Source organism: Castanea sativa, chromosome 1, assembly GCF_040712315.1.
Source record: "Castanea sativa cultivar Marrone di Chiusa Pesio chromosome 1, ASM4071231v1".
NCBI lineage: Eukaryota > Viridiplantae > Streptophyta > Magnoliopsida > Fagales > Fagaceae > Castanea > Castanea sativa.
Genome location: NC_134013.1, coordinates 83,624,728 through 83,696,816, shown reverse-complemented (window position 1 = coordinate 83,696,816; position 72,089 = coordinate 83,624,728). Strand labels below are relative to the sequence as shown.

Sequence of the window (72,089 nt, the reverse complement as noted above, 5' to 3'; positions counted from 1 at the left end):
GCATTATGTAGATAAGTTTATTTAGGAGATGTTTGCTGATCCAAATGATGGATCTTTTTCTTTTTCCCTCTTCTTTTGGGCCATACATAGTTGGATTGTATCATGCCAAACGAGCCTTATATATAGTTCTCCATTTTATGGTTTGTAAATAATATGTTTATATATATACACACACATGCCTCTGAGCACGCGCGCAAAGATTCTTCTATTTTTTGGGCAAAGATTAATAATTTGCATTTATTATAATTTGAGATTTCTACTTCTTCCAAAAAAAAACCTAAGGGTGTGATGAAGAAAGTATTTCCCTCACAAATGCATAAATCAATACTATCAAGAATTTTGGAAGATGCCTCTTTACTTCACAAATGGTTTGAGTCTTGATTGCATTTGCCAATCTTAATTCCAAACCCCGTAAAATGTGTCCCTAACATCAAATCCATTGAAGTCATCAATTAGTTGCTAAAGTTTGGCTTAATTTTAAAAAATAACCATTGAAAAGCACAAATTGAACAAATTGTCAAAAAAATTTACAGAGATAAAGAAACATGAGATTGATGAGAATGAAACTTGACCTTCACAAATACAAGATAAATATAAAACTGACTAACAAACGTGGAGGTTAGTGATAATAAGAAGATCGTGAGTGAGAAAGTGAAAAACAAAAAAAAAAGTGTGAGAAATTACATAGTAGTAATTGCTTTTTAGTGGGGATTTTGGGATGATAAGGATGGAAAGAAGTTATAGTACTGGTTTTATAGTAGGAGTCTTGTTTTTTTTTTTAATAAAGAAGAAGAGATTTGGGAAAATAAAAACGTGAGATTAGAGTAATGAAATTAAAAAAAAAAAAATTTTGAAAAAAGGGGACAAAAGAAACAAATACACCGTGATGAAGTAAAAAAAAAATGTGTGGGGTGAGTTTTGTAGATTTGAGGAGTTTTAAAACTAACAAAAGAGTAATCCTATTTTGTATAGAGTCAGTGAGTAAAAGTAGGAATTTTTGAGAGAGAGTTTCAACCTATGACATTCGCTCCTGATGATAGCTCTTTATCATCAGACTAAGACACCAATCAGTTTTTAATGTAGACAAAGATTGAATCCCAAATCTCTTATTTAACCATCAGAGACTTTACTAGTTGACATCAACTTAAAAGTAGAAGTTTATTAGAAGCAGGAAGGCATTTCAATGTAGAAGTAGGAATTTATTATTTTTGTCAATTTACTATTTTAACCCCATTTTTAAGTTTTAGGTAAGGATATTTTTGACAGTAAAAAAGATAATAACTAACTTTCTTTTGCCAATTTATTATTTTAACCCCATTTTTTAAGTTGTTGGTTAATTAATTTAGAGATATTTTTAACAAGAAAAAAAGTAATGACTAACTCCCGGAATCCTCTTAAGATATACAGAATTACAGATATATATATATATATATATATATATATATATGTATATATTATAACAGAGAGATATATTTTATTTATGCATGGTTATAATTATAGTACATCCAAAAAAGAATCGTCTGCCTCCTCTAATGGTACATATGTTATAACAGAAGATGCGAGCTTGGATCAATACCCAATTTATATGTAAACCTTTAAAATAAGTGACCATTTGGTGGGCTCCAATTAGGCGTTGACAGGTTAGGTTTAGATTAAGCTGAGGCCCTGTATTTGGGGGGTGGGGTTGTTAATTGGACTAATCTTGATCGGCCCGTTAATTGGTCTCGCCATTCATTATACTGCAATGGGCCAATGGCTTAAAAAACTCCTCAAAATTCCGAGTCTCTTTAATGGCTTAAAAAAAAAAATCCTCAAAACTATTCCTAGTCTCAATATAATTCGTTTCTCAAAAAAAAAAAAAAAAACACACACACACACACAAAATAGTCTCAATATAATTCTTTTCTTTGATTTCTATGAATCTATGGAAACTTCTCTGAAACATTCCTTATGCCATTAATAATTTTAGCTCCAAAAGCAAAGTCAACCGTCCATAGAAAATAGAGATTAACCTATTTAGTAAATGGAAAAAGTGAAAATTGATAAGATTATTTATGTCTAATATTTAAATTATTCCGTTTAAACAGAGCTTACTTAAGCATGACTCAAAAGAAATATATATTTTGAGTCCATTTGGAACCAACTTATTTAATTGAAATTGAAATCTTTTTACTAAAAGTACTATAGATAAAATTAAAAAGTAGATAAATAATACAATAGGGTCCATGAATAGTATCAAAAAGTGCAATAAGATTCTTGAATAGTAACAAAAATAAATTGAATAGTAAAAAAATTCAAATTTTAAGCTAATGGCAAACACAACCTCCATTTAACAATCCACTTGTCCTCTTCTATAACTCAAAATTATGACCAATCAATGTCTTTAGTAGAGGTGTGCAGCCAACCCACCAACTCGCCAAAATCGACCCAACCCAACCCAACCCGCCGGGTTGGTTCGGTTTTTAAGCATTGGTGGGTTGGGTTGGGTTACAAAAAAAATTTTGATAGTGGGTCAGGTTGGGTTTGGGTCATAAAATTTCAAATCCACCAAACCCAACCCGACCCACCCATATATTTAATATATATATTTAATATATATATTTAAAATATATTATATAATTAATAAATTTTTAAAAATAATCAGCTCTTTCTATCTTATATAAAAGCCAATTAGTTCACACAAACCCTAGTAAATTACTATTGTTGTTTAGTCATTAGTGTTGTTTGCTTTTAAGGAGTTACATTGATACTAATCTTTGGATTTTTTTAATATATTTATATTTATATTTTTTTCTAGTCAATTTAATAATAATAATAATAATAATAATAATAATAATAATAATAATAATAATAATAATAATAAATTTGTCCAACCCATGGGTTCAACCCGACCTAACCCGACCCATGTGGGTTGGGTTGGGTTGAGTTGAATTTTTTTTGACCCACCATGGTGGGTTGGGTCAAAAAATCTTCTCAACCCGACCCAACCTGAGCCATGCACACCCCTAGTCTTTAGCTACTCATGAGCCATGATATGATGCCAACTTTCAAAAGTCCAAAATATATTCATTCAAGCCAACGGACCTGTAGACCTACTGAAAAGTATATTGATTCTTAGTTTTTGGTTCGGACGTTGGATCCTCCGCCTCTCTCTAAGAAAAAATCAACACATACAAAATATGATGTAATTTGTTTACCTTTTGTATTTTGGGAGAAAATTTGGACTATCATATGCCTTTTCACTTATTAGGAATCCATGGCAAGAATGGATCATGTTGTAAAATGAAAGTCTTAAGTTCAACTCCTTAATATTGATTTTTTTAATATTCACGGGTAAATGATGTGAATAATTAAGTTGTAAAATCTCAAACATATTATATAATAATCATAAGAGTGAGTGATTACTATAGCGTTGTTGACTCCAATCTCATTTACTTAACCTAAAAGATAAAGTGGTATCTCAACCAATTAATCCTTATGAAAAGAACTAATCAACATATATATATATATAAGTCTTCTCTTACAATAACAATAACAATGGTTGGGTTCAAGTTACACCACACAATAAACTTGTTATTAAATTTATATTTTTAAAATCTCACTATTCGATTACATGTTCTATATGTTCTTTATATACTTGCCAATTTTCATTAAAATTGAATTTTATTTATCATTTGATTAATAAAACTCATCTTTTACACATTATTATAAACTACAACAACTTGAATTTAAACAATTGGTTGATGACATGGCCAATAATTTTCAACCACTTTGAAATATTGCAAGTATGGAGAATATACGAAAATTATGTAATCCAACGGTAGATTTATCGAAATTTGCATTAAATTAAAAAATATTAAGTGGTATAACATTACTTAAAATTATATATCCAGTGTAACTTGAACCCAGCCCAAGTAAAAGCATTATCCAAGTAATATCTACAATGATCTTGTAAACTAGCAACTCATTCAAATTACCTATGTTTGAAGACTTTTCTTAGTAATTTGGTACCTAATCTGATAACATGTCATTGGCGTGATGCTACTAGCTCCAAGAATCATTTAAGGAGATTTAGATATGTAAGCGTCTCTCTCTCTCTCTCTCTCTCTCTCTCTCTCTATATATATATATATATATATATATATATATATATATATATATAAAAGGTTGGGTTCAAGTTACACTTGATGTAATTTTAAGAAATGTTACATTACCCAATAACTTGTTAACAGATTTATATTTTGAAAATTTCACCGTTGGATTACATGTTCTATATGTTTTAAACATGCATGCCAATTTTCATATCAATTGGATATTATTTACCATTTGATTCATAAACTCATCTTTTATGCATTATTTTAACCTACAAAAAGTCAAATTTATACAATTGATAGATGACATGACTATTGATTTTTAATCACCTTGAAATTTTGCAAGTATGGAGAATAAGGGTGTGCAGCCAACCCGCTAAAATCGACCCGACCCGACCCGCCGGGTTGGATCGGTTTTTAGGGCTTGGTGGGTTGGGTTGGGTTACAAAATTTTTTTTGATAGCGGGTCGAGTTGGGTTTTGGTCATAAAATTCCAAACCCGCCAAACCCGACTTGACTCACCCATATATTTAATAAATTTTTTAAATAACTAGCTCTTTCTATCCTATATAAAAGCCAAGTAATACACACAAACCCTAATAAATTACTATTATTGTTTAGTCATTAGTGTTGTTTGCCTTTAAAGAGTTACATTAATACTAATCTTTGGGTTTTTTAAATATATTTATATTTTTTTTCTACTCAATTTAATAATAATAAAATAAAAATTTGTCCAACCCTTGGGTTCAACCCAATCCATGTGAGTTGGGTATAGGTTGGGTTAGGTTGGACTTATGTGATGGGTTGGGTTTGATTGAATTTTTTTGGACCCATCATGGTGGGTTGGGTCAAAAAATCTCCTTAACTCAACCCAACCCAGCCCATGCACACCCTTATTGAAGAATATACAAAGATAATGCAATCCAACGGTTGATTTGTCAAAATTCATATCCAATTAAAAAATATTTATTGATATAACATTATTTAGAGTTACACCAGGTGTAACTTAAACCCAACTCATATATATATATATGTAAGGACACAATTCGAGCTCCTACCCACAATCAGAAGGGAAAGGGCTTGAAAGGTCTTTTTACAATAAATTTGTTGAGAGTGGGCTTGAAATCTAGTTTCTAAAGGTGGTTTAAACAACAAAGAAAGATGAGCTTTTGGCCCAATGACACAAATAGGGAGTTGTTTATATGAATATGAATAAAAATTCCTCTTCAGACACAATCCGAGGATAGGTTATAATACTGCTTCTCAAGATAAATTACAATTGTGGACAGTCAGATTTATCATGTACTATTCTTTCTTTTCTTTCCAAAGAAAAGCCTCCCCTATTCCGAAGGTCCCTTCTCTCATTTATACTTCCTCCTTCTCCCCTTCTCATCTTCCACCTCATGGTTATAACGCTGGCTTAGATACTTGTCCCGTCCATTTTCCCTGAATTCTTCTGGAGACAGGGGCCAAGTTTCAAACCTCATGCTCAGGTCCCATTTCTCCATTAATGCGGCCAGCATATCAGTTGCAGAGTCTTTAATGCGGGGGCGGTGGTAGCAATTTTATCTTAGATATTCCACCACCCTTTCTATTATCCTCCATGTGTACCGTGTCTTCCCTAAACCATAGGAATTTTTATAACATAGCCTGGGGATATTAAACCTTCCCTGCTATTACCTCGGCTTCATTATCCGAGGACACAATCTTCCTCGGACATATTTATTCAGATACTATCGCTTTTTTACCTAGTATTTTCTTTATGAGTTAACATTCACACACCCTTAGATCATTTGATGTCATCGGATTGGGCTTTTAGCTCAAAAGATATTCTTGGGCTACCCTTCATAAATTACTGGGTCCAATGTCCCTATAATATATATATATATATATATATATATATATATATATAGTCGTAAGAAGTAAAACTATAGTGGTAGAGCCTTTATAATAAAGAATATGTTCTTTTATGTGAAGGAGTTGTTTTTTGCAAATAGAAGAATATAGGACCCAAGTCAAGTGGAGAGTATTTTTCTGCCGTGGGAAGCTGAGATGATACAGCGTATTCCTGTGAGCGAGGGGTATGTTGAAGACCTGCTAATCTGGCCCCTAACTTAGGATGGGATTTATAGTGTACGGAGTGCTTATTGAATGTTGGAAACAGATGCAAGACATTTAAGTCCAAGCTCCTCTTCAATAGATGAGGGGAGTAAGGTGTGGAAGGGGATTTGGAAGATTAAGACACCGAATAGAATTCACCATTTTATTTGGCAGGCAACTCTCGGCCTACAAAACAGAACCTCAGAACATGATATGTTCCTGTTGAAGCTTCATGTGCCATGTGTGAGGAGCATACGAAATCTTTGATCCATTGTGTGTGGTTATGTGGTCACGCCCAATCAGTGTGGAAATCATATATAAGCTTTGTCAGGTATAACAGGAAGCAATATAGAAGTTTTAACGGATCGGGGTACCATGTTGCTCTGTTTTCTACTATTGCCTGGTGCCAATGGCAGAGGCGTAATCGCTTGAGAGAAACACGCAGACAATGTCACTAGCTCCAACATTGTCAATTTCAACATGTGCGACGAGAAGGGAATAAGTTAGCTCACGCCCTCCCTTGAAAAGCAGTTTCATATGCAGATTATGATCTTTGGGTAAAAGAACTACCTTCTGATTTGGAAATTGTATTCCAAACTGATTTTATTTATTAAAAATTGTCTTACCTTTTTCTCAAAAAAAAAAATTAATTGAAATTGTTTTTAGTATTTAGAATGTCTGGTAAACTATCATGATAAAATACTTACATGTTAAAATTATTTGATAACCAATCGTTAAAGAGCTTTCATATGTCAAAAATGACTAACGACGACATAATAAATGTTTTGTATTGTCATACTTAAACCAAATTAATTTAAAAGTGAGCAATTTTATTTAATTATTATTATTATTTATTATATATTAAATTATTAATAGTATTTAGGCAAAAAAGTGATTACACTATAAATTTGGTCAATGATTGTTTTGGTCCTTTGAGTTTCATTTTATTATTTTCTTCCTTTTAAGTTCACATTCGTTGTCAATGTTAGCTCTTTTGTTCATAGACTCTCATTAGTCATTAAAAAATAATTCTTTAATATTAAGAAAGTGTGCGGGCAAGTGAGTGTTTAATACATATGAAACTTAATTAAAGCTCCGAGTCAATCACAAATAGATAATTTTGATCAAATTTGTAAAAAAATTCTTTTATATTGAATTGTAGATCTAACCTACAAACACAAATTCCATTGTAAATGCATATCTCTATTCTATATAATAATAATTTTATAAAATAAAAATACATAATTTTTGTTGATTTTCTTTTTTAATACTGCACCCATAAACTTTTGAAAACCCATTTTCCCCCCCACATAATTTTTTTTTTTATATTTTTTAATTTCAGTTTTCAAATTTAGAAGTATTACTGAAGCCTAAACTATTAATTTAAAGTTTAAACTAATTATAACTCATCGTCTTTTTGGTAATTCAACCCAACAATGAACAAATTCCGATTAAATTAAGTTTGAGACATTAAATAAATTGTGGGGAGTAAAAAGATCTTAATAGGGATAAGGGCCGTTGGGCCTTGCTAAGGAAGGCCGACCTGCTCTTGGGTTTAGGGCTTGTTGGGACTTTAGGTCGGCCCATACGCCGAGGATCCGAGGATCCAGCCGAGGATGTTTTTCCCTCGGACTGACACCAGAGAACCCGGGACTACAAGGTACAGGTTAGGGAATGACACGGTCAAGACCAGTGGTTAAAGGGGGTGAACCCTTGAATGTCCTAGAAGCACTGATGTTGGGAAAGTGTCAAAGGTAAAGGCTGCTACCTCCACATTAAAGACCCTGCACCTACCACCCTGGCCGCATTAATGGGGAGGTGACACTTGAACAGTGGAAGGGAAACTTCTAGTTACTGTTCAAAGGCACTAAGAAAAGAAATATCTAGGCTAAGGGAGGAGTTGGGGCAACACGTGTATAAAGTATTAAAAAGAAGAGTATTTAAGGAAGGACCTAGAACAGAAAGGAGGAGGGACTTTTTGTAACCTAAAAAGAAAAAAGACAAAGAGAGAGAGATAATATAAGAACAGCTCTCGGCTTACGTCCGAGGAGACCTATTTACATTACTCCTTGCTGTTTCCAAATACTTGCAATCTTGAGTTTGTCATTTAATCCTCACTCACTTCTAACCTGGGTTTCAAGCCCACACTCTAAAAATTCTTATTGTTTAAGGCTCATTGGGCCTGAGCCCATAACTGTTCTTGGGTCTAGGTGCAATTGTGCGCTTACATAAATTATGGTTAAATTTTTTTTGATCTCTAAATAAATTCTAACTAAATTAGATAAATTATTTCATAAAAATTTTCTAATTTGACTTTTTTAGTTATTAATATTTAATACTTCTTAATTAAATATGTTTGACTAAATTTTCTTGTAAGTTACTTAGTTACTAGATAATTTTAAGGTTATAGGTACTCATTGTAGAACAAGTTCTGATATGACTACTTTTGTTGTTACTATTATTGTAGGGATAAATGGCTCAAATAAGGGTATTGGGCCGTGGGCCACGCTCGAGAATGTCATAAAGCCTGAAGACAAACACGTAGTAGGGCGGGCAAGTACATTATTGGGCCGAGGTAGAGGACTGATACAAATGAACATGTGACGTTGTCTGAGGAGCAATCCCTCCTCAATCAAATAGAGCGAAAGCCTAAAGTCCGACCACCCATCAAATAATGGGCCGTGGGCAACCATGCTTGGGAGAATAAGTTTCAGTGATAGGTGAGTCACCAGAGAGATGAGAAATATCTGGGAAGAAAGCTGCTACCACCGCATTGAATGCTCTGTATTTAACCCCCTAGCTGCAAAAATGTGAAAGTGATACCTAAACAGTAACTTTCAGCCTTACAGCTACCCACAAAGACTTCCAGAAGGTGTTGATGGGACAAGTATCAAGGTTATTAGCAATCTGATCTACACGTAGAGGACTGAGATAAAAGGGGGGAAAGGAGTATAAAAAGGGAGAATTCCATTACAGGAAGGGGCATCTGAGATTAAGAGAAAAAAAACACTGTGTAACTAAGAATTGTAATATTTGTATAAGTCCAAAAGAAATATATAAGAACACATCATTCTCGGACCTGACTGAGGAGTATTTTTTCTTCTTAAACTGTTTATCTTACTCGTTCTCACGCCAACTAGCCCACTATGATTCATATTGGCTAAAATGCAAAAATAACCCTCTAACTTTTTTCAAATTTCATTTTAGTCCTCTATTTTTGCTTTCGTTCATTTTAGTCCTCTAAGTTTCAAATTTATTCAATTAAAGCATTTCTGTTAATTTTTGTTAAAATTTTTTGGAAAAAAAAAATCTAAAAAATATTTTTTAATCATTAATTGAATTTTTTTAATTTAAAAAATTTAAAGAAAAATTTATAAAATTGAAAAATTAATCACAACATATAACAAAAGTTGAAGGAAAAGCCTTAATTGAGTAAACTTGAAAGTTAGAAGACTAAAATGAACAAAAGCAAAGTTAGAGGACTGAAATGAAATTTGAAGAAACTTAGAGAGTCAGTTTTGCATTTTACCCATTCATATTTGACTCCTTGAACGTTCAGTTTCTAGCCCACTCTTTAACAAATTTATTGTTTTAGGCTTGTTTGGCCATCATCCTAACATCTTAGGCCGGTGGGTCAATTTGGGTCCTTACAATTATTATTACTATTATTATTATAGAGACAACCCATCTCTTTCCTTTTATCATCTTATTCTTACCTTAATTTTTTTTTTCTTGGGTCATTTTCAAAATATAATTTTTATCTATTGCGTAATAGGTTGCGTAAGAGGATTGACAACCACTTGAGTTTTTTCTTAATTTTTTTAATAATACAAGACAACTATTATATACTTCTTGTGAAGTGTCGGTGGAAGAACGCCATGTAACATTGACACTTTCTTCCAATGAAAGGCCATTACAATTTCCAGTGCTTAGTCCACCACCTTTCTTTGAAGAATATAAATTTACATGGAAAGAGGCAAAGATTCTTAAGCACCCCACTAAAGGCATAGAAAATACATCTCTTAACTCATCATCATGCTTCAACATGCTTTCAACAAGCTGTGTTGACAAATAATTATAGTCCTGTTTTTCCACTTTACTAGGACAGCCCTTTTTTGTTTATTCTTTTAATTCATGTTGGTGTGGAAATAATTATAAAGAACATGATAAAGCTAACAAGGATGAAGGATTTAGTAGGTTCCTTCCTTTATTCTTCATCCAATCTGGATTGCTTGCTTCTTGTTCTCTAATATCATCATAAAGCTCAAAATTTGTCTATAAATTGGCCAAATATGGGGGGTTTGTTTGGTTTGTGTTGCCATAAGTCAAGAGTAGAGTGCACAATTCTATAATTCGGATTTTTAATATGAACTCAAACCTAAATCTCTTGTCAATTTAGGTTTGACACCACCCATTTAATAAAGAGTTTGAATTTGATAAGGATAGAATGTAAAACTCATATTTTACATAATCCAATAAGATATATATAAGTTTTTTTTATACTTAAAACTCAATATATTCTATCACACTTAATAACATTTCAATAAACTCCTAATTTGGTTGGACTTTAAAATGGGCATTAAAATGGATTGGGTGGTCGTACATATTTTTTAATATATAATAATATAATGTGGTGTGTTGGGAACGAAAGATGTAAAACTTGAGTTTTCCCGCATTACTATAGAATTTATTCTTTTTAATAAAGCACTAAAATATATAAACAATGTTAGGTTTGTTGGTCTTGTCAAATATTAGTGCTTTTATTTTAGCGTATTGTTAAGGTTAAACTAAGATGAAGTTCTGCCTGAAAAGGAGAGGCTACCTTTCACATGCTATTTACATTTGTATTTTTTTGTTCTTTTGCTAAATTTAGTTTAACATAATTTATTTAGCAAAAAAATAAATAATGTTAGTTGCAATACTAGTCTTTTCCGTTGGAACATTGCCATCTTCTCCATCCCTCTATATTTTTAAGATTGGAAGCCATTAGCATATATATACTAAACTCTAAAATATGTGGGTTTTAGTTAACTCAACTAATAAAGTCTCTAATATTTGAATATGAGATTTAGAATTCAATCTATGCTTACACCAAAAACTGATTAGTGTCTTGGCCTGATGATAAAAGAGTTATAATTAAGAACGAACGTCATATGTTGAAACTCTCTATAAAAATAAAAACCTCTAAAATATACCCACAATTGTTTTGAGACAATAATTAAGGGATGTTTGGTAAATTAGTTCTAACATATTTTCACACATTTTAAATAACATTACACACATTTTCACACATTTTTTCACTCATACATATATAAAAAACACTCAAACAACATAACTCAAACTCCTCTCCCAAACACCCCCTAAAGGTTTAAATGAGAACCTTTTGCAAAAAACTTAAGTTATCGCAAAAGTTGAGAAGCAAAGAGTCTTATAATTCAACTAAAGGTTATGCTAATGGGTGCCTTTAGAGCAACGGTTAACAATCTATTTTTAGGAAAATTTTAACACCACTTTTATGATAAATGAAAAAAACTGTTAAAATATTAATTTTTTTTTTTCATAAAAACTTTCTTTAAATAAATTGTTAATCATTACCCTAAGAGTATTTGTTAGCATTTTTCTTCAACTAATTGGCATATTTTAGTATTTTCAACCGAAAACATTCAGGATTCAAATGACATTATTAACCTCAGCGCAACACAATTAATTTTGTACACTCAAGTTTTAACCCATGAACATTATTGGGTTTTAGGATTAATAAAACTAACTCATTAATAAGTCATATCAACTATTTTTTCCCCTCCTTCCTTTCATCATCAATCTCCCCTATTCAATCCTATAGCTCTCAAATCTCAATAAAACCTTTGCAAACAAAATGTCTATCTGACTTGAAATTCAAAGAAAAAAGTCGAATATCTGACTTCCAAGTGATCTGACATCAAATTCAAAGAAGTCAAAAAACATTCCTTTTAAATTAGAAGTAAAATGTGTAATACAAAAAAAGAAAAAGAAAAAAAGACGGTGCATGAGTGAATGACCTTTGAGATCCTAACTCCAAATCCAATAAGTTATTAGCTGAAGCTTGTGGACTCGGGAATTTTCCCTCCTCACAATCACGCAGAGAGAAAGAGAGAGAAAGGTACAAGCCAACTAACAAGCAAGTTGACTGTCTAAAAATATAAATAATAATAAAAATATCCAATCATGAGAGAGACGCTTTGGTTACTGGACAATCTTGTGTTGGTTTTGGTTGAGGATGTTGCTGTAAAAAACTAAAAAACTAAAAACTGCCTGTCCCAAATGAAACATTCCCCACTTTACTGGCCCATATTTACTTTCTCATCTTTCTATTTTTATTTTAGGCAAATTACAGTTAACAAATATTTTGCATATATCATGCACTATATATTTCATTTGCTCGATTCTCTGCCAGAAGTTTGATCAATCTCTCTCTCCAACAAAGCCCAAAGGTGATATGTGATAAGGGTTTTGTAAAGTTTTTATCTTTTTTAATTTTTTTTTTCCTCTTTGAGGATTCTGGAATTGGATATTGGGTATGTTGGAATATTGTTTCTTTTTTTGAGTGAGAATTTGGAAGTGGGTAGTGGAGATTATGATTCTTTTAGGATTTTGTAGAAGTGGGTATCAGAGATTAGGATTCTTTGGAGGATATTCATTTGTGACTCTGACCATTTGGGGTTAAAGAATATAGGACTGTCTTTGTTTTTGTTTTTGTTTTTGGATGGGTTAATTTAACAATATAGAGTAATATAGGACTCTGTTGAAAAGGAATTTAAAGTTGTTTGTTGGGTTTCTTTGAAGTTTACGAGGACCTGGTAACTAATCTATAAACAATCACATCTTGGTCATTTTTTTCTAATGGTAGTTTCAAAGTGGGTTGTTTTTTATTTGCACAAAATTCTCTGTTTCTCTCTCCCTGAACATCTAAGTTTAGTGGGATTCTGACCGTTACAACCAATTTTTTTTTCTGAATGTGTTTTGAGAGAATAGTTCCGGGTTGTTATTAGTTTGGTAGGCCTAAGTGGTTCTGTAGAGAGAGATTAAGAATTTGCCTTTCTTTTTTTTCACTTTTCCTTCAAATTCTGTGTGTAAGCAAGTTTTCGGAGAACTGTCCTTTGTATTGTTCCGTTTGTAAAAAGTAAGGAACATGTTGAGCTAGGAAGCAAGTTTGTTTGTTTGATTCAATAATCTTTGAGGGAGGGTCATGAGGCTTCTTAGCATTGTGGGGAATTCATTCGGATGCTCAGCATCTGGGGAGCGCTTAGTTTCGGCTGCAAGAGATGGGGACCTTCAAGAAGCCAAGGCACTGTTGGATTATAATCCCCGGCTTGCGAGGTATTCGACTTTTGGTGTTCGGAATTCCCCCCTCCATTACTCTGCTGCTCAGGGCCACTATGAGGTATACCATAACTATAATTCTAAAGTGTTTGAAGTTTAACTCATTTTTTGAATTTTACATATATTTAATCTGATGGTACCAATTGTGTTTTTCCATGCTTTAGATAGTCTCTCTATTGCTTGAGTCTGGAGTTGATATCAATCTCAGGAATTATCGTGGTCAGGTAATACCAATCCTAAAGTCTGAATCTTTGATTGATTCATTTTTGGTCTGAACATAGACAGTCATTTCGGTTTCACAATCATTTCAACACTTAGATTAAGGATTATGTGGCCTTTTGTTTTTATTTGAGGACTTGCATTATTTGGATATTAAAAATGAACTTTTCATCCCTTTTAGGAACTAACAGATTGTGTGTTCTTCATAATTGTGAACAGACTGCTTTGATGCAAGCCTGTCAGCACGGTCATTGGGAAGTCGTGCAGACTCTGGTTGTTTTTGGAGCCAATGTAGGAATTTACTCCTAGCTTTTCCTATATCTCATTAACTTCATTAGTATAGAAGATTATGGAATAAGATAATAACAGATATGTGGGGAATTAGGTTCACAGAGTTGATTATCTGAATGGGGGTACTGCCCTACACTTGGCTGCTTTGAATGGTCATACTCGGTGCATTCGTCTCCTCCTTGCAGATTACATCCCTAGCAGACCCAATATCTGGAATCTATTAAGAAACAGATCAGGCAATGAAGAATCAATCTCAGAATTTGATGAGAGGTACCTTCATCCCAAATTCCTTTAGCAATTTTAACTTCTCATACCAGCATGGCGCTTTGATTTACTTTATTGTTCCACTGGTGGCACCAGTGCTCTCTGTCGGGCAATTAATAAGCCTGCTGATGGAGGAATCACTGCTCTCCACATGGCATCACTGAATGGGCATGTTGAGAGTGTGCAATTGCTTTTGGACTTGGGAGCTTCTGTTTCTGTGCTGACTGTGGAGGATGGAAGCACAATCGATCTAATAGGTGACTCCATTTAGTTTATGCCTGTTTGGTTGATAATCATTGTCTATGTCAACTACTTGCATCTTCAGATGTGGACTTGTTTCTAATTGGATGGTAATTGTCCAATATGATTTGTATTCAACTTCTGTTTTGTGTTGCTGTTTGTGGTGTTGGCCATAGGCCCGTCCATCCAACCCCCTCCCCACTAATGGTGGTCTAGTTTTCTTCTTCATTTTCATGGTCTAAATGGTTATCACCCAATTCACACAATTCTTCTTCTAACTTAGATACCTGATTTATATAATAATATCAGTTCCTGCTGCTTACAATTTTCCTGTTTACTCTCCCTTACCTCTTTTAATAATATAGGCTTTAAGCTGAAGAATTATTCTTTGTCCAATACTTCAATTAGTACCAGATTTCAATTCATTTCAATCAGAATGCATACAATATTATTGTTGACTCCATCATTACCATGAGATTGATAGGAATTCTGGGACCATAAGATTTTGAATCATTTTAATTGACTTATATTTTTTATTGTGGAAAGTTTTAGGTGCATTTCATGCAAATTTTGTTGTGATTTTTCTTAAAAGCAAATTACTGATGATAGATGCATGTGTCATAATAGTTCTATGAATTAGATCACATTGTGAAAGAAATTCAAGCTAGATTTAAGTTTTTAAATAAGCTTTTTTATATTACCTTTTGGTTATAGTGCAGAGTGCAACAGCACAATTATTGTATTGCAATATCTAATCTCTATGTAGATGTGGTCAAAAAGTGTATGTTTAATGTCACATTGCAGGTGCTGGGAGCACAGCTCTTCATTATGCTGCATGTGGTGGAAATGCACAATGTTGTCAAGTATGTTCTTAATAAAAACACACTCAAGTTGAATATGGCATTGACATTTATGGTGAAGTGATGAGCTCTAGCTCAAATTGCACCTTCTTCTAGAGAGAGAGGTTGCAGGTTCAAGACCACCGGTTACGTGGTGTAATTTACCAATCAAAACATTTATGCTGAAATTTTCTTATATATATATTTTTTCTGGTTCAGATCTTAATTGCCAGGGGTGCCAGTTTGACTGCTGAAAATGCAAATGGGTATGCATTTTAAGTTCTTGTTACTACTAATATGTCTCATGATTTATTGTAGTTTCAACTATAAATTTTTCTGTTTTTTATGGCTGTAAGCTTTCTCTTTGTTAATAAATAAAATACCCACTCATTTGAAATTCATTAAATAAGAGCCTGTTTAGTTGTCTTGTAAAAGAGTGGATGCCTTATCAGTAGTTTGGAAACCATGTGAGACACAAATCTATCGTCGTGAATAGGACAATTTAATAATTGACAGCTATTATCATAATGAAAAACAAGTAAACATCTTATAGAATTCTAAAATATTTTACCTTTTTGTTATGTTGACGATCAGATGATTCCAACTTTTTCTAGTTGCATTTAGATGAAGGATTAGTGCATTAGGTGCTACCCAAAATATTAATCTGGGTTATTAAACCTCATGGTATGATCACCGGCTATGATTTTCCTCTTTTTGATTTCTGGTTACCTTGGATACATGTCATTGTCTATGCATGTATGTATTGATTGGTAGGTATATCATTGGGATTTTGGTATGTTGAGGGTGAAATTTATGTCCTTTTGCAAATTCTTGATTTGTTTAAGATGTGTTTACACAGCTTTGATAGTGAGTTTTATTTGTTCAGGTAACTGTGCTATCACTAACGTGAATATTAATTTGGGCATTACCACTACAAATAGTGAAATTGGTCATAACCCATTTTGTATGTTCCGAAAGATGATTTTGGAGATGAAAAATGTCTCGGTAATATGCTGCCATTGATGTAGAATATGCCAATTGGTTTGGCCGATAAGCTCTCTTAATGTTGTGCTAGACACTTATGATCAAAGCCTGCGGATGTCGGGAATTTGAGGGAAAAGGGAGAGCTCTCCATTTGTAGCTAGTCATTTCCATTTGATCAAATGACTGCTTATTTGTTTGTATAAAAGAAGATAGTGCAATTACTTGAATTATGCTATATGTCCTATAAAGATGGACTGAAGTTTTACTAGATGCATTTGGCTGGTTAGAATTCAGGTTAATTTGGTGTCTAATAAAATTAATGTCTCCATTCCATGTGTTGTTGAGATTGCTATTTGGAATATGCCTGTCCTTTAAAATTGAATCTCCAAACCTTTGTCTTCCAATAATATTTGCATTTATTTAATTCTTACTGGTGACAACAATTAAGATTTAAGTGTCATATAATCAGATTTGTTGGATCTGGATTCTGGTAACAGAGAACCTGTAACTGCATCAGGATAAGGATCAAATTAAATACAGATAGTTGTTAGTCTACAAATTCCATAGTGGGTCTCTGAACTTTTGGTGTTAAAATGTCCATGGGTGACATATTGATTGTTTACAATTTTCAATCTGTCCATTTTAAGGGCTCAATCTATACCTTCATTTGTAATGAAAGAAACTAGTGCAACATAAAATGGGATGCCCAGATTCCCTTTGTCCTTTGCTGCGTTGTGGAAACTCGGTGAAGGATAGCCTTATCTATTCTTTACTTTTAAGAACTATTTCTGTTATTTTCTCTTCATGGTCTTAAAATTATTTTACTTACCCCAGTTTTGGTTGTTGGTCAAAGGTGGAATCCCTTGATGGTTGCTCGTTCATGGCATAGAACTTGGCTCGAGGAAATTCTTAGCATAGAGCTAGGAGGGCAGCCACAGATACTTCCTTCACCATATCTCTCTCTTCCCCTTATGAGCATTGTTAAAATTGCTAGGTGAGTAAAGATTATACCGTCCTCTTTGCTAGTTTATGTTGCACAGCAACAAATGTTGCTGTGCCTTGAATTTTGAATTTTCGTTTGCAAGTTGGCAGTGCTCTAGCTCTAGAGAATGTATTAAATATGCTGATATTGACAAAAACTACCATGCCCAAAATTTTATTCTGCATGCCTTTTCCTAAAACATTTAAAGTGTCTGCATCATCCTTATTTCCTTGGCTGCAAGCAGAATTTCTTTCTTTCTTTTGTTCTCTTTTTAAACTTATTTTTCCAAAAGAAAGAATTCTCTTCTCAAATTAATTAAATGTTTCAATTGAAACTCAAAGAAAGTGTTTCCCAGTATTAATTCTTTTAATTTGTAACCTAAAGTTCTTCCTTCCCATGTTGGTTCCTATTTTTTTCCAGTTTTATTTCATTTGGATCTTGGAGCCATAATGACCTCCTTTGACAAATGGATTAGATCAGGCTTTCTATCCTAAAATAAGACTAAAATTCTACTTCAGTTTGATATTAGTTTTCCTTTATTTCATATAGATAGGCTTTTGTCCGCTTCCTTAAGCCACCTGCTTGGCTGCTTTAAATAGATATGGCCCTGAAAGCCACTTCACCTGTTGTGAAAATTATTGGCATGAATGTGGTTAACGCGAAATCTACTATTTCATTGACATGCTATGATATTGGCATAGTCAAGTTATCAACGAATAGCCCTGCTTATTGTGGCAGTCAAGACAAAACATCAAATTTCAAAATCTTTCGTATGTTTTTATTTTGTATACTCTTTTTTCATTTGATTTTTGGAAAATACACTTGCCACCAAGTCAGGATGTGTAGAAGGATAGTATCCTGTCAATTAAGTTTAAAATTTTCCCCATTTCTTTTGGTTACTGTTTGCAGAGAATGTGGATGGAGGACCAGTGAATCTTTACCCACATGTCAAGATCCATGTGTTGTCTGTCTCGAAAGAAAGTGCGCTGTAGCTGCAGAAGGTATACCAGTAAATTTCCTAGAATTTTTCTGTTTCTTTGTTTATTTGTTAATATATTCAAATTGCTAGATATATAGAATCATGGGTAAAGGTTAAGAGCAAGATCTTTTTGAAAAAAATGGGAAAAGTTTGTTTTCTTTGTTTGGTTGCTAAGAAGACAGAAGATATAACAGTGGAGAATAAATGCAGAATCTTTCACCAATTTCTTTTCTAAAGTTACTGCATGCACATAAGTGGGTCAAGCTACCTGGTGGTGGTATATAGAGGTGAAATAAACAAGTGATGGCATATGGTGTAGCAGACGATGGTGCTATTGTGGTTGTGAATTCAGGCAGTGAGGTGTAGTTCATTAGGGTGGAAGTGGTGGCATGTTATGGTAAGAGCAGGGTTGATAATGGTCAGGTAGCAAGTATAGTGCTGATAAGGTATCATCTGTTGTGGCGGTATTAACTATTGAGTGACACTATGTTGGATATCTTAATGAAAACCATAGATCGGTCTACTCAAAATCACATGTAGCAGCCAGAGGAGAAAAAGAATGAGGGTTAAGTTTGTGAGATTATGGGGCCTCCAGCATGTGGTAATCAATTATAAAAAAACCCTGAAATTTTGAAGTCATAAAATAAGTATTTGAACTTTTTTTGTGAATTGTGGGAAAGTAGTCAAGGATGCTTTTACTAAAAAAATTGGTGGTAAGGTTGGCTACCAATCACCTTTCTAAGACCCCTCAAAAGTAGGAGCTTTTGCATCAGGTACGACATGGATTACATGTTGTTTTATGTCCATATGATTTTAATACTTTTTGAATTATCCACATACATCACAAATCAGTCCTCAGCCAATTTGTGAATTAGGTAACATGTTTCACACCCATCTTTTCTTTCATGCAATGTTTTTCTTACTTCATTTATCCTTCTCTAGATCATTTAAATCCTCTTTCTTCCCCATTTATGCTTTTTTCATGATCCAATGATTGGTTTGTACGTAAATTTTGTGTGACTAATGGCACCATACTAAGTATTATTTGTTTAACATCTCTACTTGTGTGCTACTATAATATCTGCTCCTATCATGTACTTATCCATTAAACACCAACACGATAACATGTCTCTCGGTTCAGGTTGTGATCATGAGTTCTGCACACGATGTGCCTTGTACCTTTGTTCTACAAACTGCACCTCAATTATTGCCAAAGGTCCACCCGGCTCAATTGCATGTCCTCTCTGTCGGCATGGCATTGTTTTATTTGTCAAGCTTCCTGGAACAAGACCGGTTACCAAGGATTTTTCTAGAACAAGTTTGTCCCTACCATTTTGCACATGCTTGAGTGAGGAACTAGAATCCTCTTCATTAGCAACCCCATTTTGCAAGCCTGATCTCCGTTGCTCCCGAATATTCCCTCTAGGATCTTCTTTCCGTTCCCTGAGCTTCCAAAGGTTCCCATCGATGAAAATCAACTCTAGCCTTTGCATGGGAGCTCCAGAAATTCGTCATTCTTTAGTTCCTTGCAATGTAAACCGAAACTTGCGGAACCAATTGACTAGGTGCTCAAGATCAGGTCTTAGGCGATCAGCTTCTGAGGGCAGAAGGTCATGGCTCTCTGCTTTAAATCATTATGTAACAACTGGTAGTGGGTGCTGAAAATTTTTGATTTCATTGTATTTCTCTTTTTTGCCTTACGAATTAATTTTTTCCCTCTTTCTTTTTGTCCATAACAAAAGACGAGGGTTCTCTTTTGATAATGATTATTGGGCTTGTACTCTGTACATATTAATAAACATTAGCTACCAGCTACGGAACAAATGTCGACTCGTTGTATGATAGTTGTTAAACATTCATTATATTTCAAATTCATGTAGAACATATTCTTCCCATGTCTAGCCGCCAGGATAATGGAATACAAAAAAGAAATTGTGAATCTTAGAAACTGTTTGGTGCAGGAATTTTGTCCTGTTATTGCCAAATTAGACTACTATTGTAGAGATTCATTGAACTGTCAAGCACATTCTTTTTATTTGCAAATTTACACACGTGCGTAATGGGTTTTGTACCTGCAACCTTACTCTCCGCCTTTCTTAAGGGGGAAGGGTGCCGTTTGAGCTATAGCTAATTAGCCCAAGCACTCTTTTTATGCCACCAAAGCATCAAAGTGAATTTAGTTCTGGTTTTGCAACAAATTGCCACCAAAATGTTAGTTGACTGTATCATTTGAAGAAAACATTTCACTATGGTAGAATGTGATGCTCCGCTATCACTTCCTCACACGTGAGAAACTTGTACAAAATCCAAGTGAGTTTCACTGATGTTCTGTTAGGATTGCACTACTCTTCTGCCTGAGCTATGCACTCTTTCTATGGACTGCATAGCACATACGAAGTACAGGTACACCTCATGAAATTTCTTACTTTATTTAGAATACGTACCATTCGTTTTTGAGAAAGTAATTAGAGTATGTACTTTATAACTGTATGTGGGTGGTCACAGCTGTTTATTCTCATGCTGTTGTAAATGACTTTGTATACGACTTTACTACAGTGAATGCACATGCTGCCTAGCGGGCTGTCACAGATTGAATGTACTGCATTCTCTTGAATTTTCTTATGGCTTCCTGTGGATGCATTTAAGAATTCATTTTCTAAGAAACCATTATAGAGTACTCCCTAAGTTTCCCTTTCAATTTTACTAATCCTCACTCATACAGCATTATTTAAGAATCTTCCCAATCTTGCCCTTTCAATTCCAGATGCAGTTTTTGTAGTGCATGATCTTTTACACTATACTTATTGTTTTTGAGAGAAACACTATGTTTGATTGTAGTTGGGGGAGGAAGAAAAAAAAAAGTTAAGGGAAAAGAAAATGCTTTCCTCGTCTGTTTGGAAGTAGGGAGGGAAAAAAGAAAAGAAAAGAAAAGAACATATCTGATATTTCTTTTGTTTGGTTTCCAAAGGGATGAGAAATTGAAGGGAAAATATGTATTTTTACTTTAATGCCCCCAATGAATTAAAGAGAGAGTGACAACTCGTGGGGAAAAAGGAAATTTCATAGGTTGTTAATGGTGGGGCTTGGACATCTGTAACTTTTTTTATTTGCATTTCTCTCTATTTCTGCTCAATTTGGAATGATGATAAATGGTGGGTTCTGACATATTTGTTTTGTCTCAATTTTTAATTCTTTTACCTTCTCTCATGTCAACTGAATAAGAAGGTATCTTATGAAATATGGTCTCATGAAAAATCTCAATTACAATATGTGGGATCCATAAATATTATAAGAGAGATGTCTTATATAACCATTTTTATAAGATAATTTTTCCAACCAAAGAGAAGAAGTTGTATTTTCAACATTTCCTTTCTCTTTTTTCCTTGGTCGTGTGTTGTAGGTCTCAAGTTTTGTTCTTCTGATAGCTTCTAAACTTTATCGAACAATTTACTTTGTTTGGCACTAGAATTGAAGGCCATCTTTCTGCCAAAAACAAAAGGAGGAAAAATTGAAGGTCATCAGTTGTGTTTGAAGGTATCTTGCATCCTCCAAGCCCAGCACCAGCTTCATAATAATGCATAATTTTTACTTTGGTAGAAAAAGGAAATTCATAGAAAGCTAAAGAACAGCCGAAGTCTCGGGACAACACCTTTTTAAGTACATCCCCATCAGAGCTGAATCTTAGATAAGCCCACAAGTGAGAGTATCATACAAACAGAAATCTATATTTTCTTGAGATCCCATCCTAGCTAAGCCGCCATCAGCATATCTATTAGCTTCGCGTAGCAGTGGCTAAATCGAACCTAGGAAAATTGGGAAACCAACTGCCTTCATAACGAATCATTTTTACACTGTCAAACCATGGCAATATGTCTCAAATAAGGGATGACCGTAGAAGTTAAGGTGGTGGTAAAAGACGAATGTTGAAATATGTTATTCTTGTTATGATGCATTAAAAATTTTATGACCATATCTTTTACCACTCTACTTCCTACAACTGTCCTATGTGGTTGGTTGTGAATGGAAAAAAACAAGGGCAAATTCATATAAAAGTGACAAACATACCGTCATAATTTGTCACGTATAATATATAGTTGTGGTCTTAAAATAACTTTGTGATGCACAACACATCACAAGGTAGGTTCTTCCCAAGAAACTTTTCAATGAGCAATGCAACATACAAAAAAAAAAATAATCACAATAGTTTAGCTGGTTTTCATAATCTGAGTCTATCAATAATATCACTTTTTTAATCACTACTAATAATCTGTCATATTAACGGAGGTAAAAAATTTTGTCAAAATTTGTGTCATACATAACATAATCAATCATTTCATTTCTACACGTGTTCACGACTTTCTCCTACCAAAAAAAAAATTCACATATTTAAGCTGGATGCCACAAATCATCTGGGCTGGTACAGCTTGTGACTTGTGTGGCATATGTGTTTGCTAGTCCATATATATATATATATATATATATTTTTTTTTTAATAAGTAAGGAATATGTTAAACCAAAAAAGAAAAGAAAAAAGGGAGACCAAAACCATATCTTGGACTTGGGAAGAGATGTTTATGAGCTCATCCCAAAAGCTTCCCAACTAGCAAAGATTATGGGGCAAAAACAATTAAAGTCCCTGTTTACAAAACAAAAATCCCAACAAGCAAGGGAATTTAAAGCAATCAAAACAAAAGGATTAAAAGGGGAAAGAAAGTCTAGAGTTAGAGTCTGTTTTGAACAATTTATTTAATTAAAATTGAAAACTTTTTGTTAAAAGTGTAGAAAAAATGTTAAGAAATAAGTTGAATAGTATAGTGGGACTCATGAATAGTATCAAAAAGTGTAGTGGAACCTATGAATAGTATCAAAAAGTGCAATAGAACCCATGAATAATAGCAAAAATAAGTTGAAAGTGAAGATAAGCTAAAAATTTCAGCTTATCCCAAATGCACACTAAGTGTAAAAGACTATTGGGAAACTTCTATCACTCTTTGTGAGTCCCCTTTAAGTAGAACAAGAGAGAGGCCATGAAAGGAGGACACCTTGAGAGCCAAAAACGCAGCATGAGCTTCATCAAGAAGGGGATCCAGAGGGGGTAGCAACAGAGTAGTCTAATAGCATTATCAAAGTTTAAAATTTGATGTCCTATTTAGGAGTTTGCATCAAATCCACCAATGAAATTGACCCAATCCAAACCAATGTCTCAGGTTAGTTTTTGTGGGTTTGGTTGGTTTGAAATTTTATTTTGAATCTCAGATCAAGTCTACTCTAGGTTGACAATATTTTCAACTCATCTAACCTACCTAACAGGTGTATAAGTTTATTTTATTACTCTTAGTTTGTTGATTATGGTATTTTGAGAATTAATCATGATGAACTAACCGGATTGTATGTTTTATTATATCCTCCGTATAAAGGTTGGAGAGAGTGACTTTTGCAAAATTTCAAGAAGATCAAAGTTTTATAGCTATGTCATCAATCAAATGTTTAAATTTTAAGTTTTTATATTATAAAATTATGCATAAAAAATAAGTTTATTAATTGAATAATAAATAATATCGAATTTAAATGAAATTAGATATGCAAATGTAATCCAAATTCACAACTAATAAAATGATATATGAGAAGTTTGAAAGGTTTCTCCCTGAATTAGTTTAGAGAGAAATCTTATTCTATAATTTAATCATGTTATAAAAATTATTTATTTATTAAAAACATTGTTTAATTAATAGATGAGATTAGCCCAAAATTTCATTCATCAAAAAAACAAATTAAAAAAAATGACCCAATTTTTTTAAAGACAAAATATGTAGGAACCATTAAGACTATCCACTGGTTTATCTAGATCTGGTTTGTGCCCAACTTGGAATCAACCCGACAGAATTGGGTGGCAAAAAATCTCACCTGCTGTCGACTGACAAACTAGTCAAATCAGGCGAATCAAACCTTCAACGAGTGGTGAATGGGTTAGTCGGAGTTATACTTCTGAGAAAATGACGAGAAAATAGTGAGATTTCGCCAAATCTGACGAAAATCTCAATGGATTCTATGAGATTTCCCCAGATTTGGCAAAAATCTCATCTAATTCGATGAAATTTCGTTAGATCTGGTCAAAATCTCACTAGATCTACCTGATATCTTGCCGAAATATGAGTTTTTTCATCGAAATCTGGGTATTTCTTAGTCGGTTTGGGTTTTTTAGATTTTAAGGGAGGAAAATCAAGACCGACCCACTAGAATTGGTTTATGGTGGTGAAGGCTCAACCAGACAGCCAAACTAGTTAGGTCACCCAGCGTCAGATAGAATATAGTTAGTTTCTTTGAGTGGTTCGAATCTTCAAATGGGGTTGGATAGCCCTATGAATCATTCATCGACCCAAACTTAATCCAACCCATGTGAGTTGAGTTAGTTTCTGAACATACAATTAGGTTGGGTGAAAAGCTCTCAACCTAACAGATTATAAATCCTCTCCTCCCTTACTCCTATTTAACAGACTCTAAAAAAAATTATGTTAGTTTTTAGCTTTGTAACAACACATTTAGTATTTAACAAAAGTTATATCTATTGTATTATATTAACTAATAACTATAAGGTACCAGGGGCCGAGACACTAATGTATCAAAGCATATATAATCATATATGATCCATATATCTTGTGCAAATAGAGTATCATATACTGTACAAGTCCTTGAGAACTTTTCATCAATTTTTTGTCTTGGTGAATTTCAATGGGCTGAATTTCATCAATTTTTTGTCTTGGTGATAGAAGTGCCAATATTGGAAATCTTGACCCCCAAATTTTCTTAATCTTTAAATGTCACCCCGCTTTCAGAATCCATTGGTTTTCTCTGCTTTTCTTGGTAGCAGTGACAAATTTTCAGCATCAAAATCTAAACTTTAGGTTTAATGAGCTGCTAGTTTCTTTCGCTCTGCTGAGCCATCACAATAAAACAGCCTTTTCCTGACAATTATAAAATTTATGTGACTGAAACTGAATGATACTTCTTCTTTTTTAACCTTTTTTAATGTTCGGTAACAAGCAACGTAAGGAAACTCCAAAATGCTTAATTGTCAGCTTATTGACTGCATAAGATGGACAAGGACAAGTATCCGAGGCAAGCACTTAACCATGGCATATTTGAAACTACTACTGAACAAGAAACTGAATTATGATAAACGAGATTAATATAAAATGGAGCATCGTCATATACTGCCAACTTGTATTAATTTAAACCCCCAGCAAACAAAAATAGAAATAAAAAATTGCCAACTTAGTTGCCAGTGTCTTCCAGACCATAAACAAGAAAGAGAAGACCACAGAACACTAACAGAAACTAAAATTACAGTAGTTTATTGAAATATGACAGGTTACAAGTTACAGACCATATATACATCTTGTATATATGGGCTAACATTATAATGTTAAGCTCAGGAGGAATAGACAAGAAATGATAAGATGGGAGGTTTGGTCAAGACAAGAATAAAAATAAAAAACAAAAACGGAGTAGAAAGCAGCTATAATAACTAAATAAAAATAGAAAAGCCTTGCAAGGTCAAGAAAAAAATAAAAAAGAGAGAAAGAAAGGGAAAAGCTCAGTTAGGATAGCACCATCAAAACCCTACGGTTTTTTTCATTCTCCATTTGGGGTGGAAGCCAAGGGTCTGGTGTTTCCTCTCACGATTCTTAGCCCTCATGTTTGATTTCATAGAGGGAAGAGATTGTTGACCAGCAAAGACCGAGAGCATTTCGATAAGGAAAAGACAGGCATGGAATGACTGTGAGGACACAATGACTATAAGGTGTGCTATGAAGTGATATACATGTGCAAGAAGAACATACTTACTGAAGAGATGGATGGAGTTTATATAGAGAAAAATGAGTGGGAAATAAATGAGAATCAGAAAGGACTGACATTCCAAATATGCTAATGGTTCCCTTTTTTTTTTAAATAATTTATTAAAATAAAACCACAAAATTGTGTGCCCAAAAGGCGTGAAACAATGCCTTCTCTCTCTTTAATGACGATGTTATGTTAGAATTATTGTAATTTTATACCGAAAAATGTTATAAACATGAATTATTTTATAAATAGAGGTAAAATGTAGTTATTGATAAGTAAAAAAATAATATTAGTGATGAGTAAGGTAAAAATAATTTTTTATCATTGTATTACACCATTTACAAATCTACGTGTTTATGATGAAAAATAATTAAGATATTATTTCATTAAAATTTATTAATTATATTTATTATCAAACTAATTTGTAAAATTCATATAATAAATTGGGTTGTGTTAATAGTCACAGTAGATACCAAACTTTATGTTAAAATTTATGTTCTTTTGTCAATATTTTGTCAGTTTTATAGATTTTATAGTCAGTTTTATACAATTTTTTAAATATCTAATTCTTTAATTAAGTGAGATCCATATTATTTTATCTTTAATAAGCATGCATTTCTTGTTAACATTTTCCTATAAATTTTATAAAGGTTCGGTTAATGTGTGCTCTAAGAGCACACGTTAACTCATCTATTTTTGAAAAAAAAATTAAAAAATTAAAAAAATGTCATAATTTTTTCAATTTCTAAGAAAGTTTTTTCAAAAATAATAAATTATTGTCTACGTGTTAGCAAAATCCATTTTATAATAGTAAATAGAATTTTCTTACATAAATAATGTCCAAGGTATATTCCAAATTTTATAACATGTATTTTACAATATTGACTCGACGTAAATTATTATTGAAAACAAAATTGGTGATTGATTTGAGAGAAGGGGGTTGGGATGGTACAGAGAAAACATGATCCATTAGTATAGTACAAGTACTACTATTTATATATTAAAAAAATAAAAAGTAGAGGTATAGGATTATTAACAGAAAATTGGTGATTGATGTGAGAGAAGGAGGTGGGGTTAGTACAGAGAGACAGCTCTGTTAGTAATGTGACTTAACCATCTCTGTCCCTCTCGTCTGTCTTCACATCTTTTACCCTCTCAGATACGTAAATCCGAAAGAATAAGAAGAAGCATGGGAACTCGGAATTTCAAGTTTTTGAGAAAAAACAGGAAAAAAAAAAAAAATTTCAAACAGTGCCTGTAATTCTGTATGGAGTGCAAATTGTAATGAATATGAGAAAGTTAATTAATAGTTACAGTCTTTACGGTGTCTTTTTCTTATAGCTCTCTTTCCTCCTCTCTTGTCCAAGACGACATCTTTGACTAGGCTCTAGTCCTTACAAGTTTGTCTTTATAATCCTCATCCTCATGCCATGTTCCATTTCTAATTCTATTCTTTAAACATGTTTTACTCCGTAAATTATCTTCAAGTGTACGTGTACAGGGTTTCATGAGGTATGTATGTATATCTCATGTTTACCTGCCAAAAAATAGAGGTTCTCATGAACTTCTCATGCAAAAGATTTTCTTATAAAGTAATAACTACAAGTGTTAATTTTTACCAAAAAAAAAAACTACAAGTGTTAAACAGCTAGTTGACAATGACCTTGAAATTTATGTCTTTGAGTTGAGTTGAACAGAAAATGCTAATTGCCAGTCAAAAATGCAAAAGAGAAAGCCTTCAAAATTATAACACATCATATTATAATTGTTTTCTTATAATCTTATAACACACTCTTCCACGTTTTATACACTATCTCCTTTAAAATTTTGTTTTCAGTCCCTATGTTAAATAGATAATCTTATTATATACTCTTGCATATTTTATGCACTACTGTTTTGAAGTCTTCATTTCAGTTCATGTCATTATGTGTACCTATGGTGAATAATAAAAAATGTGTTGAGTGTTATTACTCTTTGTCACTCTTAGTTTTTTTATTTATTTTTTTATGGTTCTTTGTCACTCTTTGTGACATGAACCTTTCGAATAGAAACATGATGTTTTGTACCGAAAGTCCCTGCATGGCCATAACAGCGACTTCTCGAACATAAGAGTCCAATACGGGGTAATGCAACACAGTGTCCAATGTTAGATAGACTGCAAAACAATATCTTTTGATGCCTTTTTAAAGGGTGAGAAAAAACATAAAACAGCTTTGCAAATAAAAAGCTGTCTTATTTTACACAAACTCACAGATTGAGAGTTGTCTCTTTTCTTTTTCATTGTTCTTTCCCACCACCAATACTTTCTTCTTGTTTAATGGTTTTTTTAAATTATTTTCTTCTTGTTGTGTTGTTGCCTCACTTGTGGAGGAAGGAGATAAGAAAGGGGCAGTAGCAATTATTCCAGTGTGACAGACAATACGTAACAAGGAAAATTTTTAATCCACTCTCCCACAACAAAGGTCCCCTACAAATCTACAATTCAAATCAATCACATAGACAAATAGTTAATAGGTGGTGAGAGATTCCAATGAGATTAGAGTGTGGAAAAGAAACAAGGAAAAGAGCGCGTGTACGGGGGTTATGAGATGGATAGGATCTTCATGAATATGTCAGTCAGCTTTTAATCTTGATAATCATCACGACCTTTGTGACGGGACAACACATAGTCAATCCATCACACACACAAACAAAAGTCTCACTCTCTCTCTCTTCACAGATAGTAGCTTTTTCTCTTTTACTTTCTACTTCATGTTTGCAGCCACCTACGTAAGAAATATTTGAATATGCTAGTATATTACTGTGTTTGCTGTGCTGTGAGTACTGCAATCTGATACCCACTGCATGCATGTGTGTGACTTAGCTAATTCCATCTTACAAATTAATGGCTCTCTCATGTCTTTCTCATGTCTTTTAAGCTTGCATGGTTGTGGTCAAGGGTAATAAAAGAGTAACTTTCTGTTTTTGTGAATGTGCTGTGGATGAGAGGCTGTAGTCCATCTTAATTTCTTTCCTCAGAGTCGGGTGGAGGAGTGAACTGTGTATTAAATGTCTGCCATGGAAGTTTTCAGTGGCCCCATGAAATGAATTGGAAAAAACATAAGGTCGAGACACGTGTGTGCCCTTGTTGAGCGTAGCTTAATTGGTAGTGAAATTTGAAACTACAAAGAGAGGATGTGCCTTGTTACTTGGGTAATGGTGTGCCCAAGCCAAGCATGCTTTCCTCCATGGTCTTTGTCACTTGGACGACCAACTAATTAATAGTCTTCCTACTAGTTGTTATTCTATTATTAATTAGACACTTTTTTTTCCCTCTTTTTTTAATGGAGGTACGTTAAAACGAATTGAAAATGATAATTTAGAGCACTTGCAGCAGTGGAGCTAAATAGCTATATAGCTATTTTAGTTCCACCAAAACACTAAAAAGAAGCATGCAGCAGTGGAGCTAAATCTATATTTTTTTAGCTCATTGCTACAGTGCACATCTATCTATAGATGTGCATTGTTCATGAGAGCTAAAAAAAATTAATTTTTTATTTTGTGTTCACATTACCTTTTTTATTGTGGTGTTTTTATTGTAGTGAGATGTATTATTTTATTGTGGTAGATATATTATTTTATTGTGATGTTTATATTATTTTATTGTGTTGAAAGCTAAAATAGATCCACTGCTGCAGCATGTGTGTAGGTAAAATAGATAAAGTAACTTTTAGTGGAGCTAAATTGCTAAATTTTTAGCTCCACTGCTGTGGATGCTCTTACAAAATTAAAAGCTTGTAAAAACTTCATTGGCAAAAGAGAGAACAAGGGTTGGGCTCGGCAACAGGCTTACAAATAAAGAACTAGAATGACCCATTTATTACAGGCTAACCTCCCTTGGAACCCAACAAAACTAAAAATTAAAAATAGGAAGAGATTGTCCAAAAGATTAATGGACCAAGCCTAAAAACTAAAGGCAAAATTTTCTAAGTACCTAGAAGAAGGTGACACTCATTCAAGAGAATGGACAAAGCCTACCTATTGGCAACAATGTTTTCTAAGTTACTAAGATGGAAGAGAAGCTCTTCCAAAATAATGGACAGAGCTTATTAATAGAATATCCTTGTAGACACCCCTTTTATTTCGGCCGATATCCAAGGTCACCTTTTCTAATGATGTACCCAATCTCTACCACAATGATCGACATATATCATGTGTTAAGCCCAACAATTTATTTCTCAAGACACAAACTAATTTTTACGCCCATTTCATAACTTCCCGACTAGAGCTGTGTACACCATTTTCTGGCCGGTGTACAAGCATTTGAAATTGGCGTAGGCCACTTTGAGTTAGAGACAAGAACCATAAAAATCACTCAATTTCCATATTGTGATCAATTCATGCGTGTCAACAAGTTGACCAACTTGGTAGGAGTGAAAGGCTTTATGAATGAAGTGAACATGTTAAATCTCTCTTTCCCAAGGCCCAAAATAGACCAAGCCTAGTTATTTTGGGCCCGTTATTTTTACCTATTTTTTTAGTGTCCAATGTCCATATAAAACAATAGAGGTTTTGAGGGATTGTGGTATCAAGGGGCAAATGGGTCAATTAAAGCTTATCCATGGGTCTGAGAGGAGGACTTTGAAAAGTGGCTTGGAGCACTTGCAAGATCCAAAGCCCATGAGTAAGCCCTAAGTTTAAGTAAAGATAACTTTAATTAACAATCGGTTTTATTTCCCTTCCTTCTCAGCCTAATTGATTAAAGCTATGAAAAAGCCATCTGGCCTCATTTAATTAATGCTAATTGACAAGATCCTTCAAATTTAACAAATTCTTAAGGGATCATTTCTTCCAAGGAAAGCATAATGAAGTTGGTTTGGCTAACCAAATTACCCTGAGTTGGCATCAAACTAAATTCTAGCAACCAAAAGACTTTCTCATTGCTTAATTAAAGCAAATCATTAATCACGTCTCATCTACCCTGACCATTTTTATGCTATTTTATTTATAATCAATCCTTTTCATATCATGACATCAGATTTGTGAATTGTGAGGGTTATTGTGTGTGCGCGTGCACGCGTATGTGCTATTAACCCCACAGCTCAAATCCTTTCTCCCCGTAGACCCCCAAGTATTTTATGCATAAAAAGATGTCAATTAAGCTATAAAGTCTTTAGTTGTTGATACAATTATTTTGTGACATATTGTTATCCAATAGGTTTAGAAATACACCAAAATTGATAACAAATTTCAGAAATGTCAGGTGGCAAGTTTTGAATAGTGAATAATAAAGTAATGTCAACGGTGGTGATAAGTTTATATGAGAATCAATAATAATTTTTCAGTTCATAAAGTGAACGAATTTATTAATAAATCTATAAAGTGGATAAGTTTATTATTAAATCCTCAAAGTAGATGAGTTTATTAACTCGGTAATTATAAATTGGTTGCGAAATTGTTGTATGTGTACTGTGTAGCATCGTGCTATTATTATCCGGTGACAGGTTATATTACATATAAACATATTTTGATTTTTATGGGCAAGTCTTCTGCATTTGTTACTGGGTTGTGTTGTGTGTCTTTTCTCAACCAAAAAAAGAATGGTGCTGTGTGTTAATGAGTTGTTGGGACTTGGGAATGAAGGAGACAAGTGGCACGTGATTAAGTGCTGTTTGTTTGTGCAAACTTGTGACCAATTGTGAGATGGATTAATGCAGATTATTGTGTTGCCAGTGCCATTTAATAAATGCTTTTCAGATTAACACAATTTATCCATACTTTGCATATTTGTGTCGTCAGTGCTAAAAATGCATTTGGGAATAGCACTTCACAGTTCACGCACACACTATAAACCGAATTCCAGCTCCTTTCACACAGAAATTGCCAAGTGCCGGTTTTTTATTTTTGTTTTTCCCTTTTTCATTACTCTTAATCCATCAGTATTACCTTTTGAAATTATAATAAATTTTGTAGCTCAATTGGGTTTAAATTTCCTCTCTTCCATTAGAACTATCAATTTATCAATATATATATATAACCTTTTGAAATTAAATCTAACTTAACTTAACGACTCCAAAAAAGTTTTTTTTATTTTTTATTTTATATATATATATATACAAAATAGAATTCTACTATAGCCTAATTTAAGTGTATATGTGTGTGAAGTTCTCTCCTTAAGACTTGAATCCCGGCCCTTGTCCCTCACACCCCACAAACACTTATACTTGTGGAGTGACCATCGCACCAAGGGTGTACGGTGGTGACTCCAAAAAAGTTATAACATTTATTTTTCGCCATTTTATCAAAACAACTTATTTCAATAGAAGATATGATAATTAGAGTGTTTGCATCAGTACATACAAAATTGCTTAAATGCAAAATTTTGGCCAATTAACTTTAAAAATCATCAACATTAGTTCGTGTAATTTTAGCACATCGGTTTGTGTAAGGTTACGTATTTTTTCATTTCAGCACACCAGTCTATGTAAAGCTAAGTATTTTTTTTTTAGCTACAATAGTTATATAAATTTATAAGGCTAATGTAGGTTTGTATATGTACATTTTTTTTTATTCTTTTTTTTTCTTGAGAATAAATGAAGAGAGTGGATGCTAGTTGTAACTTGTGGTATGTGAAGAGAGAGAAACAATTAATAAAATTAATATTTTAATAAAATCGACAATAAAATAATAATATGATGTGAATGTTTTAAAAAACTGATTATGTACAATTGAAAAAAAAATATTTCTTATGCTAACATAGACATAATTTTTGCATGACTGGTGCAAATCTCTTAGAAAAGTAATTTATGAAAGAAAAATATGAGTGTGATAGTAAAAGATATACTAGTATTTAGAGCATCAACATCAACTATGCAAAACAATTTTTATTTCACATATTAAAAAATTACTTTATCTATTTTAACACACTATTTTATAATTGATATTCTATTTTTTATACAACACATTATAATTATATATAACACATTAAAATAACATAAAAAAACTCATTCAATATAAAAAAACAAATAAAAAAATAAATTCAAAACCCACAACCACCACCACCACCACTACCTATTGCCCATCACCGGATCGAAGCCCCACCACTACCCACAACCCATCCATCGGATCGAAACCCCACCGCCATCCATTACCCATGGCATGGCATGGCATAGCAGATCAACAGCATGGGGTGGTAGATCGAAGGTGGCTAAGGAAGAGAGTGAGAGAGGAAGACAATGAGAGAGAAGTCAGAGACTTTGAGAAGCAATCTAGGAAGGGAGTACGGGTATGGATTCAGGTTGTGGGTGTAGTGCGGTAACATGACAATTTTTGAAAAAGTAGAACACCAATGCAGCAAGATATGTTTATTAATGAATTATTAAATATATATTTTCTATGTATTGCTAAGCATTTTTTTTTCACATAATAGTAAACATATATAAATTTAAGTGTAATAGTAGATAATAAAGTGAATACACAACCATTAAATGATGTTTATAAATTAGAATATAATATGAAAAGTTTGAAACTAAAACAAAATAAAAGATAAATTTGAAATTAACATTTTTTAAAATTTTTTTATTTTTTAAGTATTTTGGGCCATATCGAGTTCTATTTCAGACTGTTTCGAACCCAATCAGGCTACGTTAGAAAAAAAAAAAAAATTTGACAAGGGACGCGCATGCAGCTGCATCTAGGCTGCACGGTGCGTCCCACCGAGTCCAACGTGGGTATGTCGACCAAAACAGCTCACCGGTGCTTCGTTGGAAGCAATAGAAAAAGAGAGATAAATACATGGAGGAGAGAGAAAAGTTTAATAAAATAATAAAAAATAATTAAACTTTTGACCATATAATTCCATTATCGTTAGAAATCTAGAATAAAACAAAAGAAAAACAAGCAGACGGTGGCCAAATAAAGAAAGAAACAATACTACTGAGATAAAAAAGTCAGGAAGGTCCAAAAAACGAAGAAAGGGATATGAAAGGCAAAAAGGAAGGGAGCAAAACGTTTGCAGCGTAGAGAGAAATTTGGACAAAAAGAAAAGAAATGGCGCTCCTCTTATCCTCTCCTCATGTCACTGTCACCTATCCATCTTCTTCATCTGTCTCTCACACACCACTCAACTCAAATTGCAGCCTCTCTTCTTTCACTTTCCGAAGGACCCTGTATTCTTCTCGCCGCCTTCAACCTCCAATCACTGTTGCTTCTCACCTCTGCACCACCAGCACCAGCACCACCACAGTTGACACGTCCTTGTTGAACGTTGCCGAGGCATTCTCAGAAGACCAGCTCTGGGCAGCCTCGTGTCTCCGTGTCCGTTCCTTTTATAACTTTGCTCCCACTGCATACGCCATCCATGTGAGTCCTTTAAACACTTTCTTTTCTTTTCTTTTTCTGTTCTATTCTCTCAAATTTGATAACAAAATCAAATTTTGAGATTTGGGTTTTCTTAATTTAGACCCCAAAAACAAAAGAACATAGGAAAAAAAAAAAGTCAACTTTACTGTGTTTGGTAGTCTTTTACTTTTAGCAATGGAATATGGAAAATTTGCAATGGTTGATTAGGTAAGTTGGTTTCTTTGTTTCTGATTTGTCTGTGTGGACTGTAAAAAAGGAACAAAATTTGTTTCGTTATAATGAAACAGAATGGAGTAAATTTCAATTGAAAAGAAATTGTCAAGTTTTTTACTTTTTGAGTTACTTTTAAGATAATTGTTTTTCTGTCCGGGAAGGAAACGGGATGATGTGCAAGTTCAAACACTAACTTTATTGTATTATGTTTGGAAATATAAATGGATGGATATAATTAGGTTCCAATTGGTAATTTTTGTTATTGTTGCTGTTGTTGGTTCTTTCTTTTCTGATAGGCAATGGTATTTTATTAAATAGAATAGATTACTTCATGCTCACGATGACGAGCACACCATAAACTATAAGAATTATGTACAAATGTCAACTGATTCCGTGAGATCTTGAAGGGAGTTGCTATTTGTAAGTAGCACAGTTTGAAGTAGCAGTGATTCCAACTGGACCTTTGATCTTTTTGTATCTTTAAAATATATGGCCATTTCACCCCTTCCACAATAACCATATCAAACATAACGCCACAAAGTTCCAAATCTCTGATGAGTGCTTCCCGAAACAATTCCTCCACCTAAACAAGAGATCAACGACCCTCCTCAGTAACACCCAATGAATCCCAAAAATTCTAAATACTAGACTCCATAAAACATATGCTACGTCACAATGGATCAACAAATGATCTAATGTCTCTCCACTACATCGGCACAAGCAACACCATCCTACCAATGAAAATCCTCGCTTGATAAGATTATCATAAGTAAGAATCTTGCTCCAGGCTACTGGATGTCCAAACAAAGAGTGAGACCCTCTTAGGGGCCTTTACACACCAAATAGGAGCAAACACTAAAGCCACACTCCCTTTCAATCTCCATTTGATCTTATTACATTTTTGGTTCTTTCTTACTTGGTAAGATTTGTACCTAGGACCTATCTGGGGCCAAAACTAACCTTTTTATTGCTAGTGAGTTTTCCATGGTTTTTGGAGATGCGATTGTTTTTCTCATGTCCCTTACTAAACCCCGAAATGTTTCTTTTTTTTGATAGGTGAAATGTATGTTACTGCTCACATCCTATCTCTTTTTAGCTGATTAACAAATGTGGTTTGAAGCAGTATATTATCTGCCACTAGTCACAAGTTCCACAAGATATAGGAGTAATCATTTTGGAGTCAACTACTTTTGAGCTTTTCTTCTTTTTTTTACAGGAATCAGATTATACTGATTGTACCTTTTCCTTGTTAAGTTCTATTAGGATCATAAGAGAGACCTGGCCCAGCGTGAGTTTGAAGCACTAAAAGAACGTGTAGCTGGGAAAAGAGAGGGCTTCAGAAGAGTTTCTTGCATAAATGCTACTCTTCCATTATCAGAGTTATCAAGTTTTTCAGATGATCTATGTGCTGAATGTAAGGTATGTTTGCTTCCTTTTTTTGACATGGCAAGAACTTTCATTTTTCATGCATTTCTCGTGGGTTTTTGGCAGATTTGTGTGTCCCTTGTAGTGCTTCTATTGCGATGAAGAAATGCTTAACAGCTTTTCTTTGAATACAGCCATTAAGCACCACTTTAGATCTGAATCTTTGTTGTTTCATACGTAATTAGCTTTGGACATCAAGTTTTCCTTGTAATGGTCTTTGATAAAATTTCTTACTTTAGATCTAAGAATGTAGTGTTTCATGTGTCGTTTTGTGACAACGTGTTTCATATATTTTTTTGTAGTTTTCTGACAATGGTGAAGATCGGGTTGTAGTTGGGACCCTTGATCTTAACCAGTGCCTTAGGCTTCCAGATGAGATAACAGGAATGAAACCAGAGGTATTTGATCATATTTCAGTTTTAACTTTTTGGATTGTATGCATATCCATTCACATTTCTGGTAGGATTACATGCAGGGTGTCATAATTGGCATATTTCATTATGAAAAATATTTTTCCTCTATTTTAGTTATCTTTTTACTGACTTTAAAAGTTAATCTGTTTTTGATATTATGCATGTCCCATAGAGACATATATGTTGTATGTTTTATTCATGCATGTTTCTATCTGTTACTAAAGTTTCTTGTTTATAGAGTTTGCAAAAATTTAGATGCATATGTTGCAACAAGTTATGCTAGCATATATTTTTTCTTTTGGTTTTGGACACAATACCTTGCTTCTTACTTTTTTGAAGTGATCAAGTTTCTCCCTATAAAAGTTTAATATCTAGTAGTAGATCTTCTATCTGTGGGTGATCATGCCCAATCTAAATTTATGAATGCTTCTTCCCATAAATGCCCATTAGTTCTATAAAAAAGTCCATGACCTTGATGTGATTTAAATACCTCACATTCCGAAGGACTGCCTCCCAATGTGGAAGACAAGAGCTTCCATATACTGACTCACAACACTAATTGCAAAAAAATATATCTAGATGTGTGATGGTGAGATTGTTCAACTTGTCAACCAAGCAACAAAATCTTTTAGGATTAGATAATAACTCCCCCTGATCCATATACAGTTTAACATTGGGAATTTGGGATTCATATAATTTTCTACAAGTTTAGAGCCTAACAGACCTATTTCAGTATCTTGGATATTATTATTATCATTATCATTATTATTATTATTATTATTATTATTGTCTCATTCTCCGGATTTTAATATAGGGATTGGTTAAGCCCAATTCTGTTTAATCTTGTCTAAAGATATGATATATGTTTCCTATAATACTATGCAATCCAGCTTCCTGCACATATGTTTCCGGATTATCTTTAAAAGTAGTTTCAACATTGTTATTTTGCCCTAATACATAAAAGAAAGTAACATGCAATATATACGTGGGTTTTGGGTTTATGGGCAATGTCATTGTAACACCTGTTATCTTGGAGACCATTCTAAATCAGTTATTAAACATTATTTGTATTATAATATATTTGATGTGGCTTCCAGATTATTTTATTTATTTTTAAATGTTAACAAACTTTATGTGGTTGGACTGTGTGTGTTGATTGGGCCATGGGTTACATGCAAGCCGCAAGCCTCACTGTATGATTTTGCATGGAGTGTGGAACCAGTGAGCTTTGGACCAATTAAAAGCATGACAGTCACAACTCCACAAGGCAGGTGAAGTATAATTGAGCTTTTGTGGTCCACTTGAACAGGGGATTGGAGCTGACTTCTTAAGGGCATATCTAAGCAATGTATGTGTTGCCAAGGAATTGCATAGAAATGGTTTAGGTTATTCGCTTGTTGCAAAGTCAAAGATTGTTGCTCAAGATTGGGGTAAGAACTCACCATGTATATTTTACTTTCACTGTCATTGCCTTAACTAAACACCATTTATGCATGCTTTTGGTTTGTTGGTAACCATTCTCCTTGGAGTTAACTTGTGTTATGGCTGCAAATACCTATATTGTACCTTCCATTTGCGCATCCGAGCTTTTCTTGTTGTACACAACAGAACTAGCAGATTGTAAATTGAATGTTTATCCTTCATTTCAGCTACACTGAATGAAACAGTTTAATAGTTAAATAAATAGAAGAAAAAAATTTGAACATTTTGGAAAAAAGTTCTTGCTAGACAAATGCTGCTTGTGAGATTAGTGTAATGTTATTCAGTAGACCAATCTGATTTTGGGTAAATGATTTCTTTGTTCTTATGTTATTGCAAATTTATTGTTGTATCTTTTTTTTTTGGTTGATAAATAAAGATTATATTAAGAGAAAAGAGAGGGGGAGGGCTCAGGCCCATTTCTAATTACTGGATAAGAAACCCAATTAGGAAGAGAAGAGATGGCAATAGGCCCATCCCATCTACAAAAAGAAGCCCAACAAGCAAAGTAATTAAAGGTTTCTGGATACAAAACAAATTCCCAACTGAATAGGGATTTTAAAGATGAAGAAACAATGGGCATAGCATCCAACAAGAAATCTGGGATAGAGGGTGTAGGAGACTGCAGATTGTTAATCACAGATTTTGAATCCCCTTCATACTGGAAAAATGTGAGATTATGATGATTAGCCAATTTTAATGCTAAGAGGGCTGCATTCACTTCACCAATGAGAGAATTAGAGGGAGGCAACAATGTGGTGTGGGCAAAGATGACATCTCCAAGATCTTTTCATTACTTATCAAAAAAAAAAAAAAAAAGATGACATCTCCAAGATCATTCCTGCAAACAGCAGTCCAATGGAGAATGAATTTCTGATGGCCACATCAAAATTAATCTTGACCCAGCCTGGAGGAGGTGGCATCCACTTGGCAGATATGGGGGACTTGAGGGATGTCCAAGCTCCTAGGTGCTCTTGATATGCCCCTTGATATCTGCTGCTGCTTTCTTTGAGATAGGAATGAGACCTGCAAAAATAGATTGGTTTTGAATTCTCTAAATGTTGTCAATAAAGATGGAGATAAAGAGAATGAATTTTTGGGAATCCTCTTTTGGAATTAACAGGGACTTTGTATGGAAAATCAAACATTTTACAAGCTCAAAGGTTCTGGTATAACCCAGCTTAGAAAGATTAATGGCCCTTCAGTAAGGGAGCATGTAGTGATAGAGAAGGGGCAATGTATGAGCAGATGGCATAGCGATTCTGTGGGGTGGTTACAAAGCACATAAGATAAGTCATTTTGAGGCCATTTCCTATTCAAGGCTTCTCTAGTAGGAAGTGTCCCAAGCTATTTTCCAAAGTAAAATTTTTAGTCTCCAAGAATTTTGAGCTTCCATAAGTGTTTCCATTCTTGATTGGAAAGGGGTGGTTTCTTGGAACCTTTATGCTCAATCTAAATTATATGCTGTTTTGACAGTAAAGGTGCCATGGGAATTTGGGGTCCAGGTGAGTTTATCTGGCTGATCTGATGGGAACAAATGAATTTGAGAATCTGGTTTATGGTGTGGCTATCAAAGTTCTCTGAAAGAAGGTTTATGTCCCAAGCTGAATCAAGCTGACCTTTTGGTTGAAAAACCCAGCTAATATGATGAGGGAGGGCTCCTAAAGGGATAGGAGTAAAATTTGGTTTGGTAGGGATCCAAGGATCCTCCTAAATATTTGTATCTGCACCTGAGAGAATTTGATAGCAAACACCCATTTTTCTCTAATGGCCCAGACAAAACACACACCTTTCCAAAGCAAAGAACTTTGTTTACACACTGGGGCATTTAGGAATTTTTTTCCTTTCAAATATTTAGCCTTAAGAATATTTTACCCAAGTTTTATCCAAATTAGATGCCACCGACCAGCCTTGTTTAGCCAAAAGAGCCGTATCAGTGTCTTCCATTTTTCTAATTCCCAAACCCCCACATTCCTTGGGTTTACAAATTTTAGACCAAGCCAAAGGGCTATAGAAGGATGAGCTATCAGCTTTGCCCCAAATAAATTTTCTGAGCATAAAATCAATCTTGGAGCAAACTGGGCTGGTCAGTGGCATCAGCAGAGGCTTATTGTTGTATCTTATTCAAGCAAAAAATGGGAAAACACATCAAAGTTCTGTTATGCATGCATATTGGTACAGAATAGCTTAATGGCGTCAACAATATATTGTAATGCATATCTACGTATTTAAAAGTTTAGGTTGGGTGTTGTAGGTTGAAGTTTTTATAATTGAGTTTGTTAAAAATGTTGAGTTGCTTAAAACTTTATAAGCTCTCTCTCTCTCTCTCTCTCTCTCTCTCTCTCTCTCTCTCGTCACACTTGAATTTAATTGATTTTTTTTATCAATTTTATTTATGCAAATGCTGGAAAGAATTAAGCCAAGCTAACCTAATATTTCGACTGGATTTGCGGATTTTTTTTTCAGGCATAACTGATCTATATGTCCACGTGGCTTTTGACAATGAACCAGCAAAGAACTTGTATATGAAGAGTAGTTTTGTATATGAAATGGATGAGCCTGCCTGGCAAGCCAGATTTCTAGATCGGCCTCGAAGACTGCTTTTATGGACTGGTCTCCCTGGCATGCAGCTGTGACTTCGCAATGTTTGTATAGCATCATTTACTTTGTGTTATTTTTGTTTTTTTCTTATTCCTGGACATGCTTTTCTGTGATATTGGTACAAACTTGTTTATGGGATCATTTAAAAAAAAAAAAATCTATCATTTATATTTTGAAATGTAGAGTGAGCTTATAGTGACATATTTGCTTTGAAAAAATTAATGTAATCGTCATTAAAATATAAACTCTGGAATCTCAATATAAGTAATAGATGAAAGTGAGACCCTTTATGAAAATGAATTTACTTGTGTTTGTGCTGGAATTGGAATTTTGATGAGTGATATCCTCTACTTTTTTTAGCTGAAAACTAATTTAACCAGCACAAAATTAACATTTCCTATACCTATAGATTGTACATTGTTGAGTTAATATCATGTTCACCCGGGCTAATGCTAATGCTATGTTTGTAAGAAGATGCATTTTGCTGTCGAGTTAATATCATGGCTTCCTGCTTTTCCCTCTCCTTTTATATTAATGTCAATTTTTTTTTTTAAATGTTAGGTGCAATTTCTCCTTAATTGGCCCCTTTTGGTTTGCTTGCTTTTTTGTTTGTTTGTTTGTTTGTTTTTTAGGTATTACCTGGCATATCTTAGTATTCCAACATGGACATTTGGGGTTTGAATCCCCCTCTCCTACCCCCAACTATTTAATTATATAAATAAAAAAAAAGGCTTTTAGTGGACCAAAAGAGAGGAAAAATTAATAATATTATTTATACATCTTAAATTTGGATAATTGCTTGGATTCTAATAAACTCAATTAGTGAAAGTTATTTTACTTGAATAATTAGTGAAAGTTCTTATCAAGTAAAAACTAAAAACTGCTTTCAATAGTTGGATTTTGCTAATATGTGCCCTTAGGGCACACAATAATTAACTATCTAGGACAAATTATTAATCTGGCAAAATATTCAAATACCATATACATCAAGCTGGCAAAATGATCTTAGTTTTTAGTAATACTTAGCAAATACATACAAATATTGCAGTTAATTTATTTTATTTTATTTTATAGGTGAGTACAATTATTTAATGGTTGACTATAACATGTTATTAGGCATTTTGCCTAATCATAATTTCTTTATGATTAACTTTATCCACCATTTCTTTGTCTTACTCTCTTAGGCTTGCAGTATAATCTAAATGTTCTTTTAGATTCTTAATATCATTAGATGGTTTAAATATTATTAATGGTATTAGTAATTGGTAGACATAATCATAGAATATTCAACAAATATTTATTGATTAATATTACTCAATATATGTTAGGCCTTAGAACTAACTATTGTGGCTATGAGGTTTGAATGTAATTTAGTAGTGTTTTAGAATTTAAGAATAAGTAATGTTAAGTTGTTTACTTTTAAGCAAAATAAAGTAAATAGCTAGATGTGTTTAAAATGATTGGATTCATTAAATATATGTGAAATAAATTTGAGATTAAACTGTAAAATTTAATAGAATTTGAAACAAGTTTGAAATCTATATTTTTAATAAATTTGAATATAGATTAGGTACTCTCAACCCATCTTTTCCAATTTTTAAGTTAGTGTGCCAAAATGAACCAAATTGACTTAATGGAATTAATGAACCAAAGTAGACCAAAGTGGACACTGAAATGGACTAAGGTGAACCAAACTAGATTGAAGTGGACCACATGAACTAAAATAGATTGAAATGGAACGAAGTGGACCGAAATGCTATTCTAATGTAGTAATAATAAATACCACACTTCCACTTTTAGATATATATATATATATATATATTATATTATATTAGATTATTGTTATTATAGATTAGGTACATCAAAACATATAAAGTAACATTTACTATTTGATTTATCTGAAATTTATTTATTTGTGTACTTTTATTTATTTTCAAAGCTAATTTTATATTTTAAAAAAATCTAATTAAAATGTTTAAACAATGTGGATATCAATTTGATTAATGAGTAAAGTTTCTTATTGTCAAGTAAAGCACGGGTTCAAATCCAGACTAAACAAAAAAGAGACCAATTCATTTTTTGGATTAATTAATGATGAAGAGTAATTATTATAAAGTTGGCACTTTAAGTTTCAAATCCTATCAAATCTATAAAAAAATTATTTAAAGAATATTAATTGTTCTTCTGAAAAACCAGAATATTAATTGTGATTAACATAATTTGATGGATAAGTATACATAACTTTTTTTTTGATAAATAACGTAAGAGTATTTTTAATAATAATAAAGGAATTGCCAAACCGAGTACATTGGGGATGTACTAAGGATGCAGAAATCATGAAACAAGAGAACAACGGTCAAGAAAAATAGAAAAGGAAGAACAGGAAAAATGAGAAAAAACCACACTCCATTCGAAGAGAGTGTGTAAGAAAAAAGACTTAATCTCCAACAAAGAGCGTTCGCAACCCTCAAAACTTCTAGCATTCCTCTCTCACCAAATGCACCAAATCAAACAGTGAGGTACCAACTTCCAAATATCAATGTGACGATGTCTTGCAAACTTTCCTTGCCAAGCCTCAAACACCTCAAGAACAGTACGAGGCATAACCCACTGAATACCAAACAAGCAGAAAACCAAAGACCACAGCTCCCAAGCTATGGTGCAATGAAGTAGAAGATGATCCACCAACTCCCCACACCTCTTACACATAAAGCACCAGTCAAGCACAATCACTCGTCTTTTACGAAGGTTGTCTGTTGTTAAGATCTTACCTAAGGAAGCAGACCAAGAAAAGAAGGTTACCCTTGGAGGAGCCTTCGATTGCCATATCATTTTCCATGGAAAGGAAACAGGATTATGAGGATAAAAGGAACTGTAATAATCTCTAACCTCAAATCCTGTATTCCTTGCAGACTTCCAACAAACCTTATCTGGTCCAAACCCTCTCACTGACGAGGAGTAGAGTAGCCCCATAAACTGATCAAAGGCTTCTTCTTCCCAATCTTGTGGAGGACGACGAAAAAGCATATTCCAGTGAAACCTCCCAGCAGACCACCCCATAGCTTCAGCCACTGAGGAGTCCTTGGACCTACTAAGACAATAAAGCTCCGGAAAGGCCTCTTGGAGAGTACAATCCCCACACCACACATGCTTCCAAAATTTCACTCTAGTACCTTCCCCCACATCATAAACCAGGAGTTTAGAGAAGTTCAACCAGCCACTTCTAATATATCTTCACAAACTTACCCCATAAGGACTTGTCACTTTCTTCGAACACCAACCACCCCAAGTATACATAACTTAATGAAAGAAAATATTTGTATTAATTATAAAAAACTAATTTGATGAAATTTTCATATATTTGAGAAAATAATATATAGAATAAATCATTGCTTTCCCTTTTAACTTAATGCCATTGAAGTTTAGCAATATATATATATATATATATATATATATATATATATAAAGAATCAATTTTTCTTTTGAATCCCTAAGAATAAATTATGCTAAAGACATGTTTCAAGTATAAACTATGTATATGTGTATTAGTTATTATTATTATTTTTGTGGATAGAATATACGTTTATTAGTTTGTGGATTTAAAAATGATTGATCAATTAAACTTCTTTTGAAAAAAGTTTCAAAATTTCTAGCTTTGCCACTGATAAGTTGGACATTTTCAACCGAGTAGTTTCTCTTGCTCTCTTAAAGGAACGTACACGGTGAACTTCTAGCTTTGTTATCTTAAATAAAATTTATCTAGTTGCCAAGTGTAAAGAGATTTCTCTTACTCTCGAAGGAACATACACATTGAACTTCTGGCTTTGTTGTTTAAAATCAAATTAATCTAGTTGCCAAATGTAGAGAGAGGAGAAATATCATACACCAGTGCAACCAAGAATGTGAATTTAAGGGGGAATAAGTGAGAATTTAAGGGAGAAAAAAAGAAGAAGAAAAAGAGGTGAACTGCCTACATAAAAATTTGGAACTACATAGGCTGTAAATGGTTAACAGTTTTCACCTTCTGTCAGTCTGCTACTACTGTCATTTGTTGTTGCTGCACCACCAAGACTGAACATCTGGCATTGAAATCTGTAGAGGCAAGCATGTCTCCCATAACTCCAAGCTCTGGGAATTCACTCCATTCATCAAGACCAACTGTAAGAGGGCTCTCCACATTGTATCTTCTCCCAACGATGAAAAGGTCGAAGTTATCTATTAGTTCTCTCAATTTTGTTGCTGTCTGAGGACCACCATTCATTCTCTCCTCTACATAAACTACATAACCTTCACCATCACTAGTAGTACTTTTGTGCTTGAGTTCCTTCAATGCCTCTGAATCCAGCATTTTTTCCCAATCAGTAATGCCTTCTTCACCCTCAGGAATCAAATGTACCACAGTCAGGCGAATGCCAGAGTCCATCACCATGCGTTTGGCTATAGAAAGTGCCTCTCTATCGTCATTGCCTCCCATGAAGATCACAGCAACACTATATGACCCCAGCCCAGCAGGTGTTGAATTTGAGCGTCTCATATGGCCACGGTTAACAAGGATTGCCACAGAGCAAGGTGCTATCTCAATGACACTAGAATTTAGGGTCCTCAAGGTGTGGTCGTCAAATTCAACAGAACCATTAATGGTATATTTCCGATGGAATGGGAGTACTATAAGAGCAGTGAGTTTGTCCAGTGCAAGCGTGCAGATGTCCTCGTGCATTAGCTTGGGTGGGGAGATGGCCGTAAAGGCATTGATGAGTACAGCTTCATGATTTCTCTGGAAGTGGGTGAGCGCAAGAATGACATCTTGGGAGTAGGAGCGGTTAGAAAGTGTTTTCTTCTGCATTTGGTGTGAAATGAAGATTGGGGAGGCTCTACCAATTAGCTCAATCAGGTGAAGAGCATGAACAACAAGGGGTTTGTCCCTTGTTGGACGTATTGTCTCAAGTAGGTCAATAGTGGCAGTAATGTGGTCTGGTCTGTGGATGCAGGCGAGTATTCGGAGCTCTGCATTTGGTTTAAGATCAATTATATTTCTTCTCTGGTAGCCTGCATATTTCCTCGATGGATCGTACAAGCGTCTTATCATAATTGGCACAATGCTTGCAGTGACTAAAACAGCAAGCATTCCAATACTAAAGATCTCCATGTTTAAGTTCTGCATTGAATTAAAAATTAAAAAAAAAAAAAGTTATTTAAATTGAGTATGATGATTAGAATTTAAAACTTTGGTTGCTTTATTAGAAAAACATAAAGGGAGGTGTGGTAAGATGCAATTGATGGAGAATAAAGTAGAATACTGAAAATGAAACAAATGATTTTTATGTCATGGAAAGTATTTAACGTACATTATTGCCTCTGGCAAAGCTATAGTCGGCCATTTCAACAACGCCTTTGCAACTCATGATGAGAGATAGCGTGATGGCATCATTCTTAGGTATTTTGGTGACATATGAAGGCACCCAACAGCCTCCAAACTTGGCGATGATAACCACAACCAAAAGGATTGCTTGACCAACTACTAAATTGCTATGGAAATTGATGTTTGACAGATTCACCTTCATCATACTTGTGGTTACAAAGACCGGCAAAAGCACACCAGACACCATGCAATCGAACTTATTGACTAGAGTAGATCCCAATGGTGGTCCATCTGGTACAGCCAAACCGAAGATAAAAGGCCCAAACACAATCAATTGGTTAAACCAATTAGACAGCAAACCTGAACACAACACTGCAAAAATGATGGTATAGATATAGATGTCCCTCACAGGCCTGCCTTCAGGGGTTTGTCTGATCATCCAATACATAACAGGCCGAGCAACAAACACAACAAGAAGGAGAAAGACTATAATAATCCCAAAATCCATGAAAGCCTCTTTAGTTGATCGATCATATGCCACTTTAGCCAATCTGAAAATACTGGTGAGAAAGGTACTGAACAAGTCACTCACAACTGCTGCAGAGAGCCCAAGTCTACCAATTTCAGAATTTAAGATTTTGAGTTCACTTAGGAGGCAAGATATGACTGGAAATGGTGTCAAAGAATGTGTTGTGGTTGCGAGGATAAGTTGCAGTCTTTCGTTGCCATTTAGACCCCAGTGATTACTGAGGAAATTTTGCGCAATCATACCAAGTATTAAAGGCGATATTAGGGAAGCAGCACCAATATACATGGCCCTTCTTCCTGTTCTAAATATAATGCTCATATCCATTTTCACTCCACTTAGAAATAGAAAGAGTGTGTAGCCTAACAAAGATATTGTACCAAGCAGGTCTTGACTTACAAGGGGGAACATGAATTCTCCATAGTTTTTTATGCGTCCTAGTATTTGAGGACCGAAGAATATGCCAGCCTGGTTCATACATAAAATCACAGATTTTTAGTATGGCTTTTCAAACCAAAGATCTGGATTATATATTTAATAATTTGAACAAGTTGGTTAAGTATTCCATATTTCATAATAACTATAGCATAAAATCATGGAAGAAAACAAAGAATCACAGCAACATGACAGACTACGTCACAGCTAATACTAATCCACAAAGTCTTTCCAAAATTTTCAATTGTAATTAAATATTGCACTCTCTTATTCTACAGTGACCTTTGTAAATTTACGTTGTATTTGCAATGTAAACTTACATTATATTCGCATAAAAAGTGGCAAATATTATACAAATTTGCAAACGGTGGTAAATATTGTACACTTTTGGCAGATATATTCAATATTTGCCACCCCAAACCCAAATATGTTTTTTGAATGCTTACATTGCTGAGTCTATGACAAAATTATGCTTTTACAAGGGTGGCCATGCAAACAAAGAAGTATGTATCATAAATCAGAATAAGAAATAATTAATCTCAAGGATTAAAAGACATACTATCATTTCAGAGACAAACTTTGGTATTCCAAAGTTCCTGAAAACCAAATGAGAGATCTGGGTAGTGGCGAAAATAGCAACCATCTGTGTTTGAAGCAGTGGCAACGAAAACTCGGTGAGAGGTGCAGTCATATTCGTCCAAGCCCCATCTGAATTCACAGCAGGTGGTAGTCTAATGCAAACTTCTTTTGGCACAATTCGTTCATCCATTTGATTGGATTCAATTAATTCCTGACTGAGTTACCGAGAGAGACAACAATTAATGTACCAAGAAAAGATGACAACAATGGAGGTTTATCAAACTTAGCACTAATTATATTGGCCAAAAAAAAAATTAGCACTAATAATTTTTATATAGAGAAACTATTTCACCATCCTGTTTCTTGATGAATATAACGAGCAACAATATAGCCTTAAAACCGCGTTAGTTTCCAGAAAATTGTAATTAACACCCAACCATGCATCTTTTGCCTACTAATGTTGCTTTCATTCTTGTTGTAATAACGTCCCACTGGTATTGTTAACAGTTTTACACTTCATTTGGGAGTTCATAAATGTAATTACTGCTTTGTGATTATCTCGTTAACAGTTTTACACTTTGTTGTTATCTTAAAAAAGAAAAAAGAAAAAAAAAAAATGTGCCTAATTGGTTCTATATAGTTTTTTAGTACTATACCAAGCCTAAAACAGACGAGACAGTTATGTTGTTGATTCCTTTGACGAGGAAAAAAGAATCCATATCAAGCACCTAAAAGATGGTTTCAAGTTACAACTATTTTTTGTTACTTGTTTCACTTCCAAAATGTATTATGCCTTTCAAAATATAAAAGAAAACAATATCAAGTCTCAAAGTGGCCATGAAAAATAGAAATCTATTTATATATATATTTTAGTGGGGATTATTGAATTTTCAAATTGTTATTTTATTTTATTATTTTTAGTTGAATTGAAAAGAGAGCTCTGATGTGTACTCATTAATTCTATGCTAAGTAACGGCAAAGATAATACCATGTATACTACCGGAGCCTTGATGTGCCAAGTTGTCAGTTAATGACTGGAGGCCTTGATTTAATCAGTCTAATTCAAGACATTAGAATATATTATGCTTTTCTTTTTCTTGCTAGAAATATATTATGCTACATTATTAGTTAGTATTACATTATATTGTTCTTTAGTCCCACTTTTTGTGAAATTCACTTTAATTTTTCGGATGATTAAAATTGTAACATCTATTACATAAAAATAGTGTCTATATATATATATATATATATATGTATGTATGTATCTCCTAATCCTTAATGTGCATTTGAATCTTATTTTGTTTATTTTTCTTATTGTGCAAAATCCAAAGTATAGTTTTTATTTATTTATTTATTTTTGATCTTTATGGGACAAAATGTTGGGTCTCCAATTTGAGGAATAGTGAGTTCCAAGCCCAATAGCATGTGACATGGTAGGTCCACAATCAAGAGAAGCCTACTATTCAAAAGGGCGCCCACTCTCAATTCATACTTTTTTTTTTTTAAGGAACTGGTAAGAACTCTCATCAGTTCATGCTTCACCCTTTCATTTTAGCAGTAGGAGATGGTTTTTATCGGCTTAAAGCCCATAGAGGTCGTGAGTGAACCTCCTTTACTATACGGAAGAAATAAGCAGTTTAGAGGACTTTTATGCAGGGTTGTCGATATCGTACCGCTACCGGCTGATATGGCCGGTACATACCGTACTGGCCAGTGCACCGGTACCGGTACACTTCTATTTTGTACCAGAAAAAATACCGGCCGTACCGGCCAATTTCGGGCCATACCGGCCGGTACTGGATGTACCGGCTTTTTTTTTTTTTTTTTAGTTTTGTAACTTTTGAATTTTTATAAGGGCATAATGGTAACTTATTTACATTAACTTATTAGTATTATTTTTTTCTTAGTATGTAATGAACAACTAAGTTTTCTATTTTTTATATTGTGTTTTTTTCTTTCTTTTAATTGATACTAAAGTCTAAAATTATGAATAATTTGTTCTGAATTGAGGTAATGTTTTATGATAAACTTTTATATTTACTATAATATAAGTGAAATATTATATGCTTATAAACATGGTTCTAGAGATTTTGGTGTGTGTGTCTATATATATATATATAAAATAGCGATAAACCCGAAACGGTACACCAGTATTGACAGGTATCCGAAATATATCGTACTCGTGGCCAAACCGGTACAGCCTCCTGTACGGTATTGACTTCCTTGCTTTTATGTGATTATTGCTTTCAACCATGATCAATCACATTTTATAATGTTTGCCAGGTGATTAGTTTTATGACTTGGAAAGGTTAGGAGAGGTAACATTCTTCATCTATTTCTCCTTAAAACTTGAAAAAAAAATCTGTCATGTATAAGAATATGTATCCATCTTTACATAAGAGGGTAAAATTGGATACATATATATTAAATACATGTAATACAAACTCTTTAAATGTCGTGAGAAAGCAAGAAACAATTGACATTACGCTTGAATTTAAGGAAGAATAGAATTTCAATACTTCCAAGTAATTGGGTGGAGAAGATTTTGGGAAAATTTGAAGAATAGATAATAAAAAGATTTTGGGGAGGAAAATATAATAGAAAAGTAAAAGAAAAATGCTATGTTTATAACTTTTTTACAACACTTATATAATAAATCATAAATTGTATGTTCGAGTTGTTATTAATAGATAAAAAAGTAATTTTAATGATATATTTAAATTAAAAACAATAACATTTTACCACATGTAACTTTTGTATAAATATTATGAACTTAATATTTCTCTATATAAAATATATCATTTTAATGAAATTAGGATTTGAGAGGATGAAATTAGAAATTTCGTTGGTTAAAATATGATTTTTTTTTTTTTTTTTCCTGGGGTTAAGTTTTGGGTGATAATAAAAAAAACAAAAAAAATAAAAAACAACTGGTGCAAACTCCTTTGTTTACACATTGCAATATCAAGAAGCCACATTAGCCTTTCACAAATAAAGGAATACACCCTACCACACCCAATACTTCCTCATTTAACACCTAAATTTCACAAAATCAAAAACCTTGGGTCATACTCATACCGATCAAAGAACCACCATATCCAAGCCCAACCCGGCGGAGACCCGGTCGGACAGTCTGGAAAAAAGTGACCGGAGCCGCCTTTGCGTGGTGCTCAGTTCAAATTAACCCCATTCTTTTCCTATTCTTTCTTCTTTAACTCAAATTCCCCAAATCCCAAAATTCAAACCCACACTGAAATCCCCAAGCTTTGAATTCCATTTCCACCCACTGGACTGAAATGGTAAGGGATACAAGTTTAGTTCTTTAGTACCCATATGTTGAATTTTTTTTTATTTTTTTACGTAAAGCTATAAACTTTATTTGGATTTGTCACATTTTGATTAGGTACATAGTTCTAGTAGTAGTATGTGTGGATGTGCTAAAATACATATACTTCGTTGTCTTTAAGGTTTTGCTGAATCTGAATGAAGAATGAAGTGCATATTTGTCTGTTGAATAATATGCTCTTTTCATTTTTCTTGTTTTTGTGCCTTGCAAAAAATTTTCAGGGATAAAATCATGTGGTGAATGATATTTGTATAAGTGACTGTTAGAAAACAATGAGGCAGAGACACAAGAATCCAACCATTCCACCACCCAATCAACCCACAACCCAAAAGCCTAAACTTTCAAAATCCTTTATATTTTCTTCAACAAAGAGGGTCTTTGCACTCTGCTTGGCGTTCCGGGTGGTCAATGCTTTGTTGGTGCAGACCTATTTCAACCCAGATGAACACTGGCAAGCCCTTGAAGTTGCTCACCGCATTGCTTTCGGGTAACTTCAATTTCAATCTTTATTTCTTTGTGTGTTTATTTTGCTTTGAGAAGGAGTGGAATATGCTTCAAAATTAGCTTAGTAATAATGGGTTTGTGTTTGATTTGGTTGGTGAAAATGGAAGGTATGGGCATTTGACATGGGAGTGGAAGAAGGGGATTCGTAGCTATTTGCATCCAGTGCTGTTTGCTGTACTCTATAAAGTTCTTTCTCTATTGGGTCTGGATACACCATGGTTCATGGTAATCATATCTTTTTCTTCTCCCTCTAAAAATGAAAATTGTTATACATTTTTTAAAGGGTATCTCATATGGTATTTCTAGACTAGTTAGGATTATGATTTTAATATTAGCTAAAATGACTGAAAAAGTTTCACGGGTTTTTTAATTATATTTAGCACAACTTCATCTAGGCAAGGGCATCTAGTAGAGAAAACCAGTTCTTTTAAAAAAAAATTTATATGAGTGGTGAAACTAGATCAAAGTACGATTATGATTGTTGGTTAGCAGTTAATATCTGAGGACTCAATTGGTGTAGCATGAACAGGATGTGTGAGGATTTTTTTTTTTTGAGGTGGACAAGGATCTTTGCTGCTATTTCATATTTCCTCCTAAGACTTGCATTTATAGGAAAAACTGTTTCTGTTTGGCTTGAGGCTATTTGAAAATATAGAAATTTACTTAATCATGGAGCTATAGTTGAAGGCAAAGTACACACAAAGGAAATCGACCATTTATCAGTGTAATCTGTATTTGGAACCATTCTTAGTTGCATAATTACTACCTACACTCGATCATGTGTCATAATAACCTCTAAAAACTTAAAAGGATTTAATATGTTCAATGTATGAAATAATAAAACAATTATTTCTAAACATGGAGGGCTTTTGGGATCTGCATATTACAGAGGTTTTATTTTAGTTCGAAAGTTACTTCTTCATTGTTGGTGCAGTTTTCACTCAAACAAAGTTTGCTTCAATATCCCTAAGCACACATTTATTTTCTGGCTGGCTGTGAAGAGCAGACTTATAACATGGGAAAGGCTAGCAGCATGGGGATATAGTGGAGACATCCTATGCACATTTTTTAGAGTCAGGATGGAGTCACAAGATCTCCTATTTTTTGAATGATCTTTTACTAAGATAAAAAGGAAGTGTTGAGGAAATATCTGTTTACCAACAAAGTTCAAAGCTGGTTTGATGAGCTGAGTTGGGCAATTAACAAGTTCAAGGGAGGACGTTTTATGCAGAAATTAAGCAAGTTGGCCTGAGAAGCAACCATCTACCTAGTTGGATAGATTGGAAGTCAAGGATTGATAATGGGAACCAAAAATCATGTTAAAATGCTGATGGTAGCGATGATGGATGTGAGGTGCAGGATATTTTAAAAAGAGGGTTAAAAGCTCTATTCAAGATAGGGAGTTTTGTAGCATTGGAGGATCCCCTTCTCTGTTTTTGGTGCTCATTAGTTAGGTACTGATGTAGTGTTTTAGAAACTCTGGTTGCAGCTTTTGCCGCCTGTGTTTGTATTGTGGTTTAAACTTTGCACTCTCCACTTGATTGAATAGAAATTCTAATTGATCAAAAAGAAAAATGTTGCTTCAATATGTATTCTAGACTTCTAACCATGTTTGGAATTTGTTAGAATCAGCTATATTAGGGTTTAAGTGATGCATTTTGTAAATAATTTGATTGGAAACTGTTTAGATAAAAGTGAGATATTAAGACCATAATATATCCATAACCTCATTGATTTAGGTTCTCTTGTGGAGTTTGTAGGATTTGAATACCTGTCACTTCTTCCTGTACATATATTAGTGCCATATAAGCAATTACAACTTATGCAAAATTTTGAAGATGTATGGGATTCTTTTTGGGTATCAGATGCATTGTATTGTTGCAAAATATTTAGTGTCATTCTTTTTATTTCCAATGAATGTTACTAAAAATTTGTTGTGGACACATGTTTCCAGAAAATAATTCACATTCATATCTTTAGAAACATTAGTTTCTGGTTTCTTTTGCTTACAGTGCTTCCATAAATGCATTAAATCTTGGCGTTATATTTGTAATCTTTCAAAGATATTTACTTCCTATATTCCTTTCTTCATAGATGAGGGCTCCACGGCTGCTACAGTCCATATGTTCCTCAGTTGGTGATTTGTATATGTACAAGCTGTCAGATGTCCTCTTTGGCAATTGTGTTGCAAAATGGGCTGTATCCTTCTTATTCATACTCTTTACAGTTTATTTAATTTTTATTTTTTGGAGGGTGGGATTGGTAATGTTGCACATGAATCTAGTGGGTGGTGAACCCACAACCTTAATAGTTTAGAATATTATCAATATATATCCTAACTTCATTTCAAGATGGGGAACTACCATTTCATCTTTACTATAGATAAAATAGCACTGTTGTTACTTATTAAGGCAGTTGTGATACATGGCATACTTAACCTTATTGCAGCTCTTTGCACAATTGGCAAATTGGTTTATGATATTTTGTTTCCCTCGCACGTTGTCAAATAATTTGGAGACTGTTCTTACACTTATTGGCCTATACCACTGGCCCTGTATTAGAGATTCTTCCACTAAAATTCCATTGGTTTCAAGGAAGTGGGGTCTGGCAATAGCAGCATTGGCTTTTTCTATTCGACCAACAAGCGCTATTATATGGGTGTATGTTGGCCTACTTGAGCTGTTTGTGACTCGTGATAGACTAAGATTCATTTTTCTTGAGGTGGCTCCCATTGGGTAGGTATTAATGCACCTTTTTTGTTTGTTATCGCAATTTTATCATTTCTTTTGTGCCTTCAAATTCATGAATTCATCTAGCTATTTTTTTGTTGTCTTTTTCTGTTCATGCTTTTAGAAAGGGACTCTAATTATCTCTAGTTAAAATTTTCTCTTTCCTTCATTGACTTGCAATAATCAATTGGTTAGTAAACATTATCAAACTTTAAGTTGATATCCGAAATGCTAGAGAGAGTTTTATTCCAATATTTAATGTAGATGAGAAAAAGGTATTCTGTTGATAGGCCACCTTTTTCCAGTACAAAGAAAAGAAAATTTTAGAAATTTATATTTGATTAGGGAGAAACAAATGAAGTGCCACTTCATAGCAATTTGCTCATTGTACATGCACACAAACATGTAAAATCTATTTTAAATAAATTATGTTATGCACATGATGAAGCTGATAGTGCAAGTAATATTTATTGTGAAATTCCTTATAAGATGTGATATGGGTGCAAGCTATACCTGTGCATACTAAACTTTGGTGGATCAAATGTAAACCTGACATTGAGGAGGCAGAGGATGGGTGCTTATTGGAAAATATTACACATACTCAATCTTTTTTATATCTGAAAATATTTGACTATTTGAAGAGATTTAAGCATAATAAGATGGATTTATATTGTAAGCCTCCTCACAACACTGTTGAAAATATCCACATCCCCCTCCTTTGGTGTGTTTGTGCATGATTTATATAATGTCCCTTACAGTTTGACTAATGTATCAGGGTGCTGGTTCTTGGACTAACATGTTTATTGGATCGTTTGATGTATGGCTCGTGGGTCTTAGTACCTCTTAATTTTCTAAAGTTCAATTTTCTGTCCTCTGGAGGAGATTATTATGGCACTCACAAGTGGCACTGGTACTTCACTCAGGGATTTACGGTCATGCTCTTCACATTCTTACCATTTTCTGTAGCTGGCATCATACAATTCAAACAATGGAAGTTGTCTGGCCTTATAGCATGGGTTTTAGGACTTTACAGTGTACTGGGTCACAAAGAGTTCAGGTACCCTTGTCTGAGAATTGTTTGTTTTGCACATATATAGGTGTGAATATGCATATTTTGAACCTTTGGTTCTTTACAGGTTTGTCCTGCCTGTGCTCCCAATAGCTTTGATGTTCTCTGGATATGCATTAGCTAAGATGAATGCATCTGATTCTCCAAATGCTGAAAAGAAAGGATCTTTGAACATTCATACCAGATGTCCGTCAAAAATGCAAATTTTCATCTTCTTCTTGCTTGCTACCAACATACCAATGGCCTTGTATATGAGTTTGGTTCATCAGGTACATCATTTTCCTTGCCAATGAAACAAAGCTGGTTACCTTTTGCTCTTTCCCTCTTCCCTTCAATTGTTAGAAATTATTTCTGCCTTATAATTTTGTGTGTGTGTGTGTATAAATTTTGTTAACTAGAATAGGAGGGGAAAAAATAATCTGCCAAAGCTTTTAGAATAGAGTTATTTTTTGTTTTGGTTGATACATAACTGCAAGCATGCTAAACAGAGAGGAACTGAAGATGTAATGATCTATCTATCCAAAGAAGCTAGAAATGAGAAAGTTGAAAGCATCCTTTTCCTAATGCAATGCCACGCAACACCTTACTACTCCACTTTGCATCACAACTTACCTATGCGTTTTCTCGACTGCTCACCAAGGTTTGGCAGTTTGGCTAAAATACTTATTTGTTCCCCCGTGTAATCTCTAAATGCAGATGGTTTATAATTCTTACTCTTTAATGTTTTGTTCAACAGTGAAGAGAAAGGAGTCCTAGATGAGTCTGATCGTTTCATGATGGACCCTGTCAGTTTTGCATCAGAATTTGCAAAAAATTGGTCAAAACCTAGTCATGTTGTGTTGTTTGATTCAGAAGAAAGATTATTGAGGGATTTTCTAATCTCGCATTCTTATAGAGAGGTACATGCTAAGACTATTTATTTACGTTTTATTTCTTTTGTCACTTTTAGCACTATTCATTTTTAGTTTTGTTTTGGTTTTTGTTTCTGGCTGAATCTTTTATTATAATGGCAGCTTAAAAGGTTTTTCCATTCACATTTCAAAGTGGACCGCAATCTTCAATCATCGGTTGTCGTATATGTTTTGGCAGGCCACTGACATTTGTCTTCTATGCAACCAATCTATGTCGCCTAGCCCTTAGCAATTTGATTTGATTTTTTTTTTTGGAAATGTATTGTTCAAGCTTATTGTGGTAGAATTTTATGTCAGTGGTACATTTAACAGGAATACTTTTGATGGACAACCCTCAATTTTTTGATCTGAAATATTAAGATGATTAATGCTTTGCAGTAGCTTATGGATATATATCTTTTTCTGATTTTACAACATAATGTATATGGTTACCAAAGTATTTAAGGGTAATCCGTAATCCCATAATCAGTTGAATCTCCCTTTCCCCAATTATTGTGAGGAAAAGAAAAGAAAAAAGAAGAAGAAGAATCCTGATCCTTGCTTTTGCTTCCAGTTAAATGGCCTATCATTGACTTTTGGTAACGCAGGTTCAAATCCTATATTCTAGGGATGAGGCTAAGTATAATTCTATTATATTTGTCACTGGTTCAAAATTTTCGAAACCCCAATTAATTTGCGCAACAACCAATTGATACATGATGAAACAATGCTTAATTCGACTTCAGTTGCAAACTTGCAATAATAAAAAATCACCATAACCCAATTGGGCTTTACCTTCAAACTATGCTGTTGCAGTTTTTCTTTCTTGGGACCTTTTTTCAGAACGATGTTAAGGATGGGCTCCTTAATGTAAATCTTGAGCTGGGTTTGCTAAATCCAGTAGAACCATTACCGGACCGGGTTTACCTCTTAACTTATATGACTTTACCTTGATGTTCATCCGCCACATTGAGAATGGTATCATTCTTTCTCTTTCCAGAAATGATTGACAAGGTATTCATATGTTACAAACTTTCCTCATTTGGAAATTTGAATTGACGGATACGGGCACCTTTAGCTATTTTCATAGCCTTGAAAATTTGAATTGAAGGATACAGGCACCTTTAGCTATTTTTATTTCCATAGCCTTGAGATCTCATCTAGCTCTTAGGGTTCTTCCTCTCCCATGTGGAGTACACCTATGGCTATGATCTTATGTCTAGTGTTGGCCTTATTTAGTAGTGTAAGACAACAAACTTTCCGCTAGAAGCCAATATTAAACTGAATGCAATAGATGGTGAACTACAACTACTACAAAATGTTACTCTCTATCATTAGTTGGTAGGGATTTTGATCTATCTCATCGTTACATGGTTGGATATTGCCTATGTCGTTGTCTTTTGGATCCCTTATATGTGAATGATAAGCTTTTTCATGGTTTTCTATTCTCATTCCAATCTCCGTTTTACAAGTTTCTTCAATGTAGATTGGATAAGGGATCCTACTAATCGGAGATCTACAATCGTCTACTGTTTTCTTCTAGTCATTTATCTTATTTAAGTAGTAGTTTGCTCTAGCATTAACTACTATGCTCTTATTGACACAAACTTTAAGCTTCTAGTTACGTTGCTTGCTACAGGAGCTTGTTTCACACTTGCACCTCAACACATATATTACCTCTTCTATTTATTATGATAATTGGAGTGCCATTCTTAATTGTTTATAGGGACATATTTTACAAGCACCCCAAATATATTGAGATCGTTGGCCATTTTATGTAGGTATGCTATATTTCTGTCATATTACTTTCACTTATTAATTGGTTGAAAACAAGCCTCTTTCACAAGTTTGTTTTTGTACTATTGTTAATAAATCCTTAGACTATAATCTTGAGTTCAAGGGAGCATGTTAAAATATTACTTTAATTAACTGTAAGCCCTAATGCCTCAACTCATTATTATTATTTGTACACCACTCATACTTCTTATATATCACTTATAGGCTAGAGAGAGAGAGAGAGAGAAAGTTTGCTTCAACCTCACTACTCTAATTATCATCCTTGATACTGCTCTAATATTTGTTTTTATAATTAAGAAGCAAAGTCCTGATAATTTATGAAAATATTACTAAAGCTCTCTGTTGGATCTGATCCATAAAACAAAAGAGGCTATTACACATTACGTAAGGTCATATAGGAGAAGGAAAAACCTGATTTTCTTAAAACGCAGCTCAAAACGCGGCTATAGGTCCAGACAAAAATATTTTTTTTAATAGGGTGCTATGTACAGTAGAACAAATTTTTTTTATAAGGGAGGGTTATAGCCGCGTTTCACAAAAACGCGGCTATAGATCCAGTCAAATAATATATATATTTTAAAAACATGACTTGTATATCCAAATAAATTTTTTTTTATATATAAGGGAGGGGCTATAGTCGCGTTTCTGAAAACGCGGCTATAGGTCCAGTCAAATAATATATATATTTTAAAAAGATTACCTGTGCATCCGAATAAAATTTTTTTTATAAGGGAGGGGCTATAGCCGCGTTTCTAAAAACGCGGCTATAGGTCCAGTCAAATAATATATATATTTTTTAAAAGGATGACCTGTGCATCCGAATAAATTTTTTTAGTCTAAGGGAGGGTTTATAGCCGCGTTTTCAAAAACGCGGCTATAGGTAACACCAATTACAAACCCCAGAACCCACTTTCCCACCTACCCCCACTCTTATCTTTTCTTTCTTATCTTTTCTTTCTTTCGTCAATCTCTGCTTTCCTGGGTTCTTTCTTTCTTTCTTCTCTGCAAGTCACGCAGAACTCCTTTCTTTCTCTTTTTTTTTTTTTTTTTTTTTTCCTTCTTCACTCTAACACAGCTCTTTTTTTGTCTTTGTTTCTTTGCTGCTGCTTCTTTTTTTTTTTTTTTTTTTTTCTCTCTTTCCTTCTTTTTTTCTCTCGTTCCTTCTTTTTTTCTTTCAACACAACGCACACTCCTCTCACCGGTACACTCCACACCACCTTATACTTCATTTTTCAAGCAAGGGTCACTGGAAAACTTCAAGCTTAGCACCATATCATTGTTTGAATTAAAAATTCTCTAATTTTTTAATGGGTATTATACTTTTTCTAGAAGTTATTTTTGCTATTGTGTTGCTGATATTGTGCTTATGTTTAAATAGGTTTGTGTTCTTGAGCTTTTGTGTTCTTTGAATGGATTTAGTGTTAAATTTGGGTTTGTTTTGTTTAAATTTGGAGCACGTTGCATTTGTACTGTCAGTATATGGTGTTTGATTTTGAATTTTTTGGGTGTTTGATTTTAAACTTTTTGGGTTTGTGTTTGATTTTGAATTTTTTGGGTTTGTGTTTAATTTAAAAATTCTTTTTGTTTGAATTTTGAATTTTTCGGGGAAAAAAAACCCAGAAAATTATTTTTGTTTAAAAAAAAAAAGCTGAATTTTTGAATTTTTTGGGGAAAAAAAAACCCCAGTAAATTTTTTTTTTGTTTTTAGGGAGGGGTTATAGCCGGGGTTTAAACGCAGCTCAAGTCTGGTCTGTAGCCGCGTTTTTAAAAAACGCGGCTATAGACCTGAAGCCTATAGCCATGGTTCAAAAACGCGGCTATAGACCCGCAGGGTCTGTTGCTACGCCGCTTAGGCCGGGTTGTAAACGCAGCCATAGAAAACGCGGCTTCAGGTCTATAGCCGCGTTTTCGGTGTCTATAGCCGCGTTTTTGAAACGCGGCTATAGACCCCGTTTTTTGTAGGATCACTTGCTGTTGCTATTGCCAGTTGGCCAACTTGACTGACTCTTCAGCAATGTCTTTAAAACTCCCACAACTATGTCTATGGGCAATTAGTTCAGCCACACTTTGCCCATGACTATGGACTCAGATATAGCTTTATCTATACAGCTTAAATGGCCATGTCTTAAAAAAGCTACAGTACCCTGAAAGCCAAAGCCAAGCCAAGTTCTTTTGGCAGTTCAGAAAAGAGTCAAAGGCCCATACATAAAGAGAGGAAAAGATATTGCAAGGACCATATATTTTTTTTTAACAGAAAGGTTCATGTACATGAAATCAAAGGGAATTCAAGGTGCCAGCTACTAGAGAGGTTTGGATTTGTATGGATCATGAAAAGTAGTCAATTCATTTACATCACATACACTGCATACAGCAGTAGAAAGAGACTCTAGTTGTCAAGATTCAGACTCTCTAAGAATGCCTAGCTAGCAATAGTAGATAGGGGGGGTAGGTCACAACTCACAAGTGAACAAAGAAGCTTTATTGGTTTTTATCTGAATCAAGACTTACCTAGTCTAAATGGAAATGAGATGACATTGCAGAAGAAGCAACAAGATTAGGAGACAAGGATTGAAGACAAGTCTACCAACCTGTACACTTGGACGTGGTCCACTGCTTTACTTTGAAATTTATACTCATGCTCATAGGGAGAATCTTTACAATGAGCTCCCCATACCGATGCATCTCGTTCTCTCGAAGTTTTCTACCCTAAAACCAAACAGACCTGAACATTGTAGGACCCTTTAACATCAAAAAGTGATAGTGCTACAGAAGATGTTACATAAAGCAGTTCATGCATATCCAGAACCGGCATGGACTTTTTAATTGGTAAAATGTAAAATCAAATCATTAATCTTTAGTAATGAATAATTTAGGATATTATTGTGCTTTGTTCTTTGATTGGAAAGTGGTGGAGTTCGCTTTGAACCCTTGGTTGCTGATTAGTAGACTATCATGGCTAGCTTAACTCTCTTCAAAAGCCAATTGAACAAAGCCACACATACATATCAAGAAGTCGGCTAAGGGTGGTATAAGGTCTTCTGCATAAGAGCACAGAAAGTTGGATGAATAATAATGAGCTAGTTCTACACGTGTGCTTTCCCTACATGAAGGAAAAATAATTGAAACCATAACAAGACTTAGTCGACTAATATTAGTTCCTTATACAGAATTAATTCTACCCAACGATGCAACAAATCTCCACCTTGTCTTGTATTTATTTATTTTTTTTTTTATAAGATAAAATCTCCACTCTAATTTAGCTCCACACCAAGGGTGCACAGTAATCTTGTATTAGTTAAGCCTCACAAAACGGACCTCTTTCATCGCCTTCATCAAAGCCAATGTAAGTGCTATCATTAATTGTAAATAATCAGCTTGTTCAAAGGAATTGACTTAGTTATCATACCTCTTGGATTATCCATTGTAGCCTGTACCACCCTTTCGTTATAACGTCGCCTTTCGATTGATGGCACAACAAGGTAAGATGAAGACATAACCTATAGAGATATCCTTTTCCTCTACACCATTCTACCAACTGCAATAGCATAGGAACAAAACATACATGTGCTCCTTTTCCATCTCAAATTGTGGTGACGAAGCCGCCAGAAGATTTAAATGTGCCGCAAATGGAGTATTCATTGGCTTAGATCACTACATACTAGAACATTCAAGTACTTTCTTCTCAATGTGATTCTTCTGTGATATGAACAACTTGCTAGCTTGTCGATCCCAACAAGCCGTTTCCCAAAGAATTTTTTTCATAAATTTTGCAACCCGATTTTGTTGTGGTGTTCTTCTTTGTGCCCATTGCAAGAGATTTTTTTTTCCTCATCTGATAGTGTTGCTGGCAAAACATCCTTCCCCTTCAGTGCTTTCAACAATCCTTGTTGTACTAAGAAAGCACACATCTTAATTATTATGCCACAAATTGAAATCAATTTTCCCATTAATATTTTCTATCTCAAATTTTGTTGCCAATGAAACATTTATCGTCATTTTGAAAAATCCAAGTAACAGATAACTAGACAAGCAAATAGATCTTGCGGTTATTGAAACAATCAATTGCTTCAATAATGAACCCAAAGCAAAACTAAAACATCCCCTCAAATCTAAACAAAGAACCCACTACTCTGATACCAGCTTATTGCTATGGCAAAACTTTTGATACTTATTAATTTGTTATGTATGTTATCCAAAAATAGTGGATTTACATGAAATAGATATAGAAATAAGAAGAAACAATCACATAGGAAGTAAAAAAGATATATGTTGTTTGGCTTTGGAATTACATCCATGTATGACATCAAGGAAAAAACTTTACTAAGAAAATAGAGATTACAAAACATGACACGAGTAATCTAACAAACCCTAAGCTCAAATACACTTAAAGAACTCCCTCTCACAATAGCATAGGACAAGAGAACCTTATCTTCTCTAAGCAACTATTGCCACTTGAACTCTCTTCAAAGCCTAATTGAATAATACACACATGATGTAAGACATGATGTGTGGGTGTGTGTATTAGGATCAAGTTAAATATGATATAAGTTTTTTTTTTTGAGAATCCAATATGACATAATTTTAAGCAATGTTACATCATTCCATAAGAGCATCCACATTAGTGGATGCAAAGTCTTGCCTAATAGAAAAAGACATCAATTTTACACATTTTGCCTCAAAAATGTTCCACATCAATACTTCTATAAGTGTGCATATTTGCACATTTGCTATAGTAACCGTGCATATATGCACGGCTACTGTAGATCTTGTATCTAATATTTTAGATTTTTTTCTCTCTCCTTCATCTCACTCCCTCAGCTTCTCTGGCTCACTTCTCTTGTTTTATCTCTCCCTCAGTCCAGCCTCACCCTCAGTCCACCGATCAGTTCACTGATCACCAGTATCCCACCTACGGTGATCATCATAAAAGCTCAGAACTTTCTAGAACAACAACGCACGAGACCCACGAGAGCCAGAAAGCACGACGCACGACGCATGGAGGAGGCTCTTTGAGATCAACAGGCAAACCATGATGCACGAGACCCAGTGCCATGGTGGAGCTCTCAGGGACATGATGTGTGGGTCCGGCGGAAGCGACAGTAATTGGGATTTTGATCGGGTTGATGGTGGGTTTTGATGGGTATTGATTAGGTTGATGGTGGCTGAGATTTTGATGGGTGGGTTGATTAGGGGTATTGATCGGCTTTGCATAGGAAACCCAACTTATAAAAGGTTTAGAATATTTTATTTGAATAAATGTGTATAATAGACAAACTGATATGGGTGTTATGTAAAAATGGGAGTGTAAAATAGAAAAAATAGGTTTTAAATGTGCAAATATACAAAATTTTTGCATCCACTTATGCGGATACTCTAATAGTTCTTTGAAATAACAATTTGAAAACCACATCATTAGATTATACGTTCTCTATATTCTTAATACACATGTCAATTTTTTTTTGAATTGAATATTATTTATTATTTGATCTAGAAACTCATTATGTATGCATAATTTTAAACAACAAATATATATATTAAATTTAAATATGTGATAGATGAAAAAGTTATCAATTTTTTATTATTTTTAAAATTTGTAAGAAAAAGAAAATATAATTCAATGATGAAATTGTTAAAATTTACATTTAATAAAAAATATTAATTGATATAACCTTACTTACTTAAAGTTGGATATATATATAAAAGAAGTCGGCCAAAAGAAGTCGGCCAAGGGACGTGGTATAAAGTTTCCACATAAGACCAAGAGGGTCAGCTGAATAATAATTTGCATGTTTTGTGTGCTTGTTGTGGGGGGCAAAAAGATCCTGATGAGAATGTGGGCCTTTTGGGCCGTATTAAGGAAGGCCGACCTGCTACTGGGTTTAGAATTTGTTGGTACTATGGGTCGGCCCATACGCCGAGGGTCCGAGGATCCAGCCGAGGGTGAACTTATCCTCGGACGGACACCGAAGAACTCGGGGTTTCGCAATAAAGATTAGGGGATGGCACGGTTAAAACCAATGGTTAAAAGGGGTAAACCCTAGAATGCCCCAGAAGCACTGGTGTTGAAGAAATGTCAAAGATAAAGGTTGCTACCTCCACATTAAAGACCCTGCACCTACCACCCTGGCCGCATTGATGGGGAAGTGACACCTGAACAGTGGAAGAGAAACTTCTGGTTACTATTCAAAGGCACTGGGAAAAGAAATATCTAGGTTAAAGGGGAGGTAAAGCAACACGTGTAAAAGGTATTCAAGAGAGTAGTATTTAAGGAGGAATCTAAGACAGAAAGAGGGGGATCGCCCTCTTTGGAACCTAAAAGAAAGAGAAAAAAGAGAGAGAGAGAAATTATATAAGAACAGTTCTCGGCTTACGTCCGAACAGATTGATTTATAGCATTCTTTGTTGTTTTTGAGTGTTTATAATCTTTAGCTTGCTATTTAATCCTCAAACACTTCTAACCTGGGTTTCAAGCCCACACTCTACAAATTACATTGTTTAAGGCTCATTGGGCCTGAGCCCGTAACTGTTCTTGGGGCCAGGTGCAATTGTGCACTTACAATTGGCGCCGTCTGTGGGGAATCTTGTCTAGAAGAGGTAGGGATATTATGGCAGGCTTAGGCTCTCACCATGCAGAGTCACAAGGATCACAACCGGAAGATCATTTCCAACGTCTTGAACATCGTAGGGATCGTGAGGGGAGTGTCCATACAAAGTATCCAAGTGCTGGCCATACTCATGGAGGGGGTAGCACTACCCATGATGAGGGTTCTAAATCCATGCAGAGGGAAATCAATCGTTTGAAGAGGAAGTTACGCCGCGCTAAACGTAAGGCTTCCCCGTCCTCGTCTAGTTCTTCCTCAGAGGAGGATAGGGGACCTGGCCACAGCTCAAGGTCGCGCACTCCCACCAGTGCAACATCCTCCAGTGAGGAGGGCAGCCAACCAACTCGCAGACGTAAGAAGCCTCGTTCTAGGGGCTTAGGTAACGATACCATGAGTAGGGCGTTGCACCAACTCTCTAAATCTCCGTTTTCGCGGAGGATTGAGAGGGGGAAGCTCCCCAGGAGGTTCACCCAGCCCACCTTCACCATTTATAATGGCCGGACTGATCCGGTGGAGCACGTGAGTCACTTCAACCAGAGGATGGCGGTGCACTCTCACAATGAGACTCTGATGTGTAAAGTTTTCCCCTCCAGCTTGGGACCTGTGGCCATGAGATGGTTTAACGGTCTCAAATCTGGGTCCGTAGGCTCGTTTGGGGAGCTGACTAGGGCATTTGCTTCGCGGTTCATTACGTGTAGCAGAGTCCCTCGGCCGTTGGATTCGCTGCTATCCATGGCCATGAAGGAAGGGGAGACACTGAAAGCATACTCCGACCGATACTGGGAGATGTTTAACGAGATAGATGGTGACTTTGATGAGGTGGCGCTTAATACCTTTAAAGTAGGTCTCCCTACTGACCACGACCTAAGAAAGTCTTTGACGAAAAAGCCCGTCCGCAGTGTACGCCGCCTTATGGATCGTATTGATGAGTACAAGAGGGTAGAAGAAGACCAGCAGCAAGGGAAGGGAAAGGAAAAGGTTATCCCGCAGGAGAGAAGGGATTTCAGGCCGGATAGATACCACAACAACAAGCCGAGGAGGGATTACTTCGGGCAATCCGGCTCGGCAGCACCTCAGGCTGTAAACACTGTGTTCCGAGAGCCGGTGCATCAGTTACTAGAGAAAGTTCGTAAAGAGCCTTTCTTCAGGTGGCCAGGCAAGATGGCAGGGGACCCTGCGAGAAGAAACCAAAATCTCTTTTGCCAGTACCATCAGGATGTAGGCCACACTATCGAGAATTGTCGGACCCTGTGGAACCATTTAGAGCAGCTCGTCAGTGAGGGAAAGTTGAAGCAGCACTTGTGTCAGCCCACTGGGCAGGCCAGTCAAGTTGGTTCAAACAACTAGAGGAACAATATATCTCGGCCAGCCTTGGGAACAATTAATGTTATCTTCGCTGCCCCTGGCAGGACCGGCTCAGGTCCCACTAGGGTGATGGCGGTTTCCCATCAACAGACCGAGGACATGGGTCACAGGCCGAAGAGGTTGAAGGGCACTTTGCCCGTCCTAGATTTCTCGGAGGAGGATAAGGTAGGGACCATCCAGCCCCATGACGATGCTCTTGTGGTTACCCTCAGAATTGGGAACTATGACGTGAGAAGGGTGATGATAGATCAGGGCAGCGGTGCAGATATCATGTACCCTGATCTGTTTAAGGGATTAAGATTGAAGTTGGAAGACCTTACTCCTTATGACTCGCCACTTATAAGCTTCGAAGGGAGAGCCGTTGTGCCGAAGGGACAGATCCGTTTGCCCGTTCAGTCCGGCTCAGAAACGGTGGAGGTGGACTTCATCGTCGTTGATGCGTACTCTCCATACACGGCCATCCTTGCCAGGCCTTGGTTGCATGCGCTTGGAGCCGTCTCCTCTACCTTACATGTTAAAGTTAAATTCCCCTCGGGGGAATGTGTTGAGGAAATCCTCGGCAGCCAATCAGTAGCCAGGCAGTGCATATCGGCTGCGGTACTGCATCAGACGGAAGCCGAGTCTTCGGCTTTGATCAACAAGGGCTTATAGCAGTTAACGGCTCCTGATTCATCTGGAGTGGTGACAGGAGATGAGACACAGTGCGAGGGATTAGAGAAGTTTCCAGTGGCCGATGACCCGGAGAGATTCTTCCAAGTCGGTGTACTTTTACGACACCGAGAGAAAATGGAGTTGTTAGAGTTCTTGAAGGATAATGTTGATGTTTTTGCGTGGGATCCTTATGAAGCTCCAGGCCTGGATCCGGGCTTCATTTGTCATCACCTAAATGTTAACCCGGCTATCATTCCGAGAAGGCAGCCACCTAGGCGATCCTCCAGGGAACATTCCGAGGCTGTGAAGGAAGAGGTGCTCAAACTCAAAAGGGCTGGGGCTATCAAAGAAGTTTTCTACCCTGAGTGGTTAGCCCATACAGTTGTCGTTAAAAAGAAAAATGGAACATGGAGGGTATGTGTGGACTTTACTGATCTGAACAAGGCCTGTCCCAAAGATTCGTTCCCAATGCCACGTATTGATCAACTGGTGGATGCCACTTTCGGTCGTCCTCGGATGAGTTTCTTAGACGCCTTCCAGGGTTATCACCAGATTCCCTTGGCACTGGAGGATCAGGAGAAGACCGCATTCATTACGCTGACGGGGAATTACCATTATAAGGTCATGCCGTTCGGTCTGAAGAATGCTGGGGCTACTTATCAAAGGATGATGACCAGAATGTTCGAACAGCAGATGGGGAAAATCATTGAGGTATACGTTGACGATATGGTGGTGAAAAGCAAAACAATCCCTTCACATGTGAAAGATTTGGCCGACACTTTTCAGATACTGAGAAGGTACAAGTTGCGCCTCAACGCCTCGAAATGTTCTTTCGGCGTGGGATCTGGGAAGTTCTTGGGATACATGATTACACATAGAGGTATAGAGGTAAACCCGGTGCAGGTTAAGGCTATTCAGGACTTGCAGCCTCCTCGGAACCCGAAAGAAATTCAAAAGTTGACGGGAATGATTGCCGCTTTGAACAGGTTCATATCTCGGTCAGCTGACCGGTGTCGTCCTTTCTTCCAACTGCTGAATAAGTGGAAAGGGTTTCAATGGACCGAGGACTGCGAGTTAGCCTTTCAACAGCTTAAGCAATATCTATCTCGGCCACCCATCCTTTCTCGTCCGGAGGCACATGAGATTTTGTTTGCTTATCTGGCAGTGGCCGTCCACGCGGTTAGCCTTGTCCTGATAAGAGATGATAGCGGGGTGCAAAGACCGGTATATTATGTTAGTAAGTCTTTGGGTGATGCCGAGGTACGTTATCAACCTTTAGAGAAAGCGCTCCTGGCCGTGGTTCATGCCACGCGAAAGCTTCCCCATTATTTTCGGTCCCACACGGTGGTTGTTACGACCCAATTGCCCCTCAAGGCGATTCGTGTAGCGCCGACTACTCGGGAAGGATAGCAAAGTGGGGGACCATCCCGGGGGCTTTTGATGTAAAGTATAAGCCTCGCACCTCGGTGAAGGGCCGGATCCTCGCTGACTTGGTGGCGGAATTTGCCGAGCCATTACCGGAAGAAACTGCGAAAGAAGCACATATGGATGAAAAATCGGTTGGTGTGATTACAACCGCCGTGCCTCTGAATTGGAAAATGTATGTGGATGGGGCGGCTAATCAGAGAGGATCTGGTGTTGGACTTGTTCTTATGTCCCCAGAGGGAATTGTCTTCGAAAAATCTTTGAGATTGGCGTTCTCGGCTACTAACAATGAGGCCGAATACGAAGCGGTCTTGGTAGGCATGAAAATGGTGCATAGGATGGGCGGAAGGGAAATCCACATCTTCTCGGATTCTCAACTGGTGGTCGGACAGGTCACGGGGACCATGGAGGCTAGAGATCCAAGGATGCAGGAATATTTGGCCCAGGTTAAGCGTCAGCAAACTCAATTTGGCTCCTTTGCCTTAACTCATATCTCTCGGAGCGGAAACACCCATGCAGACTTCTTAGCCACGCTGGCAACGTCCTCGGCTCAAGGTTTACCTAGGGTTATCCTCGTTGAAGATTTGCTAGAGCCCTCTCTAGTCATTACCAACGCGCCTCGTATCCATCTAATAAGGCCTGGACCTAGTTGGATCGACCTGGTCGTATCTTTTCTTAGGGATGATGTCCTTCCTGAGGACAAATCCGAAGCAGATAAGATACGCCGAAAGGCGCCACGATTCTGTCCGAGGATCAAAAATTGTACAAACGATCCTTTTCGGGACCGTACTTGTTGTGTGTACACCCCGATTTAACGGAGGGGCTTCTAGAAGAATTGCATGAAGGGATTTGTGGCAGCCACACGGGGGAAGGTCCTTGGCTCACGAGCTCGACTCGGGGTTATTGGTGGCCCAATATGCAAAGGGAGGCCCAAGACTATGCCAGGAAATGTGATCAGTGTCAGAGATTTGCTCCTAATATTCACCAACCTGGAGGGGTTCTTAACCCTCTCTCCAGCCCTTGGCCTTTTGCACAATGGGGGTTGGACATTGTAGGGCCGTTTCCGAGAGCTGCTGGCAATAAAAGATGGCTTCTTGTGGGAACAGACTATTTCACTAAATGGGTTGAGGCTGAGCCCTTGGCAAATATAAGAGATATTGACTCCAAGAAGTTTGTCTGGAAAAACATCGTTACCAGATTCGGTATACCACACACGCTTATCTCGGACAATGGTGTTCAGTTTGATAGTAAGGCTTTTAGGAAGTATTGTGGTGACATGGGTATTATAAATAGGTATTCCACCCCAGCTTATCCTCGAGGAAACGGGCAGGCCGAGGCCGTTAACAAGGTCATTGTCAGTGGGCTAAAGAAAAGGTTGGATGATGCGAAAGGTAGATGGGTAGAAGAGCTCCATCACGTTCTGTGGACGTATCGGACCACACCGCGCAGGTCCACTGGAGAAACCCTATTTTCTATGACTTACGGAGCCGAGGCGGTGATACCTCTGGAATCTGGTTTTTCCACCTTAAAGACCAGCTCCTTTAGTCCTGAGAATAACAATGGACTCCTGGAAAAGGGCCTAGATTTGCTTGAGGAACGGCGCGAGGCAGCGATGGTCCAGATGGCTTATTATCAACAGAAGCTAAAACGAGGATATGATGCCCATGTGAAGCTAAGACCACTTGCACCTGGTGATCTTGTGTTAAGGAAGGTTGTAGGCACTTCTAAGAACCCAGCTTGGGGCAAGCTGGGACCTAACTGGGAAGGCCCCTATCGCATTGTTTCGGTCAGTGCATAGGGTCATATAGGCTAGCTGATCTAGACGAACGAATAGTACCACGTCCATGGAATGTAAATAATCTTAGAAGGTATTATTATTAATGAAATGAGCTTTTGTCAGTTTGTATTTCAAAATTATGAGTAGCTCTGACGCTTGAAGTTATCACTTTTAAGAATCAAACAGAAACTTGGTTAAGTGCAGTCCTCGGACCACAAACCTTGTGGAAATTGATGTCTTGTCATTTGTTAAACAGAACCTTAGTTATGCCGGGTCTTCGGACCTCCTACTTTGGGAAAATTAACATTTGAAGTTATCACATTCAAGAATCAAACAGAAACTTGGTTAAGTGCAGTCCTCGGACCCCAAACCTTGTGGAAATTGATGTCTTGTCATTTGTTAAACAGAACCTTAGTTATGCCGGGTCTTCGGACCTCCTACTTTGGGAAAATTAACATTTGAAGTTATCACATTCAAGAATCAAACAGAAACTTGGTTAAGTGCAGTCCTCGGACCACAAACCTTGTGGAAATTGATGTCTTGTCATTTGTTAAACAGAACCTTAGTTATGCCGGGTCTTCGGACCTCCTACTTTGGGAAAATTGACATTTGAAGTTATCACTTTTAAGAATCAAACAGAAACTTGGTTAAGTGCAGTCCTCGGACCACAAACCTTGTGGAAATTGATGTCTTGTCATTTGTTAAACAGAACCTTAGTTATGCCGGGTCTTCGGACCTCCTACTTTGGGAAAATTAACATTTGAAGTTATCACATTCAAGAATCAAACAGAAACTTGGTTAAGTGCAGTCCTCGGACCCCAAACCTTGTGGAAATTGATGTCTTGTCATTTGTTAAACAGAACCTTAGTTATGCCGGGTCTTCGGACCTCCTACTTTGGGAAAATTAACATTTGAAGTTATCACATTCAAGAATCAAACAGAAACTTGGTTAAGTGCAGTCCTCGGACCACAAACCTTGTGGAAATTGATGTCTTGTCATTTGTTAAACAGAACCTTAGTTATGCCGGGTCTTCGGACCTCCTACTTTGGGAAAATTGACATTTGAAGTTATCACTTTTAAGAATCAAACAGAAACTTGGTTAAGTGCAGTCCTCGGACCATAAACCTTGTGGAAATTGATGTCGTGTCATTTGTTAAATAGAACCTTAGTTATGCCGGGTCTTCGGACCTCCTACTTTGGGAAAATTAACATTTGAAGTTATAATTTTTAAGAATCAAACGTAAAATTGGTGAAGTCTTATCGTCGGACCACAATTTTGATCAAGGTTATCTCCTTATTATGTCTGGATGTTGATGCGTTACTGTTTATTAAACTCGGACCTTAAGTTCCATATCTTTAAGTGTTAAGCAATTTTGTGTAAGGAATGGTCCTCGGATCTTACATCCTACTAGAAACAGTGTTGTGCATTATAAGGGTTTAATCATTATATGAAGTCCTCTTTTCTTTTTAATCAAGGCATTGTTCAAATATATTAACCATGTCACTTTTTATTAAATCTTTAATGATGTACATAAGATTATGTGAAAGTTATGATTGTGCAATCCTTGGAGTTAGATTTGTTTACTCTGAGAAATTTTGGTTATGTGCTAATGGCAATATTTATAACAAATACAAAGAAAAAGTAAAGTAAAGTATAACAGATACAACCCAAGTGAAAAGCAAATGAAATTGTTCTTCATTAATCAGTTTAATATGCATTACATAGATAATTCAAAAATGGAAAAAGAGAAGCTCTAAGCTAAGTCCTAAGCTTTTGGAGGAGGCTCATGCTGAGAGGTACTAGTGCCCTCGGTCTTTCTCAACTCCAGCTCAAAGGGAGTCAAGATCTGCTTTCCCTTATCTGCTTGTCTCCGTTGGCGGGACGTTGGGTTCAAGCTTGTTTGGCTTAAGTCCTTCTCTCGCATCCCCTCCTCCTTCCTTCTCTTTGTTGGAACCGAAAGGTTCGTAGGATCAGGAATTTGCCGTGGGACCACCGGAGGTAGGGCGGGAAGAATTGTCTCGGGGAGTAGGAGTAGCGGCGGGAGCCTCTTCAATCTCTGTATTTCTAGGGGAAGCCAAACGTTCTCGGACTTCCTCAAATCCGAAGATTGGGGAACTCTGCTGCGTTTAAAGCTTCCCCCATACTTTTTGACAGTATTCGCGGCATAAAGCCGCGAACTCCACAGTCAGCTGCTCCTCGGTGGTTGCAAACCCTTCATCAAAACTTGCCTGCTTGGCAGCTTGAAGAGAGAGTTGGAAGGAGCTGGCTTCTTCCTTCATCAGCGCCAGTTGCTTCTTCAGATCCGAGCACTCCCTTTGAGCTTGGGAGAGCTCTTCATCTCTTACATGAAGGAGCTTGCGCTGTCCTTCTAT

General features: G+C 35.4%; 4 protein-coding genes across 6 annotated transcripts; 3 read left to right on the top strand and 1 right to left on the bottom strand.

Annotated features, from left to right (window-relative positions):
* Positions 1-12,423: 12,423 nt before the first annotated feature.
* Positions 12,424-20,163, top strand: LOC142620394 (putative E3 ubiquitin-protein ligase XBOS32). Its single transcript, XM_075793770.1, has 10 exons — positions 12,424-13,611; positions 13,715-13,774; positions 13,989-14,060; positions 14,155-14,330; positions 14,421-14,581; positions 15,369-15,427; positions 15,623-15,669; positions 17,241-17,381; positions 18,279-18,370; positions 19,490-20,163. The coding sequence occupies exons 1-10, from the start codon at positions 13,417-13,419 to the stop codon at positions 20,008-20,010; spliced, it is 1,524 nt and encodes a 507-aa protein (XP_075649885.1). The 5' UTR covers positions 12,424-13,416; the 3' UTR covers positions 20,011-20,163.
* A 13,941-nt stretch (positions 20,164-34,104) lies between these two features.
* On the top strand, positions 34,105-40,839 carry LOC142622266 (GCN5-related N-acetyltransferase 7, chloroplastic). Its single transcript, XM_075795713.1, has 5 exons — positions 34,105-34,530; positions 36,007-36,162; positions 36,471-36,566; positions 37,891-38,011; positions 40,527-40,839. The coding sequence occupies exons 1-5, from the start codon at positions 34,219-34,221 to the stop codon at positions 40,694-40,696; spliced, it is 855 nt and encodes a 284-aa protein (XP_075651828.1). The 5' UTR covers positions 34,105-34,218; the 3' UTR covers positions 40,697-40,839.
* A 3,849-nt stretch (positions 40,840-44,688) lies between these two features.
* On the bottom strand, positions 44,689-50,837 carry LOC142635717 (cation/H(+) antiporter 3-like). The gene is made up of 5 exons (XM_075809833.1): positions 50,806-50,837; positions 50,651-50,717; positions 47,541-47,771; positions 46,007-47,014; positions 44,689-45,816 (listed from the first exon to the last, which is right to left on the bottom strand). The coding sequence occupies exons 1-5, from the start codon at positions 50,835-50,837 to the stop codon at positions 44,689-44,691; spliced, it is 2,466 nt and encodes an 821-aa protein (XP_075665948.1).
* On the top strand, positions 50,558-56,499 carry LOC142622902 (mannosyltransferase APTG1). Of its 3 annotated transcripts, XM_075796462.1 has the most exons (10): positions 50,558-50,859; positions 51,128-51,393; positions 51,518-51,635; positions 53,505-53,609; positions 53,859-54,145; positions 54,915-55,196; positions 55,276-55,477; positions 55,697-55,848; positions 55,945-56,107; positions 56,222-56,499. In XM_075796462.1, the coding sequence occupies exons 2-10, from the start codon at positions 51,179-51,181 to the stop codon at positions 56,303-56,305; spliced, it is 1,608 nt and encodes a 535-aa protein (XP_075652577.1). In that variant the 5' UTR covers positions 50,558-50,859; positions 51,128-51,178; the 3' UTR covers positions 56,306-56,499. The 3 variants fall into 3 exon arrangements, with proteins under 3 accessions (XP_075652577.1, XP_075652578.1, XP_075652579.1); XM_075796464.1 differs by lacking the exons at positions 50,558-50,859; positions 51,128-51,393 and adding an exon at positions 52,417-52,864; XM_075796463.1 differs by lacking the exons at positions 51,128-51,393; positions 51,518-51,635 and having other exon boundaries at positions 50,559-50,859.
* The last annotated feature ends 15,590 nt before the right edge of the window (positions 56,500-72,089 follow it).

Coding starts and splice junctions, on each gene's coding strand:
- LOC142620394 (XM_075793770.1), top strand. CDS start 13,417: ATGAGGCTTCTTAGCATTGTGGGGAATTCATTCGGATGCTCAGCATCT. Junction 13,775..13,988: donor TCAGGAATTATCGTGGTCAG/GTAATACCAATC, acceptor AATTGTGAACAG/ACTGCTTTGATGCAAGCCTG. Junction 14,331..14,420: donor ATCTCAGAATTTGATGAGAG/GTACCTTCATCC, acceptor TGGTGGCACCAG/TGCTCTCTGTCGGGCAATTA.
- LOC142622902 (XM_075796462.1), top strand. CDS start 51,179: ATGAGGCAGAGACACAAGAATCCAACCATTCCACCACCCAATCAACCC. Junction 55,197..55,275: donor CTGGGTCACAAAGAGTTCAG/GTACCCTTGTCT, acceptor GGTTCTTTACAG/GTTTGTCCTGCCTGTGCTCC. Junction 56,108..56,221: donor TCTCGCATTCTTATAGAGAG/GTACATGCTAAG, acceptor TTATAATGGCAG/CTTAAAAGGTTTTTCCATTC.
- LOC142622266 (XM_075795713.1), top strand. CDS start 34,219: ATGGCGCTCCTCTTATCCTCTCCTCATGTCACTGTCACCTATCCATCT. Junction 36,163..36,470: donor ATCTATGTGCTGAATGTAAG/GTATGTTTGCTT, acceptor ATTTTTTTGTAG/TTTTCTGACAATGGTGAAGA. Junction 36,567..37,890: donor TAACAGGAATGAAACCAGAG/GTATTTGATCAT, acceptor CCACTTGAACAG/GGGATTGGAGCTGACTTCTT.
- LOC142635717 (XM_075809833.1), bottom strand. CDS start 50,837: ATGGAATTCAAAGCTTGGGGATTTCAGTGTGG. Junction 50,718..50,805: donor GCTTGGGGATTTCAGTGTGG/GTTTGAATTTTG, acceptor CACCACGCAAAG/GCGGCTCCGGTCACTTTTTT. Junction 47,772..50,650: donor GGTTGGGCTTGGATATGGTG/GTTCTTTGATCG, acceptor TAACTCAGTCAG/GAATTAATTGAATCCAATCA.